The sequence below is a fragment of the Hyla sarda genome, chromosome 5, assembly GCF_029499605.1.
Source record: "Hyla sarda isolate aHylSar1 chromosome 5, aHylSar1.hap1, whole genome shotgun sequence".
NCBI classification, from domain to species: domain Eukaryota; kingdom Metazoa; phylum Chordata; class Amphibia; order Anura; family Hylidae; genus Hyla; species Hyla sarda.
This window is the reverse complement of record NC_079193.1, coordinates 342696296-342768384: the sequence shown is the minus strand read 5'-3', so window position 1 is coordinate 342768384 and position 72089 is coordinate 342696296.

The window sequence follows — 72089 nt, the reverse complement described above, 5'->3', positions numbered from 1 at the left end:
CTCAACCAAATACCAACCAAACAGTAACAGCCTGACGTTACCAGGGTGGGCGAGGACCATTGTTACTGGCCCTCCCCAACCTAAATAACGCCAGCCTGTTACCGCCTAGGCCCAGGAGCGCCATTTTTGACGCTCCGGGCCTGTTGGTACCGGCTCTTCCCGGCACCCCTGTGTGTTGGGTACCGGGGTAATAATTGGGGGTTAGCGCTAGCTGTTTTTGTGGCTAACGCTAAGCCCGGCTTAGTAATGGACTCAGTCTATAAGACAGCTTCCACTACTAAGCCTGTCTAGTAAAGTAAAATAAAAATAAAACAGAACAGGTTTTAAAAAAAATTTATTACAAAAAACACTCCCCCACAAGCCCTCGTTAACCATTTTATTAACATCAAGCAAAGAAAAACGCTGGTCATCGAAGTAGTCCACCGAATCCGAAGGAGTCCACAGGATACACAGATCTGTAGAAGAAGTAACCAAAAAAAAAAAAGTGTAAGTACATTTAGGGAGAAAAAAACTGTGTTAAAAAAATGTAATAAACACACACACACACACACACACACTAAACGCTGTTTACCACTTCTGAGCCATGACTACAATTTACAGTGATCCCTCAACTTACAATGGCCTCAACATACAATAGTTTCAACATACAATGGTCTTTTCTGGACCATCGTAAGTTGAAACCAGACTCAACATACAATGCTACAGACAGTCCAGATCTGTAAAACGTGTCAATGGCTGGAAGAACCAACCAATCAAAATGGGCATTCACTGGTAAAACCCCTGTATTACTGAAGTGTATGCACTGACTGGTATTACATGTTCTGTACACTTTACCTGTATCAGGGTTAGCTGCTCTTTTGGACACCAGGTGAGGGCGACTCCATTACTTGTTTGGGACATTGCCTGTACTGTACAGGACCCCTGAAGAAGCTCCTGTCCTCTACATAGACCAGTGTTTGCCAAGCAGGGTGGCCCCATTTTTTGCAAAACTACAACTCCCAGCATGCCCGGACAGCCTTTGGCTGTCCAGGCATGCTGGGAGTTATAGTTTTGCAACAGCTGGAGGCTCCCTGCTTGGGAAACACTGACATAGACAGTGATTTACAGCTCCCAGCAGATCTTTATTACTTTTATATATAAGGATTTGCTTTATCTATATCAGTTATCTACTTATTTTTCTTTGTCACTTTTTCCTATTTTTGGATGACATTTTGGTGCCTTTAGAACCAATTACCCTGTTTCCATAGAGTTATGGTCTCAACATACAATGGTTTCAACTTACAATGGTTTTCCTGGAACCAATTAATATTGTAACTTGAGGGACCACTGTAGTTATTGAATTATTTAGATGTGGTGAAAAAGCTAAAAAAAAACTCAAAAACAAAAGATCCAGAAGGAAACCTAGCAGCCAAACCTATTCAGACAGCAGGAAAAAGGAACAGACTATTTTTTCTACTACATGAAGTAAATTTCCCACTTTTGCCTATGTGCGCCAAATTTATTAATGCCGTGCAACAATTTAGTAAATTTGTCGCACATAGTCAAAAATGAAGTAGAAAAAAACAGGGTAAAAACCAGACTACATAGTAAAAGATTAGTAAATGCCCCCCAATATTCCCTATCCAAAGAACAAAGCAAAACAGCCTGTTGTTCAGTGATATGCCCCTGCTTGCGGCTTCGTGCCAGCTCTTTTTGTCTCTTGGTTCATTATAGAAAATATTAGACTTTCTATTTGTCATATCTGTAAAATTTACATTCAACACAAATGTGTATATATATATAGTGATATATTTCCAAAAGTCTGATGACATCATATTAATGACACAGGAGGCTGTTGCTTCGCTCATTTGTTTGGTTTGCTCTTAAGAACATTCTTCCACCATTTGATCTTCTGAATATAATTATTTATTGTTTTATATCCTGATCTGTAAGTGAGCTAAGGACAAATACCGTCAGATTTACACAACCCATACAGAGAGTCAACAATTTACCATTCTAGCTAAACTATCTAAATAAATCCAATTATTATAGTTTAATTGTGTTGGAAGTTACACAGAACCGATGCTATAAACTTCAAACAATGAGGCACAATTATAAAAGACAGCTGTTTCGTTGAAAGACAGGCAACACATGGATCCTTACAGCGGTTGTACGAGGACCAGACATTTCCTTCAATTTACTTATGACGTAATTCTAACATTAAAAAAAGCAAAGTACAATACATAGCAATACATCAAAATAACTTCATTTAAATAGTCTTTCTCAATATGTTTACTGTATTTTTCACCATATTAAAAGCACTTTTTCTTCCCCAAAACTGGGGGGGGGGGGGGGGAGGAGTCGGTGCGTCTTATACAGCGAATACACACCTATCACGGCGGTCCCTGCGGCCATCAATGGCCGGGACCTGGGGCTAATACAGGACATCACCGATCGCGGTGATGCCCTGTATTAACCCTTCAGACGCGGCGATCAAAGCTGACCGCCGCATCTGAAGGGAAAGTGACACTAACCCGGCTGTTCAGTCGGGCTGTTCGGGACCGCCGCGGTGTCCCGAACAGCTTACAGGACACCGTGAGGGACCTTACCTGCCTCCTCGGTGTCTGCTCTGTGCCGGGATCCCCTGCATGGCCGGCGCTCTCCTTCAAGGATACCGGGCAGCAGAGACGTTCCAGAGCGTCGGGGACACCCCGGGGAAGCGGCGAAAGCGATGGAGGGCGACATCCAGGGCAGCGGTGACGGGTCCGGAGCGGCGGGGACATGTGAGTACTACCTCCTATACCAGTGGTCTTCAACCTGCAGACCTCCAGATGTTGCAAAACTACAACTCCCAGCAAAATTAGGTGCGTCTTATACGCCGGAGCGTCTTATATGACAAAAAAATACGGTAATTTCTGAGCATTGAGTGTCCATATTGTTAGATCAAACAGCAGAAAACTCAATGAGTTCTTCATAAAGATAAACAATACCATTACCATAGTGATTTTTTCAATCACAGCATTTCAAAAATCATCATTTTTTTTACATTGACATAGTAGTATGAGGGTGTGTTTTCTTTCAATGGCACCATTTTGATGGAGGGGATTGGGGGGGGGGGGGGGGTTCATATTTGGTTCCCTTTTTAGGGATAATAAGACACATTTCAATGGCTGTTTTCAACCGTGCAGTATAATGTCAGAAATTTAGTTTATAGTTTACAGTATTTTCTATTTTAATCATTGTAGCTAAATAAATGTTTGTTTTATGGGGAAAATATTGTGGCGCGGCATGTAAAGAGCAATAGCTTTTTTATTATTCCATTGATGTTGTCGCCGAATGTGTGTTTGTATATATATATATATATATATATATATATATATATATATATATATGTATGTATATATGTGTATATATATATATATATATATATATATATATATATATATATATACACATATATATATATATATATATATATATATATATATGTAATGTGCTGTGCAGTATAAATACAATATTAGCTTTGTTCTATGAGTATGTATGAATGTATGTATGTATATATATATATATATACATGTATATATGTGTATATATATATATATATATATATATATATATATATAATGTGCTGTGCAGTATAAATACAATATTAGCTTTGTTCTATGAGTTATTACAACTGTGGTTAAGGGGGATATTTATTAAAAACTGTTCAAAGGAAAAGTTGCCCAAAGCAACCAATCAGATCACTTCTTTCATTTTTTTTTAACCCCTCAACGACCAAAGACGTATATTTACGTCCTTGGCCGGCTCCCGTGATATAACGCGGGGTCACGCGGTGAGCCCGCGTCATATCGGGTCGGTCCTGGCATGCATCTGAAGCCAGGACCCGGGGCTAATAGCGTGTGGCATCGATCGCGGTGCCGCACGCTGTTAACCCTTCAAACGCAGCGTTCAAAGTTGAACGCCACGTCTAAAACGAAAGTCAAAGCTGCCCGGCTGCTCAGTGGGGCTGATAGGGACTACCGCAGTGAAAATGCGGTGCCCCGATCAGCTGGGACACGAGCGGAGGTTCTCTTACCTTCCACCGGCGTGTCCTTTCGGCGATTGATTGCTCCAAGCCTGAGATGCAGACTTGAGCAATTGACCGCCGATAACACTGATCACTGCAAAGCTATGGCTTTGCAGTGAACAGTGCTGGCAATCAGTGTGTGCAGTGTTATAGGTCCCTATGGGAGCTATAACACTGCAAAAAAAAGTGTAAAAAAAAAGTTAATAAATGTGATTTAACCCTTTCCTTAATAAAAGTTTAAATCACCCCCCTTTTCTCATAAAACAAACCACCATGTAAATAAAAATAAATATAAACATATGTGGTATCATTGCGTGCATAAATGTCCAAACTATAAAAATATATTATTAATTAAACTGCACGGTCAATGGCGTATGCGCAAAAAAATTCCAAAGTCCAAAATAACGTATTTTTGGTCGCTTTTTATATCATGAAAAAAATGAATAAAAAACTATCAAAAAGTCCAATCAAAACAAATGGTACCGCTAAAAACATCAGATCACGGCGCAAAATTTTTTGACAATTTTAAACGTATAAATTTCCGTGCATGTAGTTATGATTTTTTCCAGAAGTACGACAAAATCAAACCGATATAAGTAGGGTATCATTTTAATCATATGAACCTACAGAATAAATATCAGGTGTCATTTTTACAGAAAAATGTACTACATAGAAACGGAAGCCCAAAAATTAACAAAATGGCATTTTTTCATCAATTTTGTCGCACAATTATTTTTTTTCCGTTTCGCTGTAGATTTTTGGGTAAAATGACTGATGTCACTGCAAAGTAGAATTGGTGGTGCAAAAAATAAGCCATCATATGGATTTTTAGGTGAAAAATTTAAAGGGTTATGATTTTTAAAAGGTGAGGAGGAAAAAACAAAAGTGCAAAAACCGAAAAACCCTCAGTCCTTAAAGGGTTTCTCCAGTGCTTAGACATCTTATCCCCTATCCAAAGGATAGGGGATAAGAGGCCTGACTGTGGGAAACCCGCCGCTGGGGACCCCCGTGATCTTGCACGCGGCACCTGTTTGTAATCAGTCCCCGGAGCGTGTTCGCTCCGGGTCTGATTACCGGCGACCACAGGGCCGGCAGCGTGTGATGTCACGCCTCCACCCCCGTGTGACGTCACGCTCCACCCCTCAATGCAAGCCTACGGGAGGGGGCGTAATAGCTGTCACGCCCCCTCCCTTAGGCTTGCATTGAGGGGCGAGCGTGACGTCACACGGGGCGGAGGCGTGACGTCATACGCCGTCGGCCCTGTGGTCGCCGGTAATCAGACCCGGAGCGAACACGCACTGAGGACAGATTACAAATGGGGTGCCGCGTGCAAGATCACGGGGGTCCCCAGCGGCGGGACTCCCGCGATCAGGCATCTTATCCCCTATCCTTTGGATAGGGGATAAGATGTCTAAGCACCGGAGAACCCCTTTCAGGGGTTAAAAGGCCTCTGAAAAATGAAAGAAGCAATCTGATTACTATGAGCAACTCAGCAACTTTTCCTCTGGACAGGTTTTTAAAAATCCCCCTATGTGTTTTTTTTTTATATAATTTTTTCTATAGTTTACTATCTTTACTAAATAATGTATAGACATCTCATTATGGCTGTATTCACACTACTGTAGTAGAAACCCTATCCCAAAACTTTCTGTGGTACGCCTTGGGGGGTGTATGGTAGTTGGGGTATTGTTTCGGTAGATGAGGGGTTAATGTTAACCCTATAGTTTGTGACACCAGGCTGAGGGCTAGTATGCTGAGGTAATTCTCCGGCCTATCGCCGCCCTTCCCAGTAACGATAGGTGCATGTATAAAATGACTGAAGGTCCACAAGGTACTTAAACTTGGATAACTTTATTTAAGGGCTTGCGGTACATCCAATGCACAATAACAGTCTCAAGAATACTCTCTTGGGTTCCTGCTCTCGTGGATGCCGGACTAGCAGGATGGATCTGCACACGTTTCAAAGACAAGCTAGGCCAGAAGCCTGCCGGCCTCAGCATAAAACTATACCGTGAGTTAAAATCTCAATCCCCACTAAAGCTAGCGTGATTACTGGACCGAATCTAAACCCCTAAATCCAGTGGATCAATCCAACAATTACCTTCCTAAGCTCAATAGACTCACGAGGTCCCAACCACTTGTCAAGCTCTAATAGACTTTGTTATATGGACTGTTCCTGTTAATTATTGCATAAAATCTTCAGTAGAAGTTCCGACAAGTTTCTGCAAATCTCCGGTTGTGGACAATCAATTATTTCCTATCTCCCTATCGCTTTTGGGAAGGGTGGCGGTAGGACAAGCATACAGAGAATAGCCCTCACCCTGACGTCACAAATAGAAAGGGTTAAGCAAGCACCCTTAGTAACCACATAGCTACACTCTCATATACCCTACTCCCCCAGGCTATCACATTCTCATTTCAGATACGTGAATGGGGTGGACTATGTCAGATTCGGTAGACTGTGACGATGACCAGCTTTTTTTCTATTTTAATAACAGGGTTAACAAGGGCTATGGGGGAGAATTTTTTTGAATACATTTTTTTTCAATGTGTCGTGTTTTTTATAATTGAATTTTCAGGCTTAGTAGTGGAAGCTGTCTTACAGATGGAATCCATCACTAAGCCGGGGCTTAACGTTAGCCCCAAAAACAGCTAGCACTAACCCCCAATTATTACTCTGGTAACCACCGCCCCAGAAGTGCCAGGAAAAGCAGGTACCAACAGGCCTGGAGTGACAAATATGGCACTCCTGGGCCTAGGCAGCAACAGGCTGGCATTATTTAGGATGGGGAGGGCCAATAACTATGGTCCTTGCCCACCCTGGTAACGTCAGGCTGTTGCTGCTTGGTTGGTATTCGGCTGATACAGAAAATATGGGGAACCACACACGTTTTTCATGTATTTATATAAAAAAAAATGCATAGGGTTCCAACTAGCAAATAATAAATACAGCTCAACTGCAAAAAGTGATGTAAGGGGCACTTAGAGATGAGCAATTTTTTTTTTTTTTGGTTTGGTCTGCGGCAAATTGCTATTAAAAATGGCTATTTCTGGCCTACAGAGAGCCTCAATAGGGGTGTTGAACACTTTGCCCTGCAGTAACATGGATAGAGAGTGTGCTGTGTTAGTGAAATAATACTGTTATTCAGTATGACATTCAGATTAGAGGTGTCGCTATTAGAATCACTGTCACAGAGTGGCACAATGACAGAGCCTGGAGGTGGCATCAGTATGAGGAGACCATATACTGGCTGAATGACACAGTGTGGAGGTGGCAGCAACATGAGGAGACCATATAGTGCCTGAATGACACAGCTTGGATGTGGCGGCAGCATGAGGAGACCAAATAGTGGCTGAATGACCCAGCCTGGAGGTGGCAACAGCCTGACAAGACCATAGGGCCTCACAATTGAAAAGATTAAAGATATTTTTTAACATTTAAATTGAAGATTTCAAATAGATGAACCTAAAAAAGTTTTATTTATAAAGCGTCAGCAAAGACGTGAAACGAGTTTGTCGCCCCAGCTCCCACGCCCATCACCTGTGCTCCACTCGCCCACTCATCTGACATCCTGCTGCTTAGGAACGCTGCATGTTCATCGCATTCTGATGTCTTAAGTTCCTTCCAATAAAGCTGCTGTCCTTGGAATGCTGAGTGTGTTTTCTTCATTTTTCTTGCACATAGTTTGTCCTAGCGACTCTTTTTTACGCAACTCATACATCGGGACCAAGTCAGTGTTCAGTCATCCTAGCAGACCGTGATCATTTGTTTGTCCCAGTGGTGCCGCCATTTTCCTATGCCTTCAGTGTATATGCCTAAAAAAGCCTGGAGGTGGAAGCAGCATAAGGAAACCATAATCTGGCAGAATGACACAGCCTGGAGTGGGCGGCAGCAAGAGGAGACCATATAGTGGCTGAATGACATAGCCTTGAGTTGACGGCAGCAAGAGGAGACCATATAGTGGCTGAATGGCACAGCCTGGAGTTTGCAGCAGCAAGAGGAGACCATATAGTGGCTGAATGACACAGCCTGGAGGTGGCGAAAGCATGAGGAGACATATAATGGCTTAATGACACAGCCTGGAGTTGGCGGCAGCAAGAGGAGACCATATAGTGGCTGAAAGACACAGCCTGGAGGTGGCGGAAGCATGGGGAGACCATATAGTGGCTGAATGACACAGCCTGGAGTTGGCGGCAGCAAGAGGAGACCATATAGTGGCTGAAAGACACAGCCTGGAGGTGGCGAAAGCATGAGGAGAACATATAGTGGCAGGATGAGACAGTATGGAGCTGGCATGAGCATGAGGAGAACATATGGTGGCAGAATGAGACAGCTTGGAGCTGGCATCAGCATGAGGAGAACATATGGTGGCAGAATGAGACAGTCTGGAGCTGGCATCAGCATGAGGAGAACATATGGTGGCAGTATAAGACAGCCTGGAGCTGGCATCAGCATGAGGAGAACATATGGTGGCAGAATGAGACAGCCTGGAGGTGGCATCGGCAGCGTTATGAGTCCTGAAAGTGACCCAGTGACAAAGAGGGGCGGTGGGTGGCAATACCAGTACCCGGTGACGAAGGTGGGTGAAAAAAAAGGAGAACTTGGCATCAGATGTGTTGCATCAGGTGGGTGGCAGGATCAGAATAGTTGCTGAGGCAGGTAGGCAGAAGAAAACGGACTCTTATGTAAAAGTATTAAGGATATGAATTACGTAAAAGGTAACTTTTAATAATATTCTTAGGATAAAATATATGTACCCAAAATATTTATTTTTATTGAACAAAAGGAAAGGTTTGCAAAAAACACCATGTTCCACCTACAACACCAACTATTGATGTGATGCAAAGACCTCTAAAAGGCGGAAGGGAACAATGTATGGTTCATTGTAACTGGTGGGAGTAAACACTTCCCCTGTATGGTCTCACACTTGCATTATTAATTTTCTTCATAGCAAGTGTTACTCACTCTAAAAAGGACAGCTCCACACAGGAACCTCCTGCTATTTTCACCTACAAACACTGCCATTTCCCAGGGTTTTTAGGTAAAAATAGGGAGAGGTTCCTGTGTGGGCCGCCCTTTTTAAGACGAGTAACACTTTCCTTTAAAAGGTGGAAGGGAACAACGTATTGTCCATTGTAGCAGGTGGGGGTAAAATCTTCCCATGTAAGGCCCTAACCTAACCTCGCCCTATTAATTCCCTTCTTGGCAAGTGTTATTCACCCTAAAAAGGGCGGCCCCACACAGGAAACTCTCTATTTCCATCTAAAAACCCTGGGAAATGGCAGTGTTTGTAGGCGGAAATAGGAAGAGGTTCCTGTGTGGGGCCGCCCTTTTTAGGGCGAGTAACACTTGCCAAGAAGGGAATTAATAATTCGAGAGTAGGGCCTTACAGGGAAAGATTTTACCCCCACCGGTTACAATGGACCATACGTTGTTCCCTTCCACCTTTTATAGGTCTTTGTATCACATCAATACTTGGTGGTGTAAGTGGCAAATGGCGTTTTTTGCACACCTTTCCTTGATTTAAAAAAAAATAAAAAATGGGGGTCCATATATTTTATCCTAAGCATATTAGGTAAAGTTAAGTTTTACGTAATGCATATCCTCAATACTTACTTGTTGTCTAATGGGTAGTAATGTCTGCAAATGGGGAGCAGTGCCTTAAATCTGTTTGGCACTATCCATATTTGTGAAGGGTTGCTGTGGCACCATGGTCAATCTATTCTCATGCATCAGGCATTGGTGGGTGGAAATCCTGGCTGATCCATGTCTGATTCATCTTCACAAAGGCCACATTTTTTGTGGACAGACAAATTCTCCATGGGGTTACTATGGCCCCCGCTGCACTAAACACCCGCTCTGATGGCACACTACAGCTTTTCTGGGGCAAACTCTGCTAGTTGAGGCCACAAATCAAGTTTGGCCGCCCAGAAGTCAAGCGGATCTTCAAGGTGTGTTGGCATGTTCATGTCAAGGTATGTCACCACCTGCTGGTTCAGGTCCTGCTCCAGGTCTACCTGTTGCTGATGAGTTGCTTTACTATGAGGGTGAAGAAAGCTACTCATCAGCAGCTGCTGATGGAGCTGGTACTGCTCCTGCCATCCCACCCCTCCCCAGCAGCCAGGGAGACCTGCAAGATGATGGACGATGGCGCCGATAGGCATCAGCAAATGACTATGTAGGATATCTATGTAGTAGGTCAGTTTGTCCTCCCTCTCAGTGGGTGTAAAAAAAGGCCCCCATTTTGTGCCAGTAGCGAGGGTCTAATAAGGTGGAGAGTCAGAATTCATCCCGCTGCCCAATGGTGACAATTTGGCGGTCACTACGCAAGCAAGTGAGCATGCATTGTGCCATTTGTGCAAGTGACTCCCTACCTCCATCTCCACTGCATACTGCCACGTTCTGTCTGGGTCCTCTGTCTTGCCTTCCTCATAACCCTCTAGCTAATCCTGTTCCTCCTCTCCTTTCAGATGACTAGAAAAACTACCCATCTTGCAATACCTAAACTGTGCTCCATTGTGCTCCTCCCCTCCTCCTCTTCCTCCTCCAGTTCAGCCTCCACAGGGCTCATGTGGCCATGAGATGTAGGCTCCACGTCTCCAGTACCCTGGCAGCCATCGTTTCCAACATGTTTTGTAGTAGATGAAGCAGTGGAATGACGTTGTTCATCCCGTAATCCTGGTGACTGACAAATAATGTGGCTTCCTCAAAGGGCCTGAGCAAACGGCAGGTGTCACGAATGAGTTGCAATTGGTTGACATTGAAGTTACACAGGGTAGTCCCCCTATCAGCATGGATCATCAAGAAATTGGTGATGGCTTTTATCTGTTCGTATAGTCGGTCCAACAAATGGAGTGTGGAATTCCAACGCGTGGCAACGTCACAAATCAGACTATGGTCGGAGATGCCTTTCTGATGCTGCAGCTCAAGGAGGGTGTGCTTAGTGGTGTGAAGTGCATGCAAAGTTTCCTTCCCATTGTTAGGATGTCTTGCAGATGGGGGGGGACACTTCAAGAACCACTTGACAACCAGATTGAACATGCATGCCATGCAGGGCGCATTGGCTCAGCCTTCCTTGTCGCAGCGCAGACAAGATGCTCTTCCCATTTCCGGTCACCATGGTTCCCATTTCCAGTTTTCGAGGAGTAAGCCATTATCGTCATGAATTACTTTTAGCAGTTCCTCCCCTGTGTGACTCCGTTCGCCAGGGCAAACCATGTGAAGAACATTGTGACACAGCCGGGCCCTGCACACATGGTATGCTGGAGGGGCACTGAGACTTGTTCATGCAGTGGAGGCTGAGGACATGGTGGAGGATGAGGAGGCAGAGTCGCACACTGACGCAGGACCAACTGCCTGAGAGTGGAGGCAGAAATGGCGTGACCTCTCCAGGTTGCTGTTGTGGCTGTGCAGGAACCACATTCACCCAGTGGGCCGTAAAGGACATGTATTGTCCCTGACTGTAGTTATAGCTCCACACGTCGACACTGCCTTGCACTTTGGTACACACCGACAGGCTCAAGGACTGGCCCACCATCTGTTCCACAAAATTGTGCAGGGCTGGTACTGCATTCTTCACACATAAATTATGGCTTGGCACCCTCCACCTCGGCTCGGCACAAGCCATCAGTTCTCTGAAAGGTGCAGAGTCCACCACTTGAAAAGGGAGGGACTGCAGCACCAGCAACTTGGACAAGAGCACATTCAGATGGATTGCTGGCGGAATGACTGACTCGAAGTAGGAGGAGCAGGAGCATCTGGAGCGACAGAAGATGGGTATGACACACAGCTCCCTTCGGCTGAGGTGGTGGAGCCTTGGCTGGTTGAAACAGGGAGCGGCGTGCCACTGGGTGATGCAGCCGGCTGGACCACCACATCGGAGCCAGAGTTCTCCCCCGCCGCTTTATGGTGATGCTGCATATGTTGACGCAGGGCCGTGGTGCCATCATTGGGACCCTTGCCACGCTTCACCTTCTGCCGACACATCTTGCATGTGTCCATGTTAATCTCCTCCAGATGCTTGATGAAAAACTGCCACACTGCCGAGTAGCTGATTTTTCGACCAACAGTCCGCACTGATTGACTGCTACTGCCGGCATTTTCAGGAACCCCTGTTTTACTATGTTCCGAGAAGGTAGGCTGCCGCAAAGCAGGTGGTCTACCCCAGGCATGTTTGGCCCCAGACTTTCCACTTCTGGCACCAAGCTTACTGCCAACCATACTACCACCTTGCTGGCTCAGCTGCGGCCTCAAGGGCAACCTGCATCCCTCTTCTCCTGACTATGATGAAGCCCCTTCTGCACCTGGCTCCAAAGTGCGATCAACTTCATCATCATCGAGTTGTGTCTGCACGTCACTGATGTCTCCTCAGGTTCCTCAACAGTGTCTGCTTCAGCAACCTGAACGCTTGCAACACCACCTCCAACGCCACTCTCCTCATCACTACTTGCCCTCCTAGCAGAGGATCTCTCCTCCACTTCTTGGCTGGGTAGTAGCTGCTGACTGTCCTCTAGATTGTCCTCACTAAATAGTGACAATTCTGTGGGGAGGGAACAGCATAGGACAGAGGCAATGGGTGGACAGGGACTGCTCCCGGGCCATGCCAACTGAGGGTTGTTTCTGAGGAACCCACCGACTGTTGACTGGGGGTGTCAGACGTCACTTGTGATGAAGTGGATGACCGTATTAACCAATCAATGACGGCAGATGGGTTGCTGGTCGAGAAACGACTGCTAGCTGATGCCAGGAGCTCAGGCCTCTCACTGTGTCTCCTGCTGCAACTCGCCCCTAGTCTGCTGCGACCTCTGCCTGATGAATTTAGGCTTCTTCCACTGCTCTGTGCATGTGCTGGCACTTCTCTGCCTGACATACTTAGTGCGTATATGAGGGGGTGCAATACGCTCCACTACACTTAAAGCAGTATTTGTCTACAACATCAGCAGTTGTGTACTTTTGGATGGCCTTTCACAGTAACTAGGCCCTTAAGACTTTAACAGGAACAAAATGGTACACCACGCTGATCTACGTATGTGTTATGCACTTATGAGGGGTGTACAATACGCTCCACTACGCTTAAAACACTATTTGTCTACAACACCAGTAGGTGTTTACTTTTGGCTGGCCTTTCACAGTAACTAGTCCCTTAGGACTAGAACAGGAACAAAATCGTACACCACTCAGATGTACGTACGTGGTATGCACTTATGAGGGGAGTACAATACGCTCTACTACGCTTAAAATACTATTTGTCTACAACACCAGCAGGTGTGTACTTTTGGCTGGCCTTTCACAGTAACTGTTACGCCGAGCGCTCCGGGTCCCCGCTCCTCCCCGGAGCGCTCGCTTCACTCTCGCTACCGCAGCGCTCCGGGCAGCTCCACTGACCCGGTGCGCTGCGATACCGTCTCCAGCCGGGATGCGATTCGCGATGCGGGTGGCGCCCGCTCGCGATGCGCATCCCGGCTCCCGTACCTGACTCGCTCTCCGTCTGTCCTGTCCCGGCGCGCGCGGCCCCGCTCCCTAGGGCGCGCGCGCGCCGGGTCTCTGCGATTTAAAGGGCCACTGCGCCGCTGATTGGCGCAGTGGTTCCAATTAGTGTGTTCACCTGTGCACTCCCTATTTATACCTCACTTCCCCTTCACTCCCTCGCCGGATCTTGTTGCCATTGAGCCAGTGAAAGCGTTTCTTTGTGTGTTCCTAGCCTGTGTTCCAGACCTCCTGCCGTTGCCCCTGACTACGATCCTTGCTGCCTGCCCTGACCTTCAGCTACGTCCGACCTTGCTTCTGTCTACTCCCTTGTACCGCGCCTATCTTCAGCCGCCAGAGAGGTTGAGCCGTTGCTAGTGGATACGACCTGGTCACTACCGCCGCAGCAAGACCATCCCGCTTTGCGGCGGGCTCTGGTGAAAACCAGTAGTGACTTAGAACCGGTCCACTAGCACGGTCCACGCCAATCCCTCTCTGGCACAGAGGATCCACCTCCTGCCAGCCGGCATCGTGACAGTAGATCCGGCCATGGATCCCGCTGAAGTACCTCTGCCAGATGTCGCTGACCTCACTACGGTGGTCGCCCAGCACTCACAACAGATAGCGCAACAAGGCCACGAGCTGTCTCAACTGACCGTGATGCTACAGCAGCTACTACCACAGCTTCAGCAATCATCTCCTCCGCCAGCTCCTGCACCTCCTCCGCAGCGAGTGGCCGCCTCAGGCCTACGATTATCCTTGCCGGATAAATTTGATGGGGACTCTAAGTTTTGCCGTGGCTTTCTTTCACAATGTTCCCTGCACCTCGAGATGATGTCGGACCAGTTTCCTACTGAAAGGTCTAAGGTGGCTTTCGTAGTCAGCCTTCTGTCTGGAAAAGCTCTGTCATGGGCCACACCGCTCTGGGACCGCAATGACCCTGTCACTGCCTCTGTACACTCCTTCTTCTCGGAATTTCGTAGTGTCTTTGAGGAACCTGCCCGAGCCTCTTCTGCTGAGACTGCCCTGTTGAACCTGGTCCAGGGTAATTCTTCCGTTGGCGAGTACGCTGTACAATTCCGTACTCTGGCTTCAGAACTATCCTGGAATAATGAGGCCCTCTGCGCGACCTTTAAAAAAGGCCTATCCAGCAACATTAAAGATGTTCTGGCCGCACGAGAAATCCCTGCTAATCTACATGAATTCATTCACCTTGCCACTCGCATTGACATGCGTTTTTCCGAAAGGCGTCAGGAGCTCCGCCAGGATATGGACTTTGTTCACACGAGGCGTTTTTTCTCCCCGGCTCCTCTCTCCTCTGGTCCTCTGCAATCCGTTCCTGGGCCTCCCGCCGTGGAGGCTATGCAAGTTGACCGGTCTCGCCTGACACCTCAAGAGAGGACACGACGCCGCATGGAGAATCTCTGCCTGTACTGTGCCAGTACCGAACACTTCCTGAAGGATTGTCCTATCCGTCCTCCCCGCCTGGAAAAACGTACGCTGACTCCGCACAAAGGTGAAACAGTCCTTGAAGTCAACTCCGCTTCTCCACGTCTTACTGTGCCTGTGCGGATATCTGCCTCTACCTTCTCCTTCTCCACTAAGGCCTTCTTGGACTCCGGATCTGCAGGAAACTTTATTTTGGCCTCTCTCATCAACAGGTTCAACATCCCAGTGACCAGTCTCGCCAGACCTCTCTACATCAATTGCGTTAACAATGAAAGATTGGACTGTGCCGTGCGTTACCGCACGGAACCCCTCCTAATGTGCATTGGACCTCACCACGAAAAAATTGAGTTTTTGGTCCTCTCCAATTGCACTTCCGAAATTCTCCTTGGACTACCCTGGCTTCGACACCATTCCCCAACCCTGGATTGGTCCACTGGGGAGATCAAGAGTTGGGGTCCCTCTTGTTCCAAGGACTGCCTTAAACCGGTTCCCAGTACTCCTTGCCGTGACCCTGTGGTTCCCCCTGTAACCGGTCTCCCTAAGGCCTATATGGACTTTGCGGATGTTTTTTTGCAAAAAACAAGCTGAGACTTTACCTCCTCACAGGCCTTATGACTGTCCTATTGACCTCCTCCCGGGCACTACTCCACCCCGGGGCAGAATTTATCCTCTCTCTGTCCCAGAGACTTTTGCTATGTCTGAGTATATCCAGGAAAATTTAAAGAAGGGCTTTATCCGCAAATCCTCCTCTCCTGCCGGAGCCGGATTTTTCTTTGTGTCCAAAAAAATGGCTCCCTACGTCCTTGCATTGACTACCGCGGTCTTAATAAAATCACTGTAAAAAAACGCTACCCCCTACCTCTCATCTCTGAACTCTTTGATCGCCTCCAAGGTGCCCACATCTTTACCAAACTGGACTTAAGAGGTGCCTATAATCTCATCCGCATCAGAGAGGGGGATGAATGGAAAACGGCATTTAACACTAGAGATGGTCACTTTGAGTATCTGGTCATGCCCTTTGGCCTGTGCAACGCCCCTGCTGTCTTCCAAGACTTTGTTAATGAAATTTTTCGTGATCTCTTATATTCCTGTGTTGTTGTATATCTGGACGATATCCTGATTTTTTCTGCCAACTTAGAAGAACACCGCCAGCATGTCCGCATGGTTCTTCAGAGACTTCGTGACAATCAACTTTATGCCAAAATGGAGAAATGTCTGTTTGAATGTCAATCTCTTCCTTTCCTAGGATACTTGGTCTCTGGCCAGGGACTACAAATGGATCCAGACAAACTCTCTGCCGTCTTAGATTGGCCACGCCCCTCCGGACTCCGTGCTATCCAACGTTTTTTGGGGTTCGCCAATTATTACAGACAATTTATTCCACATTTTTCCACCATTGTGGCTCCTATTGTGGCTTTAACCAAAAAGAATGCCAATCCTAAATCATGGCCTCCTCAAGCGGAAGACGCCTTTAAACAGCTCAAGTCTGCCTTTTCTTCGGCTCCCGTGCTCTCCAGACCTGACCCATCTAAACCCTTCCTATTGGAGGTTGATGCCTCCTCTGTAGGAGCTGGAGCGGTCCTTCTACAAAAAAATTCTTCCGGGCATGCTGTTACTTGTGGTTTTTTTTCTAGGACCTTCTCTCCGGCTGAGAGGAACTACTCCATCGGGGACCGAGAGCTTCTAGCCATTAAACTAGCACTTGAGGAATGGAGGCATCTGTTGGAGGGATCAAGATTTCCCGTTATTATTTACACCGATCACAAGAACCTCTCCTATCTCCAGTCTGCCCAACGGCTGAATCCTCGCCAGGCCAGGTGGTCTCTGTTCTTTGCCCGATTTAATTTTGAAATTCCCCCCATTTTTGCTCCCGGAGACAAGGTATGGCTCTCCGCTAAATATGTCCGCTTTCGTGTCCCCAGTTACAAACTGGGTCCACGCTATCTTGGTCCTTTCAAAGTCTTGTGCCAAATTAATCCTGTCTCTTACAAACTTCTTCTTCCTCCATCTCTCCGTATTCCTAATGCCTTTCATGTCTCTCTTCTTAAACCACTCATCATCAACCGTTTCTCTCCCAAGTTAGTTTCTCCCACTCCTGTCTCCGGTTCTTCTGACGTCTTCTCAGTGAAAGAGATACTGGCCTCCAAGACGGTCAGAGGAAAAAGGTTCTTTTTGGTGGATTGGGAGGGCTGTGGACCTGAAGAGAGATCCTGGGAACCTGAGGACAACATCCTAGACAAAAGTCTGCTCCTCAGGTTCCCAGGCTCTAAGAAGAGGGGGAGACCCAAGGGGGGGGGTACTGTTACGCCGAGCGCTCCGGGTCCCCGCTCCTCCCCGGAGCGCTCGCTTCACTCTCGCTACCGCAGCGCTCCGGGCAGCTCCACTGACCCGGTGCGCTGCGATACCGTCTCCAGCCGGGATGCGATTCGCGATGCGGGTGGCGCCCGCTCGCGATGCGCATCCCGGCTCCCGTACCTGACTCGCTCTCCGTCTGTCCTGTCCCGGCGCGCACGGCCCCGCTCCCTAGGGCACGCGCGCGCCGGGTCTCTGCGATTTAAAGGGCCACTGCGCCGCTGATTGGCGCAGTGGTTCCAATTAGTGTGTTCACCTGTGCACTCCCTATTTATACCTCACTTCCCCTTCACTCCCTCGCCGGATCTTGTTGCCATTGAGCCAGTGAAAGCGTTTCTTTGTGTGTTCCTAGCCTGTGTTCCAGACCTCCTGCCGTTGCCCCTGACTACGATCCTTGCTGCCTGCCCCGACCTTCAGCTACGTCCGACCTTGCTTCTGTCTACTCCCTTGTACCGCGCCTATCTTCAGCCGCCAGAGAGGTTGAGCCGTTGCTAGTGGATACGACCTGGTCACTACCGCCGCAGCAAGACCATCCCGCTTTGCGGCAGGCTCTGGTGAAAACCAGTAGTGACTTAGAACCGGTCCACTAGCACGGTCCACGCCAATCCCTCTCTGGCACAGAGGATCCACCTCCTGCCAGCCGGCATCGTGACAGTAACTAGGCCCTTAAGACTTTAACAGGAACAAAATTGTACACCACCTATGTACGCAGAGGTTACACTTAATAGAGGACAATACGCTCCGTTACGCAACCTTTATTAGGCACTAATAGCAGGTGATTATGGCTTTTAGTGCTCTGCTCACCCTAACTGGCTGGCTATTACTAGCTTTTCAGTTGTTGTACACACCAGTGCTGCAGCACACAGTCGTTGCAGTGTAGTACACCCAAAATTGTACTTTCTCTCTCAATCTCTCTCCCTTCCCTATCAGTGCTTCTATGCTGGATTTGCACTTGAGGTGAATCGCTGCTGTAAAAAGGCTTTTATGTGCAACACACACTGCTCTCTGTCCCTCTCTCTCTCTGTAATAAAACGCTGATGTGACTGGCCACAAGATGGCTGCCGATTATATAGGGCTGTGACATCACAGGGGTGGCTGGCTGCTGATAGGCTGCATGCTGCATGTGAATCAGGGTCATCCCGCCTACCCGTCTTCTCAGAGTTCCTTGCCCCATGTCCTGACATGTGGAGCCACCATGGAGGCTGGACCGCACTAAATGGATTTTAATGAAGCGATTTGTGCAATTGAATCACGGCAATATTTAGATTAGTTGCAAAGTGAATTTTTCCTGAAATTCGTAATGAATTCGTCAGATTTGATTCGCTCATCCCTAGGGCCACCAAACAGTAGACAACTTTGAAAGATGTTCTACCAAAAAATTGTGCAAAAAATTGCGCAAAAAATGCAATTGCGCAAAATTTGTAGGGGTACTCCGGCCCTAAGAGATCTTATCCCGCTAAGATGTCTGATCGCTGAGGTCCTGCCGCTGGGGATGCCCGCAATCTCTCATGCAGAACCCACCGGTCTGAGCTGCATGGAGCGATGATCGCTCCATGTCTGAAGACTCCAGACCTCAGGGTTGGATTATAGTGACATCATGACTCCGCCCCCTTGTGTCATCACACCCCGCCCCCTCAATGCAAGTCGATAGGATGGGGTGTGACGGCTGAGACAGGTGGGTGCTGCATGAGAGATTGTGGGGGTCCCCAGCGGAGGGGGACCCCTGTGATCAGACATCTTATACCCTATCCTTTGGATAGGGGATAAGATGTCTTAGGGCCGGAGTACCCCTTTAAAGTGGTGTAAAGCCAATGATAAATTTCCCCCAATGTGAATTCAAGTACAGAAAAAAACAGACATGGTCGCACATCCACAACATGCACAGTGATCTAAGTCTTCTCAGCAAAATGTATTAAACTAAAAGGTGGTTTGTGTACTTAATGATCAGGAAGTGCAAGCCCGCTAGCCATGTCACGGCCACCTGTAGGTAGTGGGTCCCTAACATCCCTAACATAAAATGGCACTGCACTGAGCAGCGACCACCACCGCCGCAACACCAGTGCCCACAGGGGGAATGACGCACTAGCAGAGCAGCCCCAATGCTGCCCGAATCAGTCCCTGTGCCGCGGCAGCAATGTAAATTCATTTTAGTTCGGGTGACTCTAGTGTCAGTTTCCCTTCAGGCTATGAAGCAACAAATGTAAATGTTACATTCATACTGGCATGTGAATTGTTAATTGTCAGTTTATAGTTTGCTGCATCATAGTATGTAATGTGTCAATTGTGAAGTCAAAGTTGTCTACAGTGCAGTGAATTTACCACCAATACTGTACTGCGGATATAATAATACTTGAGGACACTGCTAAAGATCAAAACAGAGGCATAATCACACCTGCTAAATTAAGTCAAAATCCCTACCTACCAGTCCCCTATATAAATACACCAGACCAGGCCAGACCAGACACCAAAATGTATTTAGAACTAAAACTACCCCCAAAGACCCTAGTCCCCTTAAAGTGTACCTGTCGTCAACAAAAACTTTTTATATAATATAGATAATACCATTATATGTATACTTGTAATACACATTGCTAAAGATGTGAAAAAAGGGTTTTAAAAAATTGCCACTTGGGGCCTCTTCTGCAAACGAACCCAGAAAATTCAGCTTTTTTGATCCTTTTTTAAAAGGACGAAACTCTCTGAGGGGAGGGGGGTATGTTTATCTCCATGCTGTTCCTCAGAGCAAAGACAAGATCCAGACAGCTTACCGCCTCTTCAGGAGAAGCATTCACAAGCACAGTTACAAGCAATACAAGGTGCTAAACTATTATTTATATGCAAAATGGTTTCTCTTTGGTCATTTTATGAACTTATTTATTGTGTATGTGCACCATATAGGTTCCACATGGCTGCTTTAGGGTTATGAAAAGCATGCACTTTGGTTGCAAAGCTGTGAAAATGTAAAAATCTTTGTTTTTTGGCAGGTTTTTGTCTGTCCTTGCACCATATACTGTAGTTTCAAACGGTTATATAGAGCCTGCATGGCTGCTTTAAAGTTATATAGAGCATGCATTCAGCCAATATGCTTTGCAAAACTAAAAATGTTTGTGCAGACCTAATGACAGGGGAGAGGGGAAGGGGGAGGAGAGCAGCTTATCATACTCAAGGGTAAACACCCCCAGCCTCTGCGAGAAATGCAGAGAGACTGCTCAAAATATAGATAGATCAAAAGGTATTTCACATGTTATCACATGCATAGTATTATGCATACAGGTCTTAGGGCACATTACTACACTGATTTAACCCCTTAAGGACCCACGACGTACCGATACGTCATGAGTCCGATCCCGTTCTATAGCGGGTCGGGCCCAGCCTCTAACAACGGCCAGGACCCGTGGCTAATAGAGCGCAGCACTGATCATGGTGCCGCGCACTATTAACCTTTAGATGCGGCGTTCAAAGTTGAATACCGCGTCTAAAGTGAAAGTAAATCATTGTCGGTTAGCTGAGGGGCTGTTCGGGATGTCTGCTGCGAAATCGCGGCGTCCCGAACAGCTGTAGGACAGCAGGAGGTTCTCTTACCTTGCCTACTGGTGTCCGATCGCCGAATGATCGCCTAAGGTTGTGTTCTCTGGAATACTTCCTGTGCCATGCGCATCGCAGGAAAGACAGCGGGAGCTTAGGGAGTTAAATGCATGGCTTAAGTCGTGGTGTGAGGGGGAAGGGTTTGGGTTTTTAGAGCACTGGGCTGACTTTTCATTGGGGTACAAACTCTATTCTACGGATAATTTGCACCTGAATGGAAGGGGGTCTGCTGTGCTGGGGGAGAGAATCCTGGAAGGAGTGGCTGAGTATTTAAACTAGGTGAGTGGGGGGAGGATAATAAAGCAAAGAAAGCAGACAGTGGGATGGATAGGTTAGAGAGGGGTCAGGACATAATGTCGGGTGGAGAGGAGTCCTGTGGGGGGAGGTTAAGAACAGTGGGTAAGGAGATTCATGCGTTACAAACCAGCTGTAAAAATAAATGTAGCCCGAAAAATTGTAATCCCAATAATTCAAAAAATTCCATTAGCCCCAATAACTCAATAACTACAATAAGCCCCATTAACTCAAAAAATACCGTTAGCCCCAATAACTTAAATAACAACGTTAGACGCAATAACGCAAAAAATCCCATTAGCCCCAATAACTTAAATAATAACGTTAGACCCAATAACTCAAAAAATCCCATTAGCCCCAATAACTTAAATAGTACAATTAGCCCTTATAACTCAAAAAATGACATTAACCCCAATAACTCTGAAAATCCCATTAGTGAGACTATATGTGTAAAACTTAATGGAAATGTAAAGTGTATGTTCACAAATGCCAGAAGCCTAGCAAATAAAATGGGGGAGCTTGAGGCCTTGATACTGGAGGAACATATTGATATAGTTGGGGTCACTGAGACATGGCTGGACTCCTCGCATGACTGGGCTGTCAATCTGCAGGGGTTTACATTGTTTTGCAAGGATAGAATGAACAGAAAAGGTGGTGGAGTCTGTCTGTATGTAAGAAGTGGTATGAAAGTCAGTGTGAACGATGCCATAGTGTGTGATGATTCTGAGGATGTGGAATCACTGTGGGTAGAATTACAAAAGGAGGGAAATACTGAAAAAATAATATTTGGTGTAATCTACAGACCCCCTAATATCACAGAAGAGATAGAAGGTCGGCTGTATAAACAAATAGAGAGGGCCGCCCGGGCAGGTACAGTGGTAATAATGGGAGATTTTAACTATCCAGATATAGATTGGGGCCGAGGGTTGGCTAAAACTACAAAGGGGAGAAAATTCCTAAATTTATTGCAGGATAATTTTATGGGCCAGTTTGTGGAGGACCCAACAAGAAGTGATGCCTTGTTGGATCTGATCATTTCCAACAACGCAGAGCTGGTTGGTAATGTAACTGTGAGGGAAAACCTAGGTAATAGCGACCACAATATAGTTACTTTTGACTTAAAATGTAGAAAACAAAGACAGACGGGGAAAGCAAAAACATATAACTTTAAAAAGGCAAACTTCCCTGGGTTGAGGGCTGCACTACAGGACATAGACTGGGGGGAGGTGTTGTCAAATACTGATACAGAAGGTAAATGGGACATCTTTAAATCAACTCTAAATAACTATACAGCTAAATATATACCAAAGGGGAACAAATATAAACGATTAAAACTAAATCCTACATGGCTGACAAATGAGGTTAAAAGAGCAATAAACAACAAAAAAATAGCCTTCAAAAAATACAAATCTGATGGGTCAGCTATAACATTTAAACAGTACAAGGAGCTTAATAAAATCTGTAAAAATGTAATAAAAACAGCAAAAATTCAAAATGAGAGACAGGTGGCCGAAGAAAGCAAAACTAATCCTAAATATTTTTTTAGATATATAAATACAAAAAAACCAAGGACAGAGCATGTAGGACCCCTTAATAATGATAATGGGGAGGTTGTCACGGGCGATCAAGAGAAGGCGGAGCTACTGAATGGGTTCTTTAGTTCTGTATATACTATGGAAGAAGGAGCTGACATTGGTCAGGTCAGTGCTGGTAACACATCATATAATGTATTGAACTGGCTTAATGTAGAGATGGTACAAGGTAAGTTAAGTAAAGTAAATGTAAGCAAATCTCCAGGGCCGGATGGACTACACCCAAGAGTTCTTAGAGAGGTAAGTTCAGTAATATCTGTACCCTTGTTCATGATATTTAGAGATTCTCTGGTGTCTGGTATTGTGCCAAGGGACTGGCGCAAGGCTAATGTGGTACCAATCTTCAAGAAGGGCTCTAGGTCTTCGCCAGGCAATTATAGACAGGTAAGTCTAACGTGCATTGTGGGTAAATTGTTTGAAGGACTTATAAGGGATTACATACAGGAATACATAGGGGATAATTGTATTATAAGTGATAGCCAGCATGGGTTTACTAAGGATAGAAGTTGTCAAACCAATCTAATTTGCTTTTATGAAGAGGTGAGTAGAAGCCTTGACAGAGGAATGGCTGTGGATATAGTGTTTCTGGATTTTGCCAAAGCGTTTGATACTGTCCCTCACAGACATCTGACAGGTAAGTTAAGGTCCTTGGGCTTGGAAACTTTAGTTTGTAACTGGATTGAACACTGGCTCATGGATCGTACCCAGAGAGTGGTGGTAAATGATTCGTACTCTGATTGGTCCCCGGTTATTAGTGGTGTACCCCAAGGTTCAGTACTGGGCCCGCTGCTGTTTAATTTATTTCTCAATGATATAGAGGATGGTATTAACAGCTCTGTTTCTATCTTTGCAGATGACACCAAGCTTTGTAGCACGGTACAGTCTATAGAGGATGTGCATAAGTTACAAGATGACTTGGATAGACTAAGTGTCTGGGCATCCACTTGGCAAATGAGGTTCAATGTGGATAAATGTAAAGTTATGCATCTGGGTACTAATAACCTGCATGCGTCGTATGTCTTGGGGATTAAACTGGCAGAGTCACTGGTAGAGAAGGATCTGGGTGTACTTGTAGATCACAGACTACAAAATAGCATGCAATGTCAGGCTGCTGCTTCCAAAGCCGGCAGTATATTGTCATGTATAAAAAGAGGCATGGACTCGAGGGACAGGGACATAATACTCCCCCTTTATAAAGCATTGGTACGGCCTCACCTGGAATATGCTGTTCAGTTTTGGTCGCCTGTTCATAAAAGGGACACTGCGGAGTTGGAAAGGGTGCAGAGACGCGCGACTAAACTAATATGGGGCATGGAACATCTTGGCTATGAGGAGCGATTAAAGGAGTTACAATTGTTTAGTCTTGAGAAGAGACGTTTAAGGGGGGATATGATAAACGTAAATAAGTATATTAATGGCCCATACAAAAAATATGGAGAAAAACTGCTCCAGGTTAAACCCCCCCAAAGGACGAGGGGGCACTCCCTCCGTCTGGAGAAGAAAAGGTTTAGTCTAAAGGGGCGGCACGCCTTCTTTACCGTGAGGACTGTGAATTTATGGAACGGTCTACCTCAGGAACTGGTCACAGCAGGAACAATTAACAGCTTTAAAGCAGGGTTAGATACATTCCTGGAACAAAATAACATTAATGCTTATGCAGAATTATAAAACTACATCCCTTTCCCTTATCCCCTTACATCCTTCCCTTCAATCCCCTGGTTGGACTTGATGGACGTATGTCTTTTTTCAACCATACTAACTATGTAACTATGTATGTAACTATGACTGCTCAGTGCCTGAGATCCAGGCATGAGCAGTCAAGCGGCAGAATCATTGATCAATGGTTTCCTATGAGAAATCATTGATCAATGTAAAAGATCAGTGTGTGCAGTGTTATAGCCCACTATGGGAGCTATAACACTGCAAAAAAAAAAAGGTGGGGAAAAAAAACTGAATAAAGATCATTTAACCCCTTCCCTATTAAAAGTTTGAATCACCCCCCCCCCCCTCCTTTTCCCATTAAAAAAAAAAAAAACTGTGTAAAGAAAAATAAACAAATGTGGTTTCGCCGCATGTGGTAATTTCCAAATTATAAAAATATATTATTAATTAAGCCGCACGGTCAATGGCGTACGCACAAAAAATCTCAAATTCCAAAATAGTGTATTTTTGGTCACTTTTTATATCATCAATAAGTCCTATCAATACAAAAATGGTACCACTAAAAACTTCAGATCACGGCGCAAAAAATTAGCCCTCATACCGCCCCGTACACGGAAAAATTAAAAAGTTATAGGGGTCAGAAGATGACCATTTTAAACGCATACATTTTCCTGCATGTTGTTATGATTTTTCCAGAAGTACGACAAAATCAAACCTATACAAGTAGGGTATCATTTTAATCGTATGGACCTACAGAGAAGGTGTAATTTTTACCCAAATTTTTTTTTTTACATTTTCTTACTAATGACAGCAACGCTTTAACATCCCCCACTGCCAAAATTATACTGCAATAGAGTTTTTAAAGGGAACCTGTTATCACTTTTATACAGCTTGAACCCAAGAGTCATTGGACGCAGCGCCTGGCAGCTTTTCTCTGCCTGTTTTGAATTATAAATCTCCCCCTATACCCAAACAGGGAGAGATCTGTCAATCAAGGCTGGTGGGGCGGGAAGAAGCCAAGTGAAATGGGACCACAATCACTCATGGTTCAGGCAGCATAAAAACTGGTGACCGGTTCCCTTTAAATTATTCAACATACAGGGGGAGATTTATCAAAATCTGTTTGAGGAAGAGTGGTGCAGTTACCTATAGCAACCCAATCCAATCAGATTGACTGTTTCATTTTTCAGAGGCCATTTTAAAATGAAAGAAGCGATCTGATTGGTTTCTATGGGCAACTGGTCAAATTTTCCTCGGCACAGGTTTTGGTAAATCTTCCCCATGTGACTAAACTACATTGCCACACTGTGACCAAACACTGCCCATTATAATGGATATATAAGAATAATACTGCATACACTTTTCTGTATTCTACGATTGCTACCGAGTTCACAGCTTCTTCCCTGCCCACCGTATGTTAGTCATTCTACCTAGTCATCACTCCAGTGTTTTTCTTTTAGGCTTCACAAATTCCAGATTCACATGGGAGAACGTGTGATAAATATGACCCTCGCAGGACCCTCTCTCTATATCAGTGCCAATAGTCCTCACTAAATATCTTATAAAAGATTTACGTTCACTTGTACATGACTCTCCAGGGGATGAAGAAATGAACACAAGGCGCAAAAAAGAGATATGTAACACATGTAGCCAACAATGAAGGATTCTTTAATGACTTGTTTGACATGTATCAGAATATAAAACATATTTTGGGTTTCCCACTACAACATTTTCACAATGCGAACTGATTAAAAGGACTTTTATAGGCCAGATCTGAACCAGAACGATACCCGACTTTGATCTGTGTTCTATATCTATATCACTTATTGTACGGCGTTGCTTATTTATATAAGGATTGAGATATTGGATAAGTCAGCCCTGAAGGACTTTTATGGACTTTAGTCTAAGTGTGCTTTTTGTTACATGCAGTATTATAATCATATGAGGCATATTTGGCAATGGTTCTAGCACACACGGGACATGAACGTGCAGATGTAGCAGAGCTGGGTTTGACATCAAAAGGACTTCTAGGAATATACATTGATGGACGAGCTTTGGGATAGGCCATCCATATGTGATCTGTGGGGGTCCTCAACCAACCAGAAGAACTTTTAACACCCTTTACTATGGCCTAACCCCATTTATTTGAATAGCCACAGCTGTGCTCTAATAAATATTGAAGAGGCCATGGCCCCTTCAATCTGTAGATCAATGGGCATCCCAAAGGTTGGACCCCTACAATCACACATTGAACCTAAGGATAGGCTTCTTTGGTATTGAATCGCTGAATTAAGATAATATCCTGTACTTAGATATATATAGTATTGTATTGGTGTCCTAAGCTAAAGCTCAGATATACAACTTTTAATATTATAACTAGTGTTGAGCGGCATAGGCCATATGCGAATTTGCGATATTTTGCGAATATATGAACGAATATTCGTCATATATTCACTAAATTCGCATATTCTTAATATTCATGGTATATTTTTGCATATGTGAAAAAATTGCATATGGGAAAATTAGCATATAAAAAAATTAGCATATGCGAAAATGCACGCCAGTCTAACACAGTAGTATTAGAGCCTTCATTACACCACACAAGCTGGAAGCAGAGAGGGATGATCACTGTGATGTGTACTGTGAAAAAAAAAAAAAAAATATATATATATATATATATATATATATATATATATATATATTTGTAATTGTGAATATATAGTGCTATATTCGCGAATATTCGCGAATAAAATTCGCATTGCGAATATTCGCGAGCAACACTAATTATAACACTGGTCAGGGCTGGCTCTGCCTATAGGCAAAATAGGCAGCCGCCTAGAGCACCCTCTTGATGGGGGGGGCGCCGCACTGCCTGCTGCAAGAAAGTTAGACAATCCGGACGCCTCGCTCAGCCAGCAGCATGAGGAGGAGGTTTGTTGCAGAGTGTCACCACAGTAGTAAGTTATTTACATGAGGAGGGGGCATGTTACAGTGTGTCATCCCAGTAGTAAGGTGGGGTGTGTCAAAGGGCGAGCCAATGGGCAAAGTCAAGGGGGCAGCAAAATTAGCTTTTGCCTAATCTGGTAAAAATCCTTTCGCGAGCCCTGACACTGGTCATCGCTGCTTCCTATGGCCCCTCTCTGACATAGACTGCTCCTCCTGCCCTCCTCTTTCACACACACTGCTCCTTATTTCCCCATTTATCATAGACTGCTCGTCACACCCCCTCATATAGACTGCTTCCCATGCTCTCCTCTCTTTCACAAATTATTCTCCATGCACCCACTCTCATATAGACTGATGTCCACCCCCCCCTCTATCGAAAGCCTCATTACATGCCCCACTTTCATACTGTTAACTCCTCATGCCCTCCTTTTCTTAAACAGACTGCTAACCATTTTTTTTTTTATTTCTCTCATACTGATCCCAATGGTTCTTCCATTTCTTACACAGACTGCTCCTCCTGGTTCCCCCTTCTCTTACACCCTGCTCCTTATGATTTCAATAGAGATGAGCAAAGTTTTGGAGAATTCGATTTGGCCGATTTGCCGAATTTCACGGAAAGATTTGGTTCGGTTCAACACGGACAGAGGTGTCAGCAGAGAGCACTGTGGTCAGACAGAAAAGAACAACTCAACTTCCTGTGGAGCATACAGCAACTGATAAGTTCTGGAAGGATTAATATATATATTTTTTAAATAGAAGCCATTTACAAATCGGTTCAACATTTTGGCACTAGTTGATTTGAAAAAAATGTTTTCCACTGGAGTACTCCTTTAATACAAGCAAAATGTGTAATCTATAGCAAGTGGTCAGTGTCTACTGGTCCATCCATTAAAGGAGTACTCCAGTGGAAAACACTGACAGAGCTGAGAGGAACACGTGGATGTGGACTCCACAGGTGCTAAAATAGCAAACAAGGAAATGGAAAATGTACTGTACAGGGTTATCCCAAGATCCAAAGTTATATATTATCCATAGGATAACTCTCTGATCAGTGGGGGTCTAAGTGCTGGGACCCCACTGATCCCATGAAAGGGACAAGAGTCTACTATACTCAGAAATAGTGGGATCTACTCTCCTGTGAATAGAGGATTGTGGTGACCCAGTACAGAATACCGTATCCTGCCCATCCTGTCAGGCAGATGTTGCCCTCAGTGTCCACTACTCAGGCCCACTACTCAGGACTCAATATATTGTATTGTTATTCCATTCTAGAATGTTCTTTGTTACTGTTTCTTTAAGTCTGTTAGCAGAGAAGGTCCAGAGTGAATCAGGTGACCTGTCTGCCCAATAGTAATCCTCCAAATTGCCCTGTATATAGTGTAGGGGGCAGGAGCTGCCCAGTCTACAGCTAGCAGAGCTCCTGTGAACACCTGAGTTACAGCATGAAGAAGTCAGAGCGAGAAGTTTGAGGTGATCTTAGAAGGCCTCAAGCTAATTAGAAGTCTAAACCTGCAGCCATGCATATCCTAAAGAACATCAAAGTCTAGCAGTAAGTACTAAACCCTGGTGAAGTACACAATAGTCGTCAGTCAGTCAGTCTGCAGCACCAAAGTCAGTGTGGGTTGCCATTCGTCACAAGTCAGTCACCATACAGCATAGCACAAGCAATTAAAGTCCCAGCAAGGCGATAGGCTTCCAAGGTTTACTCTACCCTTCCCTTTGCACCAATCTATGCTGTAAAGGAATTACCATCAATCCTGCCTCAGTAAAGACAGTTATCCAAAACCTTGTATCGGAGTATTTATTGCCCCGTGCCTGACCCAAAAGAAGCTGTCACAAACCTTGGACCGTGTATAGGCTAACGGTGTCCTGGCGTCACGAGAAGGTTAATTTCACGTTATCCACCCTGTAGACACCACAGAATAAGTTTTGATCTCGGGATAACCCCTTTAAACATTCAAAAAATGGGATATGGTCACCAGGACCAGGACTCCTGTTGCATGTCCCTTATCCTTTATGTTCTGAACACTACTGGTGCTCACCATAGCTCTGTAATGTAATGTTCACATGAGTAAATGTCTTGGTTAGTTTCTTGCTTTTCTGTTTTCTGTTTTTTATAATAAAGTGCATGAAAAACATACATAGTAGATAAGCCATAAGACAGATATATAGTATACGATTACACAATAAACACGGATCAGATATTAGGTCTAAAAAGTTTCCTGGAAAAATTAATGTGCTACATGATGTAAAGTAAGGATAAAAAGAATTAAATAGGAGACTAAATGTCAAAGCTACAATAAATGGATGAAGTGTCGGCCTCGCCTTGATGGGATTCTACGTATTGCCTTGTGATGACTGTCTGGGTTACTTACATGTGTGTGTGCTTAGAAGATTGGCAGCTGGGTACCTTCCTGGGGTGCTTAATATAAAACAGATTTATACAAATATTTCCATCCAACCAGAACTGTTATCATAAGAACATTCCTACAATTTTGCTTTATCATTTCTCTAAACAAGATGTGGAATAAATCAATGCCCTGGTCTCCCATTGTATTCAGTATTGGGAGTTATCTACAGTGCAGTAGTATGTAGTTATATTAGTTATATAATACAAGATGGGGCTTCTAGCCTTAGGCTGGTGATACTGTACATTGGGAAACAGACATGGAAAGTCCAAACCAGCCTCTACAAGAGCTGACACTACTTAGTCCAGTGGTCTCAAATTGTGGCCCTCCTTTGCAACAACTGGAGGGCCATAGTTTGAGACCACTGACTTTTTCTCATCATTTTATTGCAAAAACATATCTTAAAGGAGTTATCCACCATAAAGTGATTTGAGTTTGTACGTGTCAGACAGTAATGGACATGCTTAGGAAGGAACTGTGCTTGTCTTGGAGCTAAACGGCTGGGTTCTGAGTCAACCATAACGCTGTTATCTTTTTGTGAACTGGCTATTTCCTGTGGGAGTTCCTTCCCTTGAACTACAAGTCCCATAATTCCTTATTTGTAAGTGTGAGGTGATTTTTCTCCCACCCACACATCAGCCACCCCACCCATTGAAACACACCTGTGCTCCCTTCAATACAATAGACCAGTGTTTTCTAACCAGGGTGCCTCCACCTCTTGCAAACCTACAATTCACTGCAGAATGATCTCCCTCCCACCCAGTAGTCACTCCAGCCATTAAAGGAAAGACAGGCTTCCTCTGAATACCTGACTAGTGATATAATGTTTTGGGCCGCACTGCAACCTGGGAAAACCTGAGACAACAGTGATTTTTGAATGCTGTTGAAAATAAACATTGGGACAAAAATCACAAAAGAATTGCGAAACCACCATCAAACACAGGTTCAGGCACTATGTGATGAAGAACACTAACTTTACAGCCCCTGTAGCATAATCAAATTTTAAAAAAAATCCCGGAATACCCCTCTAATGTACTAAACATTCTGCTGCCGAGTGATCTGCAAACAAGCTGCCAGTTCTCATGAAGCAGATGATGGAGAAATAGGGAGAGCCTATCCAGAGCCTATTCTAGTTTATGAGAAGCGGGCACGCAACAGTGGTCTCAGAACATAGTACAGGGTGTGAGAACATAATTTCAGGTAATGCCCACCTCATAGAGAAACACTCCAGAAAAAAAAGATTGCTTACGTTTAGACTATTATTAGAGTGTGTAGAGATTCCTGTGTACGCCTTTTGCTTACCTGTTTTGGTTGATGTGACAGGCATGAATGTTTAGTCATACTGATAACAATTCCCTCACTGAAATGATTTCAAAATGCTGCCTACATTTCCCATAAATACTCTGGCTTTGCATGTGGAGTTTGATCACTGCACCTTAGGCTGCTAGTGCTGGAGCTCACCCAGGTAAACTAATTAGACTCATAAGAGGGTGAGGTCAGTTCACATCATCTGCAGTTTAAATATGTTTTCTTTTAAAGAAATATTGCCATGAGGCGAAAGTGATTTGACCTATAATCACAACTGAGGTGTGTTATGAAGATTTTTACTGTATTTCTCATATATTCTTCCTGCACGTTGTCAGGTTTTTCCAAAATCATTGTAAAAATAAAATAGCACCAATTTGTTGCAATTTCAGGAAAATCAAGGCAAAAAAAATAAAAAATTTCCGGAAAAATTTGGTTTGATACAAATTTTATCTCAGCGAATCTATATAAAAAAAAACGTCTATTTCTGGCCTACAGAGAGCCTCAATAGGGGTATAGAACACTTTGCTGTGTTCTAACACACATATGGAGTGTGCTGGGGTAGTGAAATAATAATAATTCAGTATGACATGCAGATTACAGGCATCGCTTTTAGAATCACTGCCGCAGAGCGGCACAATGATGGAGCCTGGAGATGGCATCAGTGTCAGGAGACCATAAAGTGACTGAATGACACAGCGTGGAGGTGTTGGCAGCATGAGGAGACCATATAGTGGCTGAATGGCACAGCGTGGAGGTGTTGGCAGCATGAGGAGACCATATAGTGACTGAATGACACATCGTGGAGTTGTTGGCAGCATGAGGAGACCATATAGTGGCTGAATGACACATTGTGGAGGTGTTGGCAGCATGAGGAGACCATATAGTGGATGAATGACACAGCGTGGAGATGTTGGAAGCATGAGGAGACATACAGTGGGGATCAAAAGTTTGGGCACCCCAGGTAAAAATTTGTATTGATGTGCATAAAGAAGCCAAGAAAACATGGAAAAATCTCCAAAAGGCATCAAATTACAGATTAGACATTCTTGTAATATGTCAACAAAAGTTAGATTTTATTTCCATCATTTACACTTTCAAAATAACAGAAAACAAAAAAAAATGGCATCTGCAAAAGTTTGGGCACCCTGCAGAGTTAATATCTTGTACTGCCCCCTTGTAAACGCTTTTTGTAGCCAGCCAAGAGTCTTTAAATTCTTGTTTGAGGTATCTTTGCCCATTCTTCCTTACAAAAGTCTTCCAGTTCTTTGAGATTTACTGGCTGTCTGTCACGTACTGCTCTTTTAAGGTCTATCCATACATTTTCAATTATTTTGAGGTCACGAGATTGTAATGGCCATGGCAAAACATTCAGTTTATGCCTCTTGATGTAATCCACCGTGGATTTCAAGGTGTGTTTAGGATCATTATCCATTTGTAGAAGCCATCCTCTCTTTAACTTCAGATTTTTCACAGGTGGCATCAAGTTAGCATCCAAAATTTGCTGAAATTTTATTGAATCCATTTTCCTTCTACTCCTTGCCACTAGCTGCAATACAACCCCAAAGCATGATTGATCCACCCCCATGCTTAACAGATGGACAGAGGTTCTTTTCATTAAATTCTGTTCCCCTTCTTCTCCAAGCGTACCTTTGCTCATTCCGACCAAAAAGTTCAATTTTAACCTCATCGGTCCACAGAACTTGTTTCCAAAATGCATCAGGCTTGTCTATATGTTCTATATGCTGATTTTTGTGGTGAGGACATAGAAGAGGTTTTCTTCTGATGACTCTTCCATGAAGACCATCTTTGTACAAGTATCTCTTTATAGTGGAATAGTGTACCACAACTCCAGTGTCTGCCAGATCTTTCTGGAGGGATTGTGCAGTCAAACATGGGTTTTGAATAGTTTTTCTCACAATCCTGAGAGCTGTTCTGTCTGATATTTTTCTTGGTCTTCCAGATCTTGCTTTAACTTCCACTATTCCTGATGACTGTCATTTCTTAACCCCTTAAGGACTCAGCATTTTTCCGTGTTTGCATTTTTGTTTTTTCCTCATCACCTTCTAAAAATCATAACACTTCCAATTTTGCACCTAAAAATCCATATGATGGCTTATTTTTTGTGCCACCAATTCTACTTTGCAGTGACATTAGTCATTTTACCAAAAAAAATCCACGGCGAAACAGAAAAAATATAATCATTGTGCGACAAAATTTCTACGCAGTGCATTTTTTGGTCAAAATTGTACCTTATCTTTATTCTGTAGGTCCATACGGTTAAAATGATATCCTATTTATATAGGTTGGATTTTGTCGCACTTCTGAAAAATATCATAACATGCAGGAAAATGTATACGTTTAAAATTGTCATCTTCTGACCCCTGTAACTTTTTTATTATTCCGCATACGGGCTGGTATGAGAGCTAATTTTTTGCGCCGTATTCTGAAGTTTTTATTGGTACCATTTTTGTGTTGATCGGACTTTTTGATCGGTTTTTATTCATTTTTTGTGATATAAAAAGTGACCATAAATACGCTATTTTGGATTTAGTTAATGATATAAGTTTAATTAATGATATAGTTTTATAGTTCGGACATTTACGCACGCGGCGATACCACATATGTTAATTTTTATTTACACCGTTTTGTTTTTTTTTCATGGGAAAAGGGGGGTGATTCAAACTTTTATTAGGGAAGGGGTTAAATGATCTTTCTTCACTTTTTTTTTGCAGTGCTCTAGCTCCCATAGGGACCTAAAACACTGCACACACTGATCTCCTATGCTGATCCCTGCAAAGCCATAGCTTTGCACGGATCAGTCAGATAGGGGCTTGATTGCTCAAGCCTGTAGCTCAGGCTTGGAGCAATCAATCGACAATCGGACGCCGCGGAGTCAGGTAAGGAGACCTCCGCCTGCGTCCCAGCTGATCGGAACATCACTATTTTATCGCGATGTCCCGATCAGCCCGACTGAGCTGCCGGGAAGCGTTTACTTTTGTTTTCAGACGTGGCAGTCAACTTTGATCGCCGCGTCTGAAGGGTCAACAGCACGCGGCACAACATTAGCCCAGGGTCCCGGCTATCGTTAGCAGCTGGGACCGACCTGGTGTGAGGCCAGGTCACGGAGTGACCCCGTTTTTCACACCGGGACCGGGCTTAGGGCGTACAGGTACGCCCTAAGTCCTTAAGAGGTTAATTACATTCCGAACAGAGGATATTGACATCTGAAAACATTTTGCTATCTTCTTATAGCCTTCTCCAGCTTTGTGAGCATCAACTATTTTCAGTTTCAGATTTCTAGACAACTGCTTAGTAGAACCCATGGTGCTGATTGTTGGGGCAAGACTGGGCATTTAAAACCTATGAGATTGACATCATCTGGTCTTCCCAGATGATGATTGAGAACAATCCATGACACTGGCAGGTCTCAGCTTTGCAAAAGGGGCAGTGCATGCTATAAATTCTGCAGAGTGCCCAAAGTTTTGCAGACTCAATTTTTTTATTTTCTGTTATTTTGAAAGTGTAAATGATGGAAATAAAATCTAAATTTTGTTGACATATAATAAGAATGTCTAATCTGTAATTTGATGCCTTTTGGATATTTTTCCATCTTTCCTTGGCTTCTTTATGCACATTAATACAAATTTTTACATGGGGTACGCAAACTTTTGATCCCCACTGTATAGTGACTGAATGACACAGCATAGCGGTGTTGGCAGCATGAGGAGACCATATAGTGGCTGAAAGACACAGCGTGGAGGTGTTGGCAGCATGAGGAGACCATATAGTGGCTGAATGACACAGCTTGGATGAGGCTGAAGCATGAGGAGACCATATAGTGTCTGAATGGCACAGCCAGGAGTTGGCAGCAGACTTAGTAGACACCAGGCCTTCACAATCCCTAAGAATAAAACATGCATTTTGAAATTTAAATTGAAGATTTAGGGTAGCTAGTGCTACCATAACAAAGTTTTTATTCCCAGGCCTCGCAGCATCAGTAAACCATATATTGCCTGAATGACACCGCCTGGAGTTGGCTGAAGCATGAGGAGACCCCAGGGCTTCACAATCCCTAAGAAAAAAAGATGAAGTTTGAAATTTAAACTGAAGATTTGGGGTAGATAGTGCTACCATAACAAAAGTTTTATTTCCAGGCCCAGCAGAATCAGTAAACCATATATTGCCTGAATGACACAGCTTGGAGTTGGCTGAAGCATGAGGAGACCATATAGTGTCTGAATGGCACAGCCAGGAGTTGGCAGCAGCATTAGTAGGCACCAGGCCTTCACAATCCCTAAGAATAAAATATGAATTTTTAAATTTAAACTGAAGATTTTGGGTAGCTAGTGCTACCATAACAAAAGTTTTATTCCCAGGCCCAGCAGCATCAGTAAACCATATATTTCCTGAATTACACAGTCATGAGTTGGCTGAAGCATGAGGAGACCATATAGTGTCTGAATGGCACAGCCAGGAGTTGGTAGCAGCATGAGTAGACACTAGGCCTTCACAATCCCTAAGATTAAAAGATGAATTCCAAAATTTAAACCGAAGCTTATGGGTAGCTAGTGCTATCACAGAAATTGATGTGATCTAAGGTTGATACAAGGTGCTCAACCCCAAGTGCAGTTGTGCACCTACGTTGGAGTGGAGGACCTGCACCTATGTATCACAATATGGTTTCACAGCTGTGGTTAATGTAAACAATGACATTAGCTATACCTCAAAACTGATGTAAAATTGAGACATTAGCCAGTATATCCTTATATGAAGGACACACTTGAGCCCCCACACCACGCCAAGGTTTCTCAAATGATGCGGGTCCTATCAACTAACCTACCTGGCCAAATAAATAAAACCAGGAACCGATGTACGGCAGCCATAGGCCTGACTTGCAGATTGCTCCTCAGTCACCTCCAGTGTGAATCTAAGCACACATACAATGGAAGGGAGTAGACAAACTACAAGCCCCACCCTGGTTGGTTCATTTATAGCAAGCCTCACAGGTGAAACCCTAATGCTACCCAGCAGCTAGTGCTACCATAACAAAGTTTTTATTCTCAGACCCAGGCCCAGCAGCATCAGCATCAACCATATATTGCCTGAATGACACAGCCTGGTGTTGTCTGATGCATGAGGAGACCATATAGTGTCTGAAAGGCACAGCCTGGAGTTGGCAGCAGCATGACGAGACCATTGAAATTTATGATTTTTAAATGTAACTTTAAGATTTTGAAATTGATGACATGGATTTTGTAATTGAAATTTCACTACTATGCCTGACATACTTATTGCGTATATGAGGGGAGTACAATACGCTTCACTTTGCTTAAAACAGTATTTGTCTAGAACAGCAGCAGGTGTGTACTATTGGCTGTCCTTTCACAGACACTTGACAGATTAACAGGTACAAAATAGTACACTACTTAGATGTAGGTATGTGGTATGCTCTAATGAGGGCAGAAAAATGTGCTACAGTAAGGTTAAAAATACTTATTTTTACCTGTGTCCCAGATTACAAAATTCCTTTATAATCAAAAATTGTCAGAATACCACCTGACATTACAAATAATTAAATGATACATACGTTCTCTGAAGAACCACAACAAAGAATGAATGACTTAAAGCCTACTGGAACTGAGGAACTTCAAAATGTTGAATTTACCACCTGGGATAGTCAGTCAATTCCAACAGCCGGTGGTCAGTTTCCACAGCTCCCTGTTTCTGCTAGTCCTTGGCAATATTCCTTTTATTACTGGTCTGATATCAACATTGCAATAATGCTGGGGGAATAACTCAAGGATACCTACATGTTTCCTACAATACACAGTCAATATATGGAGACCATAAAGTGGCTGAATGACACAGCCTGGAGGTGGCTGAAGCATGAGGAGACCATATAGTGTCTGAATGGCACAGTGTGGAGTTTTGTGGCAGATGAGGAGACGATAGGGCCTCACAATCTCTAAGAATAAAAGATTAATTTAGAAATTTCCATTGAAGATGTATGGTACCTAGTGCTACCATAAACATATATAGGTAATGTCCTTGGCGCAGCAGCATCACTAAGCCATGTAGTTGCTGAATGACACAGACAGGAGCAGTCAGCAGCTGGAGTACACAAGAGAGTTTCATAACCCCTAAGATTGAAAGATCAATGTTGAAATCTCAATTAAGCATGTATGTAAGCTAGTGCTAGCATCCAAAAATTTAAGGCCCAAGCCCAGCAGCATCAGTAAGCCAAGTGGTTCCTGAAACACACAGTGAGGAGCAAACATCAGCAGTACACAAGAGGGTTTCATAACCCCTTACATTGAAAAATCAATGTTGAAATCTCAATTAAGCATGTATGTAAGCTAGTGCTAACATCAAAAAATTTTAGGCACAGGCCCAGCAGCATCACTATACCATATAGTTTCTGAAACACACAGCCTGGATCAGGCAGCAGCAGAAGTAAACAAGAGGGCTTAATAAACCCTAACATTATGTATAGAAGATGTTTGTTATCAGTAAGCCAAGTAGTTCCTGAAACACACAGCCTGGATCAGGCAGCAGGATGCATACATAAGAGGGCTTGAAATATCTATTGAGCATGTATGTTTGCTAGTACTACCATAAAAAAATTGTAGGTAGTATCCAAGACATTGTTGAAATATCTATTGAGCATGTATGTTTGCTAGTACTACCATAAAAAAATTGTAGGTAATATCCAAGACAGTCCCAGCAGCATCAGAAAACAATATATTGGCTGAATGACACAGCCTGTAGGTGGGGAAAGCATAAGGAGCCCATATAGTGTCTGAATGGTACAGCCTGGAGGTGGTCGAAGCATGAGGAGACCATATAGTGGCTGATTGGCACAGTCTGGAGTTGGCAAAAGAATGAGGAGATCATTGAAATTTAAGAATTTTAAATAGAAATTTAAGATTTTTAAATTGAAATTGAGGATTTTGAAATTATACCCGTGTCCCGTGCCCCGGCGTGTGGGTACAAAGGACCAAATCTAACACGGAGTCATATGTCACATGGCAGCACAATGACAGAGCCTGGAAGTGGCATCTGTATGAGGAGACCATATAGTGGCTGAATGACTGCCTGGAGTTTGTGCCAGCATTAAGAGACCCTATAGTGGCTGAATTAATGCAACAAAAAGGACCTATGAGTGGAGGGTTAATCCATTATTATTTACATTTGACCGCTAAGCAATCACTAAGACCCTATATTTCCCACCCGATATAAAACTTAACATTTATTGAGCCAAGATTAAAATAACCTCACACATATTGATCCATAATCCATTGATTGGCATGACACTGCATGCTATCTTAATTGAATTGAAAAGATAGATTGTGGATGCAGTCCACAATCTACAAGTGTGAGACAATTAAAATTCTAACACATTGCCCGCCCGACGTTTCGCCACAGGCTGTGGCTTTATCAAGGGCTAAGAGGCAACTCTTAGCCCTTGATAAAGCCACAGCCTGTGGCGAAACGTCGGGCCGGCGGGCAATGTGTTAGAATTTTAATTGTCTCACACTTGTAGATTGTGGACTGCAGCCACAATCTATCTTTTCAATTCAATTAAGATGGCATGCAGTGTCATGCCAATCAATGGATTATGGATCAATATGTGTGAGGTTATTTTAATCTTGGCTCAATAAACGTTAAGTTTTATATCGGGTAGGAAATATAGGGTCTTAGTGATCGCTTAGCGGTCAAATGTAAATTATAGTGGCTGAATGGCACAGCCTGGAGTTGGCTGGAGCATGAGGATACCATATAATGGCTGAATGAGACAGCCTGGAGGTGGCCGCAGCAGGAGTCCTCAAAGTGACCCTAATGCAGCGGAATTTCTGAAACTGGGGCATTTCAACCACTGCTGCCCCATGCACTAGGGGAGCCGGTGTTGTAAACAAAAGTCTTCAGAACATCAGGGTGCCAGGCAGGAGACCATGGGGTGTCCCAGCGGTTGGACACCCCATGATCATACACTTATCCCCCATCCTGTGGACAGGGAAAAAGATTATAAGTCTATTGGACTTCATTTTCAGAGCTTATTTCCATGGTTAATCATCACTGAAATAAGCACCAAAACCGGATCATTTCTGCTTCATTTACCATGGAACAGGAACATTGCAGGTCCACTGATGAATTCAACAAATTTTACCTTGCAGATGTTCCTCAGTGTGAACACATCCTAAAAGTTAAGAGACTTTAGCCATTGTCTGGGCTGAAGCATTTAGCATGTTCAAAAGCTACCTCTAGGGTTTTTGGCTGTTATAAAAGTCTCCTGTTTAACTGAATGGATAACTCTAGTGTTGTTGTGATGGCAGGATACATGTTAAAACTCCGAAATCTTCAGAGCCCACTGCTAAAGCAACTTGTCTACAGAATTGCTGGAGGTCCCATAGACCTGCATAGGACTTCCAACAGTTCAATAGATCACTTGCGTTCAGGGCTGACTCTGCCTATATACAAAATAGGCAGTCACCTAGAGCGCCCTCTTGACAGGGGCGCAGCTCTGCCTGCCACAAGAAAATGAGACCACCAGCATCCAAACCACTTGCTCAGCCAGGAGAATAAGGAGGAGGTTTGTTACAGGGTGTCACCCCATTAGTAAGCTAATTACATGAGGAGGAGGCTTGTTACAGTGTGTCAACCCAGTAGTAATGGGTGGAGTTAAGGGGGGGGGTGGCAAAATTAGCTTTTGCCTCGGGTGGCAAAAATTGTTGCACCAGCCCTGCTCTTGTTAGCAGCGGGCGACAGAGTTGCCGAGAGTTTGAACCAGTATCCTGTCGTAACAATAATATTATATAAATCAATTCAGAACATGGATGGATGGACCTGATGTTTCCACCATATCTGTGACTGTTTTTGTTCCTCCATGTCCATCGTCTTCATTGTTTTCAGTACATTGGGAAAAGAACACTCATTCTCATAATCCTTTTCCATAAACTAAACATGCTTTCTCGATATCATAATTCTCAATTCATTTCTTGATGGTTATGTAAAAACCGGGGCCAAAAAAAGAGAAAACTACATATGTGGAGAGTGCAGCAAAAAGTAACTACAAGACCCTAGAGAAGCCCCACTGGAACAATACCAAGGCTCCACTGGATAATGGGAAGAGTTCAGCTGTCATAAAAGAAACAGATTGTTGCTTTTTTTACTTTTTTCATATTTTATATTTATTTTATTTATTTATTTTATTTTAACATTGGCCTTAAAAACCTCCAGTCATGTAGCAGATGTCAGAACTGTAAATCATAAACAACCAGATATCCGCTAACTGAAACCGTATAAAAATGTGTCAGAGCTGACATGACAGCAAAACATTTTTATTTTTATTTTAATGATTCTGAAAAAAAATATTAATATTTCAGTTTTTTTTTCCTTTACATTATTATTTATGGCATATAGTACTCTCCCATGCTGAATTTGAAAATATACACATTTTATATTCACTTACTAAAAAGTTGTGTCATTCGGGCTGTCACTGACAGATTCATTACCTATACCCACGTCTGGAAAATATTATGTGACATCTTTTCCTTGTGAAACTTCTAAATTAGATTTTTTTTTTTGGCAGTGATTTGCCATTAAACAGTCTAGAGGTATCTTTTATATGACCTGTCAGTCGGATCCTGGTTTACCTGACTGTTATGTTATATAGTATAAAATTATAGATTTTTATTTAATGTGGAACTGAACTATTTTAGGAAATTACAAATATAATTGGTAGATATCAAGGGAGTGCATGACAGATATTGTACTGGACATTGTACAGAGATTTGTTTTCTTTTTTTTTTTTTGTAATAGTTTTAAATACTGCTACTGTCATTATTAAATATAATAAAATGATAGCATTCTGATAATCTACATATCTGGCACACTTAAAGGGGTACTCCACTGCCCCAGTGTTCAGAACACTTTGTTCCAAACTCTGGGTGCGGTTTGTGGGGGTTGTGACATCACGGCCACACCCCTCGTAATGTCACACCACGCCACCTCTATGCAAGTCTATGAGAGGGGGCGTAGCAGCCGCAACGCCCCCTCCAATAGACTTGCATTGAAGGGGCGTGGCGTGACATCACGACCCCGGAAGCCGGCACCCAGCGTTCGGGACAAAATGTTCCGAATGCTGGGGTAGTGGAGTACCCCTTTAAACACATATTCACTGTGAGCATGCAGCTGGTACAATGGTAGGTGGAAGGTAGGTATTATTGAGTCTTCTTGCTTCAGTGACATAAGACTGGAGTTTGGGTCCAAGTTTTGGACTAACTAAAGATTCTGGACATACAGGCACTCCCATACTCTCAGTTCTGTGGTGTGTTGGAGTCCTGAACCTGATCTCACAGGTGAGTGAGCGCTGCCATAAAGAAGCAGAATGCCACGAGCTTGTCTGGGTTACCTTGGATACTGCTACACTGCACCAAAAAGACTTTTACACTGAGCCTACCAAGTTTGGGTGAGGAATGAACAAGGAATCATTTTAGTCAGGAAATTCAGCAAATCTGCCTTGGAAGTGGCTTGGAATTGGTGCAGAATTGTTGCAGAATTTGAAGAAAAATTTTACACAGAATTTGAAGAGGATTTCTGGAGGACGATCAGTACTACAACCACCAATGGGCTGGCTCTCAATTCTCCTTTAGAAAATTTAATGCAAACGTTCTGCGGCAATACCACATCAATTTCACTCCAAACTAATTTCTTCAGGAAAAGTAAACTCCCACTCATGACTAATATTGCATTGTACATAGTACAGAGATTTGTATTCTATTTTCTATAACATTTATAAACACTGGTTTATAGAGGTTAACACTGCTGAACACCGGAATTCACTATGAAGACACCGGCATTCACTATGAAGACGCCGGCATTCACTATGAAGACGCCGGCATTCACTATGAAGACACCGGAATTCACTATGAAGACACCGGCATTCACTATGAAGACACCGGAATTCACTATGAAGACACCGGCATTCACTATGAAGACACCGGCATTCACTATGAAGACGCCGGTTTTCACTATGAAGACGCCGGCATTCACTATGAAGACGCCGGCATTAACTATGAAGACCCCGGAATTCACTATGAAGACACCGGAATTCACTATGAAGACACCGGCATTCAATATGAAGACGCCGGAATTCACTATGAAGACGCCGGCATTCACTATGAAGACGCCGGCATTCACTATGAAGACGCCGGCATTCACTATGAAGACTCCAGCATTCACTATGAAGACGCCGGCATTCACTATGAAGACGCCGGCATTCACTATGAAGACGCCGGCATTCACTATGAAGACACCGGCATTCACTATGAAGACGCCGGCATTCACTATGAAGACACCGGCATTCACTATGAAGACGCCGGCATTCACTATGAAGACACCGGCATTCACTATGAAGATGCCGGCATTCACTATGAAGACGCCAGCATTCACTATGAAGACACCGGCATTCACTATGAAGACGTCGGCATTCACTATGAAGACACCGGCATTCACTATGAAGACGCCGGCATTCACTATGAAGACGCCGGCATTCACTATGAAGACACCGGAATTCACTATGAAGACACCGGCATTCACTATGAAGACACCGGAATTCACTATGAAGACACCGGCATTCACTATGAAGACACCGGCATTCACTATGAAGACGCCGGTTTTCACTATGAAGACGCCGGCATTCACTATGAAGATGCCGGCATTAACTATGAAGACCCCGGAATTCACTATGAAGACACCGGAATTCACTATGAAGACACCGGCATTCAATATGAAGACGCCGGAATTCACTATGAAGACGCCGGCATTCACTATGAAGACGCCGGTATTCACTATGAAGACACCGGCATTCACTATGAAGACTCCAGCATTCACTATGAAGACGCCGGCATTCACTATGAAGACGCCGGCATTCACTATGAAGACGCCGGCATTCACTATGAAGACACCGGCATTCACTATGAAGACGCCGGCATTCACTATGAAGACATCGGCATTCACTATGAAGACGCCGGCATTCACTATGAAGACACCGGCATTCACTATGAAGATGCCGGCATTCACTATGAAGACGCCAGCATTCACTATGAAGACACCGGCATTCACTATGAAGACTCCAGCATTCACTATGAAGACGCCGGCATTCACTATGAAGACGCCGGCATTCACTATGAAGACGCCGGCATTCACTATGAAGACACCGGCATTCACTATGAAGACACCGGCATTCACTATGAAGACGCCGGCATTCACTATGAAGACGCCGTCATTCACTATGAAGACGCCGGCATTCACTATGAAGACGCCGGCATTCACTATGAAGACGCAGGCATTCACTATGAAGACGCCGGCATTCACTATGAAGCTGCCAGCTGACACAGAAATGGAGGACATGGAGGTTGGAGACCAGCAGGCCTCCCATCCTCTTCTTCACAGAGAAGCCTTCAGCCATGTTCTGATCCTATTGGAATATTACAGACTTTTTAACCCCTTAAGGACCGGGCAAATTGTTTTGGAGAGAGGTTTCGTTTTTCCTTCCTCACCTTCTAATAGCCATAATGCTTTCAATTTTCCAATTACAGGCTCATAAAAGGGCTTGTTTTTTGCACCACCAACTTTACTTTGTAACTAATTTTAGCACCAAACCAAATTTACATCAATATATATATATATATATATATATATATTCCAAAGATGAAGAAGAAGCGGCACTCTAATGTAGAACATCAACGTGGTTTATTCACTCATCTGTGTACAGCGACGTTTCAGCTTATCAATAAAGCCTTTCTCTTTATTGATAAGCTGAAACGTTGCTGTACACAGATGAGTGAATAAACCACGTTGATGTTCTACATTGGAGTGCCGCTTCTTCTTCATCTTTGGAATATTACATTGGGAGTAGGTCTGCTCCTGAAGCGCGCACCCATATGGATCTTGAATCCTGCTGCACGGTGCTCCTTCTTTTCCTTTTTGTGTGTATATATATATATATATATATATATACACAGCAACAGGAGAATACAGCAGCACACTGCTAGCACAAAGACACAGATAAAACATGAGTATATAGATAGAACATGAAAAGCCATACAGCTGTAGTGCAATAAATGAAAATATGAAACTATGAAATTATGAGGCACTTAGCTGGCGAATTAGGCGGCCAAATAGCATGGACCGTCCCACCACGGTAAGGTGACCTCATTCTGGGACGGACCCTACACTGTGAATATGCCTCTGTGTGAACAGTTCAACAGGCATTGCAAGGTCTGAAACATTCAAGGCACCTTATATACACCTAATAGAGGTGGGTGGGGTGCAAGAGCCAACATGGAGGTAGCCACTCCACCGTATGTACAATACAACCAAAGAATAAGTTGGCCATCACTATTTGATTCCAAACTATTGTATAGACCTGGCTTACAGGTGCAGGCTGCTGGGCTAAATATACAGCAACAAGAGAATACAGCAGCACACTGCTAGCACAAAGATATAGATAAAACATGAGTATATAGATGTTTTATTTATCTATATACTCATGTTTTATCTGTGTCTTTGTGCTAGCAGTGTGCTGCTGTATTCTCCTGTTGCTGTATATTTAGCCCAGCAGCCTGCACCTGTAAGCCAGGTCTATACAATAGTTTGAAATCAAATAGTGCTGGCCAACTTATTCTTTGTTTTTATATATATATATATATATATATATATATATATATATATATATTTATATATATATATATGTATATATATAATATATATTGTAAGCCAGGTCTATACAATAGTTTGAAATCAAATAGTGCTGGCCAACTTATTCTTTGTTTTTATATATATATATATATATATATATATATATATATATATATATATATATATTTATATATATATATGTATATATATAATTTTTTTTTTTTTTTTTTTTGGGGGGGGGGGTAATTTTGGGGACTTCCATTTCTATGCAGTGCACTTTTCAGTACAAATTACATATTGTTATTTTGTAGGTCCATTCGATTACAATGATACTCAACTTATCTAGGTTTTGTTTTATTTTACTACTTTAAAAAAAAATTATAACTTTTTGTATGATAATTAGTGTTGAGCGGCATAGGCCATATTCGAATTCGCGAATATTCGCGAATATATGGATGAATATTCGTCATATATTCACGAATATTCGTCATATATTCGCGAATATTCGCATATTCGCAGTATTCTCGCAATGCGAAAAGTTCGCGTATGCGCAAATTAACATATGCGAAAAATATTACAAGCGAAAATTCGGATATGCGAAAATTAGCATATGCAAATGTTCGCATATGCGAAAATTCGCACGCCATATTAGAGTCTTCTTTACACCACACGAGCTGGAAGCAGAGAGGGATGATCACTGTGATGTGTACTGTGAAAAAATAAAAATAAAAAAAACGAATATTCGTAATTACGAATATATAGCGCTATATTCGCGAAATTCGCGAATTCGCGAATATGCGATATTCGCGAATAATATTCGAATTGCGAATATTCGCGAGCAACACTAATGATAATTAGTATGACTAAAATTGTCTTGTTCTGACCCCTATATCTTTTCGTATACGGGGATGTGTTAGGGCTAATTTTTTGTGCCCTGATCTGTAGTTTTTATTAGTACCATTTTTGTTTGGATGGGACTTTTTGATCACTTTTTATACATTTTTTCTGGAAAATGAAGTGGCCATAAATGCACAATTCTTGACTTTGGTATTTTTTTACGTTTATGCCAGTGCGGTTTAATTAAGGTTATATTTTAATAGTTTGGACATTTACGCTCACGGGTGGAATTTATTCAGCTCATCCAAGAATATATTTAATGATGGTCGCCAATACAAACACAAACACATCTTTGATGTACCTTCATACAGCGTAATACCACAAATATAGCTGAGGAACAACCATGAGGCGTCCGGCTGCCATGAATAGATTTACATACTTAGGGCCATATTACGGTCTCTTGGGGCTGGACAAAAAAAAAATGGTCTTGAAACTGGAAATAATTCCTATACAACGTCCTATAGGATGCACCGGCGAATAAGACGCACCCAATTTATAGGTGCAAAATCTAAAAAAATAAAGATTTTGAACCCAATAGTGATCTTTAACCTGCGGACCTCCAGATGTTGCAAAACTACAACTCCCAGCATGCCCGGACAGCCGTTGGCTGTCCGGGCATGCTGGGAGTTGTAGTTTTGCAACATCTGGAGGTCCGCAGATTGAAGACCACTGCATAGGAGGTAATATTCACGTGTCCCCGCCGCTCCGGACCCGTCACCGCTGCCCTGGATGTCGCTCCATCGCTGTCGCCGTGTCCCCGTCGCCTTGGAACGTCTCTGCTGCCGGCCGGGTATCCTTGCTCTCCATCGCCACCATCACGTCGTTACGCACGCCGACGCACGTACGCGACGACATGATGACGAGGAAGGAGAGCGCCGGCCATACAGGGGATCCCTGAATGGAGAAGACACCGAGGAGGCAGGTAAAGTCCCTCCCGGTGTCCTGTAAGCACTAACCCGGCTATTCAGTTGGGCTGTTCGGGACCGCGGAGGTGAAATCGCGGTGGTCTCGAACAGCCCGACTTAACAGCCGTGTTAGTGTCATTTTCCCTTCAGACGTGGCGGTCAGCTTTGATCGCCGCGTCTGAAGGGTTAATACAGGGCATCACCACGATCGGTGATGTCCTGTATTAGCCGCGGGTCCCGGCCGCTGATGGCCGCAGGGACCGCCGCAATAGGGGTGTATTCGCCGTATAAGACGCACCGAATTTTCCCCCCGAAAAATACAGTAATCTTTAGTATGGACGAGATAATAAAAATCCTTCTCGTCACCCATTTCAGATTTAAGTAGCACAGAAAATATTGCGTTTATCAATATAGAGCAGTATATTATCAATAGAGCAGTGTATAAATAGATAACATTTATGTAATTCCAAAAATGTCCAAAATAGGAAAAAAAAAACATGGATGTTTTCATACATAAACAGTGCCACAGGTGTACGAAGGTTGCCTTTGGTATTGCAGCTCAGAACCATTTTTCCTTTGATCAGGACAATATACAGTATGAACAGTAATGCCAAATAACTTGCAATGTACTGTATATAGTTGTCTACACAATATTTCATATATACATAGCAATAAACACACACTTAGTATTATGGCTATCCCTCTCAGTATTTTTATGAAGTGTTAGTGTTCAGGGCACAGCCTACTCCCCTTTCAGTCTGTGTGTACAGATATTTGATAGAGTTTTGCATCTATAGATAAGAATGTATGTAAACCTATACTGGCAGGATCATTATTTGTTCTACAATGTCCCATGATTTCACTGGCTGGGGTGGGAGAGGTCCAGCACTAACTTTTCCAGATGTCTCCTTCAGATATTGGGTGTTCTTTCAAGTCATATTACAAAAAATATTCATTAAGTCACACATAAGAGCACAGAGGGCCCTTAAGTATGGATTTTATCAGATACAGCTGATCCATAGAGTATCATGGGTGGGCTTGTTATAGGATTTCATAGCAACACAGAGAACGTGTGACTTCAAAATGTTATTAATAGTGGGGAAAAAGAACCATGGGTGCCAGGCTCATCTGTGGGACCCTTAAGTTCTATTCCTTAAAGTAATGTGGTAGGTAATGTCAAAATTATACAGAATCTGATGGGACTTCATATAAAAACCTCCCGGTTTTGTGACATTACCCATCAAAGTGTTGACAAGGTAATGTCTGTGCTGTTATTCAGCCCTTAAGTCCCTCTATAATGCACAACTATTTCTCATCCTCTCCATTTCACATCTGTACTTTCGTTTTCCTTTCTTCTCTGACCAATCACAAGACAGTGCCAACTCCTCTCTGCTATGCCATAACAGTGCTGATAAAAATTTACTTTGATGAACAAGCTGGCACTTTACCGACAGAAGATTTACACAGTACAGTAAATGGCATGTGGGGGAAGGGTTTACTAATGCATTGGTTTGGCAAGGTGCTATGCCATCAGAAATGAAAGAAACAGCACAGACAGGAAAGGGTTACACTTAGACAGTATTTCCAAACCATTATGCCTCCAGCTGTTGCGAAGCTCCCAGCATGCCTGGACAGCCGAGTTGTAGTTTTGCAACAGCTGAAGGGATACTGGTTGGGGTGTAGTTCGCTAAGCACTGAACTGCTGCTGCTGATAATAATGTTGACAAATTAAGGGAGGGGAAGGGGCAGCAGTTTTACATATAATACTAAGAATGGTATTTATATAAGGGACAGCTGTCCAGCTGTTCATGGATGATCAATGATAAGAGGGAACCCCTGATTTGACTTTCATGCATAGTGTGGATCTTCAGGAGGAGGCAGACAGGCTCACAGACTGCAGGTATACAGCTTAGGTTCTATCTACCTCTCTCCTACACATAGTACAAGCTAAGCCCTGCCCCCCCCCTCCCCCCATTTCTTGTGTTCTGTATTTGTGTCTCTGTTACTTGAGAAAGACTGATGAAGTGGTATACAGAAATGCTATAAACCACACAGGCTGGAAGTTGTTTGAAATGACAGTGACCAAAAATGCAGCCAGTAGTTATCACCAGAGAATGATTACCAGAATGACAATATAAGCTAAGGTCCACAAGAGGAGTAGAACAACATGTACAAGGGTGAGGAGTAGAAAATGGAAACAACACCTAGGTGAGGGTTAGGATCAGAGGAGCAATAGCTTTTAATAACAGGAGTCACGCAAGGAAAAACCTCAATCTGTAGGCAAGGATGTCCTCTTTAAAGGGGTACTCCACAACTAGACATCTTATTCCCTATCTAAAGGATAGGAGATAAGATATCTGATTGCGGGGGTTCCACTGCTGGGGCCCCGCAATCTACCACAGCACCCATCATTCTGAACAAATGCTAGGTTCCTGCAGCAGTTGTCGTGAAGTTACAGCCACGCCTCCTCGTGACATCATACCACACCCCCTCCATTCACGTCTATAGGAGGGGGCATGTTGGCTCACACTCCCCCTCCCATAGACATGAATGGAGGGGGTGCGGTGTGACATCATGAGGGGCGTGGCTATGGCATCACGATCACGGCCTCTGGCACAGAGTACCCCTTTAATAGGCCGTCTGACCGACATCAAATACTGCCACCTGCAGGAGCTGCAGCTGCAAGTAATGACCCATCACAGGAGTGAGGAGAGGTGAGTAACAAGAATGCTTCAGCAGAATGGAATAAGCAGTGCCTATATAGGGCCACTTATCTCTATACGGTATAATCATTGAATTCTGCGATCAAAAAGTTATGATTTACAAAAGTGTGTACTTGTGTATTAGGCCAATGATTTGATAATTAAGTCTCCTTAAAAAAGCAGAATAAATAAAAAATAAAATGTACTTGACATGTAGACATAAAATAACATGTAAAAACAAGTTTTCTCATACAATTCCACTTTCCCTGGACCCGGCCTTCTATGAACTTTATACAAATCCAAGTTTCTGCCAATCAACCTGGAGCCAAGATTCCGTCAGAATACAATCACTACCGAAACAATACTACTAAAACAATAAACATAGAAAATGCACAAAATAGATATCTGGGCATGTCCTCCCTTGGGCTAGATTTCCACTTGTTTTTTTATTTTATTTTTTTACACCTGAAAAAATGCCAGACAAAATGCCAGAAAAACTGCCACAGCTTTTTCCTGCCTTTGGCGGTTTTTCTGGTATTTTTACCTTTTTGTAAAAATTGCATTTTTGGCCTGGCAGATTCCCTGTAGGCGTCTTTTGCAAATAGCTTTTGGGTACCAAAAAAAAAAGATGCAGTATGGATGGTAAAAATTGTAGGGAACAAATTTTCTATTTTTTAGAACAAATATATAATAAATATATATATATATATATATGTATATATATATATATATATATATATATATATATATTTATTATATATTTGTTCTAAAAAATAGAAAATTTGTTCCCTACAATTTTTACCATCCATACTGGATATTTTTTTTTTGGTACCCAAAAACGATTTGCAAAAGACGCCTACAGGGAAACTGCCTGTTACGCCGAGCGCTCCGGGTCCCCGCTCCTCCACGGAGCACTCACAGCGTTCTCCTGTTCGCAGCACCCCGGTCAGACCCGCTATTTATTTATTTATTTATATATTTTTTTTTATTATTATAATTATTATTATTATTATTATTATTATTATTATTTTTTTTTTTTAAGCAGGGAACAATTTATGCGCGCAGGGACCTAAAAATTTACAAGGAAATATTAAAAATGGATAAGGGGTCCATGTCAGATGGTGCCAGCCAATCACAACTCAAGAGTACAGTACAGTGCAGGGGATCAGAGCAGTGCTGCGGGCCGCCCACTTCTCCCAATTGTAAATTACGATCGCAACGGGTCTCAGCATTGAGACCCACTGCGATCTGTCCCTTAGAGCAGGTATTACTGTTCCCAACATGGAACACAATATGTTCCATGCTGGGAGTAGTGGTAGTACCACAAATAAGGACAGACATATAGTTAATATAGTATGAAACACAATATTTAATAAAACTAAAATAACATGATTAAAATACAGTAAATGCATTAGTAATTAATGTTTCATAGAATGAAAATATAAAATATATTACTTTTAAAAAGACATGGACCCCTTATACATTTTCAATATTTCTGGGTACATTTTCAGGTCCCTGCCCTCACACATAAATTGTTCCCTGATTTAAAAAAATAATAATAATAATAATTGTTATAAAAAACCTCTCTTGCTTTGGACAGTTCCTGACATGGACAGAGGTGTCAGACGAGAGCACTGTGGTCAGACTGGAAAGAACTACACAACTTCCTCTGGAGCATACAGCAGCTGATAAGTCCTGGAAGGATTAAGATTTTAAAATAGAAGTAATTTACAGATCTGTATAACTTTCTGGTAATATAGTTTTTAAGATTGAAAAAAAGACCATCAAGTTCAACCTTTGGTACCAGTTGATTTGAAAACAATTTTCCTCTGGAGTACCCCCTTAACCCCATGTCCTCTAAAAGATTTCTGAAGAAGAACTAGGAGTCTCCACGAGTGACCCATGTGGATGAACGAGGCTCTCCTGTGTAAAGCACACTTCAGCTGAATAATTCAACTTAAGAAAAAACAGACATGGTCGCACATCCACAACATGCACCTTGATCTAATGCTTCTCTGCAACATTTATTAAACTAACAGGTCGTTAGTGTACTTTATGATCATGAAGTGCAAGCCCACTAGCCACATCACGGCCACCTGTAAGTAATGGGTCCTTAGCATCCTTAGCATTCTGCTGAATAATAGATAGCTTACTTGGCCTTGCTCTGATTTTGTCGGTACTGTACTCACTGTTCAGGCATTTCTGTAGACTGGGGATGAATTGGGCCTAGCTCCTCCACTTGTGGCTTGCTTCATTCTGCGCCCAAAACTCAGGCTTTACTGTACATTGGTACTGCTATAGGATCTGCAAATCACTTGTTCAGAGATTAACACACTTTGGCTCTGCTCTGTGGTCTGTTACTCCCTTGGGCACTTTCTTCTCTCTTGTCTGACAACTCTGGACTTCCTCTTCCATGGCACCATACACAATTTCTTCTCACTGCAGGCCGCCCTATATGTGGCTCCTCCCCTCTTGGTTCCTAAAAGGCTTAAAGGGGTACTTTGCTGCTAGACATCTTATCCCCTATCCAAATGATAGGGGATAAAAAATGCCTGATTGCAGGGGTTACCCCACACCCACAATCGCCCCCCCCCCCCCCCACAATCTCCCGCAGCACACGGCTTTCTAAACAAATGTCGGGTTCCTGTGGCAGTGGACGGACGTCCCGGCCAAACCCCTCATGACGTCTGTCTGACCACAGGGAGCACTGGTCAGACTGGAAAAAACTACACAACTTCCTATGGAGCATACAGCAGCTGATAAGTACTGGAAGGATTAAGATTTGTTAATAGAAGTAATTTACAAATCTGTTTAACTTTCTAGCACAAGTTGATTTAAAAAAAATAATAATTCCCTTTAAGTCCACACACACTATTTTGGCCAGTATATGGGATAGTCTTCTGAGTCGAAACCAAGAGTAGGTCCAAAACACAGAAAAAAAGATGCAAATCTTTCCATCATAGGTTCCCGAATCCACTTTTAGTTTTGGCAAGAAATTCTGACCATAATACTTACCACATACTGTGTGTGAACTCAGCCTACCAGTGATAAAACCTTTTTTTTTTTTTTTATAAATGTTTTGGGTTGACGTAATCATACCAAGCCATAGAAAAGAAAAAGAAAAAGGTAATATGTTATCTATATGACACGTTAAAAACATAAATAGAAACCCTAGAACATAAAAATTATTATAAAAAATAGTTTTTTATTTTTTTAATTTCTTCTTTTAACTCTATTCTCCTAAAAATGTAATAAAAATTTAACAATATTTTTAGTAACCCCATACAATAATACCATGTATCCTACTGTAAAAGAAAGCCCTCATACAGTAACATTGACAGAAAAATAAAAACGTAATGGCTCTCTAAATGTGGTGATAAAAAAAACAGAACATTTCCTGTCAAGTCCACAACACACAATGTGACCACAAACCAACTTCTGTAAGTCGTGTTTGTTCTGTCATTGATGAAATATCTCTAACATCTTGTGGACAGGTTGTGTCCATTGCCATATATTTAGCCCATATCCCAGGCCCATACATTGTAAACAACTGTATATATTTGCCTGACCTTCTGCTCTCCTCCGTAATACAGTATGTACCAGTAATAGAACACGACAGGAATGTGACCCCGGGTAACAGCTGCTTCCAGTCATTGAGCTTCATTCACTTTCCCCAGCTTTGTTCCTGCATCGTCATGTTATGTATCTGATGTGGGGTCAAATATGTAAGTATGGAGAAGGAAGTGATGCCTATTACAGGAACAGGGGACACTAGACAGGTCAGGTCATTTGTCATCGAGACAGCGCTGGTCATGATGGTGACCGGGAAGAAATTCTTCTACTGTAACCAAACATCTGGTCCAAGTTCACAGGTGACAACTATCTTAAACAGCGAGGGAACATAGAAATCTTAAAAATGCACACAAAGCAGGGGTAGGTTATCTTAGTGAGGATAAGATCTGCTGTCATAACACAGACGGTTTATTAAAGATTTCATCTACTTTGAATAATCTCCTTTTGCTTGAATAGAAGATAATGGCAGCAATCAGCTATAATTTTGGAAGTGTTTCATTTCCCCACAGCGCCACTTCAGGGGGAATGAGAATTACACAAGATCCTCCAAAATCAATGAAATGTACTCTCTGTAAGGTCATATCCTCCAAAGAGGGAGAGCTTTTTGTTCCTCTTATATACTTGATGGAGGTCCAAAATTAGAAATCCTCATGTCTGTTTTTGTATTCTTCTGTTTTGGATGTTTATTCAGACATTAGGCACTGTTCAGAACTTGTTTGTATGAATTATCAGTTTCTGTGCTATTCCCCTTGGTTGGGGAATTGTTAATGCTCTCAGCCAATGACTGTTCGGGTGGGGCTATTTAAACCCAAGCTTTCCTGAACTCTGTGCTGGTTATTTGTGCAATAATTCGACTATAATGTCTGTTTTATAATGCACCTTGCTTTGTCTGTCTTAGTATTTATCTTAGTTTTAACCATGGTTATGCCTGTTTGATTTAGATTTTAGTTAGCTTGGTTTTTAGGACTTCTGTCTGTTTTTAGGATTTGTATGTCCATTCTGCTTTGCTTAGTTTGTGTTCACACTGTGAGAATCCTGTCCTGTCCCTCAACATAGTGGAGTTTGGTTTTGAATTTATTCTGTCTTGTATCTTGAAAAATATCCTGTCTAGTATTCTGACCAGTGTTCCTCTATGTTGTAGAGTTTGGTTTTCTTGTATCCATTTTTATGAAGTTCATGTTAGTTATCTTAGTCCAGTGTGAACAATGTTCTATGTTCCTGATCAGTTTTGTGTTTAACATTCAGTTCTTCTGTTCATCCCCTGCATTTCCTGGCTTCTGTTATTTACTCATTTTATACCTTGTCTAGTTTATTTATATCTGCAGTTTATCTGGATTCTGTTTTATGAACTGTTTGTTAATACACTATATTCTGCTCTGTCAGTATTTGTATCCTGTCTGGTTTATCTGTTCTGGTTTTTGTATTCCTGTTCTGTTTCTGTCCTATGACCGACTATTTATATTATCTTTTTTTTCACGCCCATTGCACTTTAATGCAGGGATGGACCGGCTCCATGTGGTCAATCCACCGTTTAGGGGCCAAGTAGGCAGGGAGAGTGTTATAAGGGATAGCTTAGGGCTCACTCTCCCAGTCCCCCCAGTCGGTCATGACACCTCCCCTTCATAAACCTCATAGCATGCTATGATTAACGGTCCACACACAGTGTCCCAAAAAAGTATCATGGAGCCGCCCTCACCTGGTGTCCAAAGAACATTTAGTGCCTCCCTGTACTGTAGGAAGGCGCTAGCAGCCAGTCAGTGCATACACTTCAGTAATACAGGGGTTTTACTAGTGAAAAGCCCATTCTGATTGGTCAGTTCTTTCAACTCTTGACATATTTCACTAATCTGGACTGTCTGTTATAATGGTCCAGAAAAGACCATTGTATGCTTAAAATATTGTAATCTGAGGCCATTGAGAGACCACCATCATGGCATGGAATGGACGTTTTGCATGCCTCCATGTAAAATCACAGGCATGTAGAAGTACAGATGTAGCCATCATTAACAAGATTGCAACAGCGCGTCAAGCCAACACCTTAACGCGCTATCCTAATGCGTCATCATGATCATGTTAAACACTAAAGTGTAAGTACAACATAGGACCTATGCATGCTCCGACTATTCTTAAGTGTGCAATCCTGTTCTCTAGTGACACTGCTACCGCACAACCCCTACCACTAATCCCAGTGCCTGCTCCCCCACACATATTGCTGCTTGCTGTCAATTGACTCACTGTCAGTCCTGTTCTTATTGTACATTATCACCGTATAACAGTCAGTCACTGGCATATTACAGATATGTAGAACATGGCCTGTTGAAGGCTGCATTAGGCAGCCCTTAGCAATTGAGTGCTGATTACATGGATTAATGTGATGCAATAGCATTACATTGATACATGTAAGCCATCTACTGATGGCTTATGATAGGATCCTGGGGGAGCAAAAAAGTAAAAAAAATAAATTAAAATATAACCCTGATAAAAATTTCAATCCCCCTTTTCCATTTTCAAATAAAACACTGTTAGAAAAAAAAAAAAAAAAAAAAAAGAGAAAACATATTTGGTATTTATATTTCTGATCCCACCCGGTCAACAGCGGTAATGCAAAAATTTTTACAAATGCCAGAATTGCAGATCTTTGGTCACATCACATCCCAGAAAAAAATGGTAGTTAAAAACTACAGCTCATGGTGCAAAAAATAACCCCAAAACTGCTCCGTAGGTGGAAAAATAAATTAACGTTTTTTTTTTTTACCCAAAAATAAACTAAAATTATCTAACTTTGGTATTAATGGAATCGTTCTGACCTACAGAATAAAGTTTGCATGTCATTTTTATCGTCTTGTGAATCATCGTTCCACAAAAATGTGCAAACACACATATTTTTCAATTTTGCCCTACATATATACCGTATTTTTCGCCTTATAGGACGCACCGGCATATAAGACGCACCCAATTTTTAAAGTGCAAAATCTAGAAAAAAAAAGATTCTGCACCCAACAGTGATCTTCAACCTGCGGACCTCCAGATGTTGCAAAACTACAGCTCCTAGCATGCCCGGACAGCCACATCTGGAGGTCCGCAGGTTGAAGACCATTGGATAGGAGGTAATACTCACGTGTCCCCGCCGCTCCGCACCCGTCACCGCTGCCTTGGATGTCGCTCCATCGCTGTCGCCTCGTCCCCAGGGTGTTCCCGATGCTCCAGCCGTCATCACGTCGCTACGCACGCCGCTTCTATTGGATGACGGGAGGGCGTGCGCGTCGACGTGATGATGTCAAAGGAGAGCGCCACCATGCAGGGGATCCCGACACAGAGCAGACACCGAGGAGGCAGGTAAGGTCCCTCCCGGTGTCCTGTAAGATGTTCGAGACGCCGCGATTTCACCGCAGCGGTCCCGAACAGCCCAACCGAGCAGCCGGGTTAGTGTCACTTTCGCTTCAGACGTGGCGGTCAGCTTTGATCGCCGCGTCTGAAGGGTTAATACAGGGCATCACCGCGATTGGTGATATCCTGTATTAGCCGTGGGTCCCGGCAGTTGATGGCCGTCGGGACCGACCCGATAGGTGTGTATTCGCCGTGTAAGACGCATCAACTTTTCCCCCCCAGTTTTGGGGAAGAAAAAGTGCGTCTTATACGGCGAAAAATACGGTATATATATATTTTTTCTATAGTACAACTATTCCCAAACAAAAATAACAAAATAACCTCTAATACAACAATAAAAAAGTTGTAGAAGGTGAGGAGAAAAAAAAAAACATAAGCTAGAAATCCGAATTTGCTGGTTCATGGAGGGGTTAAGAAATGTATAGTATCACAGTAGGTCAGCTCTTCTATTTTGACAATCTTAGCACTGCTACATCTGTGTGTATTACGAATCATTCATCACTTAACACAATTACAGCCCTTGAGGCTACTAAAGGCACAAAACCAATAAAAATATGCACTTTAGAGTACAGGGGATAAACATGCTGATTCTATTGGTTTCCCCGGAGGCCTTGTAAGTCTGTACTCAATATTCTAGTAAAGTTTATACTCCATTTGCAGTAAGTAGCACCTAGGATGATACCAGGCAGCTGGACTGGATACACAGGTAGGTCATATTTTTCCAGAAGGCCACCTACTTTTTTTTTCCAGATCTTTTTATGCTCGTAACAATCTTTATGAAATATCTAATAAACTGAGAATAAACCAAAGTCGTAACAAAATACAATGCTATTGACGGCTGGATCTGCAGGTGTTCATAGCCGTAGCCTAAACAATGGCCTATTGTTCTAAGCCTGGCTTTTTTGCACTACTATATCTGCCTCTGAAAATATACGGCGCGCACATTCTTGGTGTTGTATTTTGTGTGCTTTGCTTTATAAGTGTGTCATTTCAGCGTTATCTGCACGATCGCCGAAAAACAAAACTGATCCAAGCCTCGGCAGTTCTCAACAGCCAATAATCCTCTGACTTTCAGATAAGTCGGTTCATATTGAAACAACTCGGTCCACTCTGCTATGCTTCTAGATACTTGATCTTTTGCTTACATTCCAGGCCCACAAGGATAGAGCAATATTATTCAACCGTGTTTAGAAAAAGAGTCATAAAGGAATCAGACATATAGCGTCGTAGGATTGCCTAAAAAAAATGTCTGCAGTCCCCTATGACTCAACCGTAATGTGTTATAGAGGAATAACAAATTATAGAGTCGTGAATCATCGTATCGGTGTAATAATATGCATTACTATAACAGTCATAACACACACACAAAGGAGCCACAAACCGCAATTTACTGTATACAGAGAGGTTTTTTGTTTATGAAATGTTCTTAGTGGAAAAGCTTTGATAATATGATAAAAAATCCTAAATTAAGGTGACTCTTCGGGCAAACCTAATCTACAGTGTTGTGCCAAATACAGGGCCTGAAGGGGGCAGGGCATGAGACAGGAATTATCTCTTGGGGTGTTCTTTGACTCATTTTGTCCTGCACCAGGGTCCTACACTAGGCATTTACTATAAACCCCCCAGGTGGTCACTAATACCCTATTTTTCCTATATACTACATATTTATTAAAAAGTGAACAAAAATCTGTATTTAAAACACACACAATTTATTAAAATATGGTAGTGTGTTCCCTGTAGTAGGATTTGTATCAGACTATTACCACAGGTAGCCAAAATTCATTATCGCATCTCTTTCAGGACATATCTGCAGAATAAGTCCTAGTATTATCAGGGATCTCATGCACTAATCCTTAAAACATCCTGCACAGCCCCCCTCAACGTTTCGCCACTACTGTGGCTTTGTCAAGGGGTGACGGGCTATGGAGATAGTATACGGTGCTGGAGGTTTCTATAACCTCCCTGGGTAAATGTTTTTATGAAAAGACCAATTAAATGTCACTAAAGTACATGAAGACCTATTAGGTTATTAGACGATCATGATGGATGTCCCAAATGTCCAATTCTATGTGAAAGTTACACTAGGCATAACACAGTGGTAACCGGTGCTAAAGGGGTCGTCTGGTTTACAAAATTCATTTTTATACACTCTGTTAGGGAATTCTATGGTACTGGATTGGGCAATCCCTCAGGATCCTCATCTTTTAAGTGGAGAGCAGTAACAAATAGCGTCTCCCTCTGGAGGGGGTGGCATAGATTCCATTAGGAGCTGAAATTGTTCTAGTAGTTGCTGCAAATTAGATAAAGGTACAAATTCGGATCCTCCAATCTGCATGATGCATCCAAAATCTGGATTTATCTGATGAAGCAGATTTCTGTGCTCTCTTTTGGTCTGGTGCTGTTATAGCTCATCTATGCTAATGATGAGCTGTCCGGAAATGCTGGGAGTTGTAGTTTTACAACAGCTGGAGGCACCCTGGTTGGGAAAGACTAATCTAGCTGGTCTCTTATATACTGAAATTTAGTTACAAAGTCTGCTTAGGTACAATACTGCTTCTGCTATTGTGGTGTTAGCGAGGTGCAATGCAGGGTAGCTGTTATAACCCTAGGGGCAGATGTTATTAACCCCTTCCTGCCATGATGCCAGGGCGCGGTTGAGCTAAGAGAGATTGCAGCTCCTCCCCTGGTTTTATAGGGGGGCTGTGCAAGGTGCCCATAGGTCACTTGTGGGGTCACCTGGTCACTAGTACCTCTTGGGTAACAATCACATGGTAAGAGCTATTAAAGAAACAGTACATTTTATTATACAACTTATGTACATAGGGGATAACACATAAAGGGGGCCCTGGGGACATGGAGAGGCTCTGCCTGACAGAGCAAGAGAAGTACAGGGACACACCATCCCGTACTGGGCCACCACACTATATTTGTGATATTTGCTAAATTTGGTTAGTGTTTTTACCAAAACAAGGAGTTGATCCAAAACAAGAAAAAGGTGCAAATCTTTCCATTATAGTGACTCTCTGTTTCACTTCCACTTCTGGGTTTGAGAAAAATACTGACCAGAATGAGGCTCCAAAAATGATAAAAAAAAAAAAAAAAGTGGGAACGTAGCCTTAGGCTAGGTTCACACTATGGAATTTTCACCTGCAATTCCGCTTTGAAATTGCAGGCAGAAATTCTGCTTTCTAAAATGTACTGTGTAGTGAATGGGTTTCCGTTCACAAATTCACACTTCGGAATTTGTGAAGCGAAATTTGTGAACAGAAAATCCGCTTGAATATTTCCGCCTGAAGAATGGCATTGCTCATTCTTCAGGCGGAAATACTCGCGGGACACATTGCAGTCTATTGGAGACTGCAGTGTCCGCGCGGTCCTAGCACCGACTGATTTAGTCGGCACTGGCCTCCCTCGGAATCTCCGGGTGGAAATTTTCTGCCCAGAAATTCTGCAGTCTGAACCTAGCCTAAGGGTCTATTCACATGGCAGGATTTCCGCTTACGGAATTCCGCCTTAAGTTAAAGCCCATAGACTTCTGTGGGATTCCGCACTCCCATTCACACTTCTGAATTTCCGCTTGCGGAATTGCGCTAGTGGAATTTCACAAGCGGAAATTCAGAAGTGTAAATGGGAGTGCAGAATCCCATAGAAGTCTATGGGCTTTAATTTGAGGTGGAATTCCGCAAGTGGAAATTTTGCCATGTGAATAGGCCCTAAGGCTTAGGGCCAATTTTTTTGAGTATATATTTATTTATGTGCACACTTCAAGAAGAATGGAAAATAAGGAGGCACTCACGTTTTTGTCGGGGTGACAGCAAACTTCTTTATTTCAGGTGCTGCGTGCGATCATCGGCGTGGGACGCCAGAGCAGTGCAGACAGGTAGTGACAAATGTTTCACGCCCCTTCTGGGCGTTTCTTCAGACTCACCTTCCCCCTGGCTCACGCACAGGTAAATAATCCACCCAGCGTGACGTCAGGAGGAAGGGCTAATATCTTAGTGTGAAATAAAACCACAATTTAAAAACAAGATACACTGTATGCAAATTAAAACATGGAGAGCAACATATAACAGCTTATAGGAATACACTAAGATCAAGGCGATCGTTCAAGCCTAAATTACCTTGAGCGTTCAGCTCAAAGATAAGCCTAGCCTCTCGCTGCAACAAGGTTTTAAGCCGATCTATGCCTTCCTTTCGGTTAACTCTTTCTAAGCCTAAAAAGGTAAGGCATGAGGCATCACTAGAATGACAGGTTACAATATGCTCAATCAACCTAGGTCTGCCATGTCCAGTTTTTATAGAATGGACATCCTCTCTGAATCTAATGTTCAGAGCCCGTTTAGTGCACCCTATGTAAAATCTTTTGCAAGGGCATATTATAGCATAAATAACAAAAGTTGTCCGACAGCAAATTACATCTCTGAACTTAATATTTTTACCTCCAATATTCATCATTTTTTCCTGATTTATGAAACTGCACCAATTACAAGAAAAAAAAGGGGATGGTAACAGCTGTGCCGGTGCTGTTTCTTCTTTGTGAATCTCATTTGTTTATTTATTTTTGCCGATTAAAAATGAAAAGGCGCACCTAGAATAAAACATGATGGTACATTTTACGCATTGTGACCCCAGCCTCAGACTGCTCACTATTTCTTTTTTTCCATCTGTCAATCACGTTCTCCCTTTTCGCCAGCTGCACGTGTAAGAAAGGCAGCTGCTATTATACGACTGTCACTTGATATAATATAGAAGGGAAACTTCTGAACTGAGGACTGAGTGACAACTCCAATCTTCTTCATGAGATGTATTGAAAGTAAGTTCATACCATGATACTCGGCATTTGTCTAGAAGAGGAAATATTTGCAGTGACCTTCCCTGAGGGAGCGCTCGATTCAGAGTACACTCCCGGTAGTGCAGCTGCTCAGGAGCAGATTAATGAAGATACACTGAAGAGTTTGTCAAAGTAAAAACATTCGACTGAACTCCCAATTATTAAGGAAGAAGTTAGATCTATTGCCGACCTTGAACAAATCCAATCTTTGTTTTTGTAAAATCGTTAAAGAGAATATTAAATTATACTAAGATCACGACGATTAATGGAGGCTGAAACAAAGGACGAAGTAAAACATACCGAAGGAAAATTATTCTTTAAATTAGGGGCCCACTAATCTCTCCTAATTATTTGCCTATTTATGTGCCTCCATATATAACATTGTTACAGGAGTTAATATTGTATTGCTTGGGCAATTTATAATAATCAGATTGTTTATTTTACATGGCGCTGACAGTGTTTTGCAACTGCAGCAGATTCTTGTATTTCATGCTCCAGGACTATAGTAGAATAATGAAGCTTTGTATGAGCAAAGGGATTTAGAGAAGAGACATAGCTGTAGGAGAAATTGAGATATTAGTGCTCTGAAGGTGTCCAGAGATCCTTCCATTACTTAAGAAGATCAGTATTATAGATCAGTGGACTCCAGATGTTGCAAAACTACAACTCCCAGCATGCTCAGACAGTAAATGTCTGGTATTATTGCTCATTAGATTTATGACTCATTAGATAAGGCAGCAGTGAAGCCCGTTATGATGACAACTTTTTTGACTAAAAACAGATTCCTGCTGCCTTATCTAATCATAAATCCAATAATATCGGCAAATCGCAAAGACCCGGCGCGCGCGCGCCCTAAGGAGCGGGGCCGCGCGCGCTGGGACAGCACAGACGGGGAATGGGTCTGGTAAGGGAATCAGGATGCGCATCGCGAGCGGGCGCATCCCGCATCGCGAATCGCATCCCATCTTGAGATGTTTGAATGCGTCTTCCGCTTGAGGAGGCCAGGACTTAGGGTTGGCGTTTTTCTTGGTTAGAGCCACGATAGGAGCCACAATAGTGGAAAAGTGTGGGATAAATTGTCTGTAATAATTGGCAAACCCCAAAAAACGTTGGATAGCACGGAGTCCGGAGGGGCGTGGCCAAACCAATACGACAGATAGTTTATCTGGGTCCATTTGTAGTCCCTGGCCAGAGACTAAGTATCCTAGGAAGGAAAGAGACTGACATTCAAAGAGACATTTTTCCATTTTGGCATATAATTGATTGTCCCGAAGTCTCTGAAGAACCATGCGGACATGCTGGCGGTGTTCTTCTAGGTTAGCAGAAAAAATCTGAATATCGTCTAGGTAAACCACAACACAGGTATATAGAAGATCACGAAAATTTTTATTTACAAAGTCTTGGAAGACGGCAGGGGCGTTGCAAAGGCCAAAGGGCATAACCAGATATTCAAAGTGTCCATCTCTGGTGTTAAATGCAGTCTTCCACTCGTCCCCCTCCCTGATGCGGATGAGATTATAAGCACCTCTTAAGTCCAGCTTGGTAAAGATGTGGGCGCCTCGTAGGCGGTCAAAGAGTTCCGAGATAAGAGGTAGGGGATAGCGTTTTTTTACAGTGATTTTATTAGGTCTGCGGTAATCAATGCAAGGGCGTAGGGAGCCGTCTTTTTTGCAAACGAAAAAAAATCCAGCTCCGGCAGGGGAGGAGGACTTGCGGATAAACCCCTTTTTTAAATTCTCTTGGATGTACTCCGACATGGCTTGAGTTTCCGGAGCAGACAGAGGATAGATTCTGCCCCGGGGTGGAGTAGTACCAGGGAGGAGGTCAATAGGACAGTCATAAGGCCTGTGAGGAGGTAAAGTCTCTGCTTGTTTTTTGCAAAAAACATCAGCATAATCCAGATAGGCCTTGGGGAGACCAGATAACGGGGGAACCACAGGGTTTTGACTGACAGTACAGGGAGCCGGCTTAAGACAGTCCTTGTGGCAAGAAGTACCCCAGTTCTTGATTTCCCCGGTGGTCCAATCAAGGGTTGGGGAATGGCGTTGAAGCCACGGTAATCCAAGAAGAATTTCTGAAGTGCAGTTAGAGAGGACCAGAAATTGAGCGGATAGGATATTCACATATAACCCCCACCGTGGGTGACAGAAAGGCTGGAACTGCTGCTGAGCCTGGGTCCCAGGGAAGGAAAAGATCCGATCCTGATAGAAGTGGAGGCAAGGAAGAAAAATTTGACCCTTACAGAGGCGCTGCTAGTTCCAGAGTAATGTAGATGTCAACCAGAGGTATTGGTAAAAAACACCGGAGTGGTTTATTAGAGCATAAGAGGGCAATGAAGTACACAGATGATGCGTTTCGGGGGAGCCACCCCCTTCCTCAGATCAGTGTGCATGATACAGGTACAGATAGAGTTTAAATACACTAACAAATGGCAGCAAAAAACTAAAGGAGGCGGGGCCAAACAATGACATCACATCAGGTACATAGAAACAATATATAAGATAATAAAAGTATAATAAACATAAATATACAGACATGTTCATACAGAGTACATTGTATATGTGAGCCAAGGACTACTACAAAATGTGGAAAGTGTAGTTAATATATTAGAGATAAAGCCGCGATGTTACTGTTGACATCCGGTCTCCAGATGTCAACATCCTGCCGCTGCACAGCGGAGGATACTGACAACATAGGAGCCGGCATGTAGGACGCGTTGCCAAGGGGCGGAGGCATGTGGTAGTGGCTAACCAATAGGACCCAGAGGGGCGGAGATAGGTACCGAGTATGACAGCACTGACGTGCCGAGCGCTGGATGCACACAGGGTAAGTGTGCGATCGTGCACCGGCACTGTCAGTGTAAGTGTGGAGATGGATGCCGGCTCGAGAGGTGTCACGGTATATAGTAAGCGGTGTGCACCGTGATGAGGTAAAAAGGTGACATAGAAACTGGCAGCTCTGTCAGGTCAGCGCTGGGTGCACATAGTGTGAACCTGCATCCATGCGCCAATAGGGTCAGCACAGTGGGAATATACATGATAGTATAGACAGCCCTGACATAAGGTATCAGTGTAAAGTGGGGAGAAGCATTCTTACTGTAGTGATATAATGGGGATATGATATGATATAGTAAAATCAAAAAAAGGAATACAATGGAATAAAATAGGGGCCAGTGGGGATGTTAACCCAATAATTCTCTGGAACCCTAGATGTAAAGGGCAGAGGATGAGTGCATATAACATATGCGCTGCATATAGGAGCCATATATATATATACTGGAATGAATAAAAATATAAATATAATTATAAATATAATAATTATTCCTCAAAGGGGGATCTAAACTGGGGATATATATATATATATACATCCCCAGTTCCATATGCTGAAATGCTAAAAGATATATGTGTATAAATATGAGAGGCACACGGGAAGTATGGCCATCCATCAGTAGCATATGGAGGGAAGGGGGGGGAGGGAAAAAAAGGGGGGGTGAATGCATAGCCATATGTGGTAAAAAAGAAACATAAATAGAACAATATATATATATATACATATATACACATACAAACACATACATACATATATATATATATATATGTATACATATATACATACACGTGTTACGCCGAGCGCTCCGGGTCCCTGCTCCTCCCCGGAGCGCTCACGGCGTCTCTCTCCCTGCAGCGCCCCGGTCAGACCCGCTGACCGGGGGCGCTGCACTGACATTGCCGGCGGGGATGCGATTCGCACAGCGGGACGCGCCCGCTTGCGAATCGCATCCCAAGTCACTTACCCATCCCGGTCCCCAGCTGTCATGTGCTGGCGCGCGCGGCTCCGCTCTCTAGGGCGCGCGCGCGCCAGCTCTCTGAGACTTAAAGGGCCAGTGCACCAATGATTGGTGCCTGGCCCAATTAGCTTGATTAGCTTCCACCTGCTCCCTGGCTATATCACATCACTTCCCCTGCACTCCCTTGCCGGATCTTGTTGCCTTGTGCCAGTGAAAGCGTTTAGTGTTGTACAAGCCTGTGTTACCTGATCTCCTGCTATCCATATTGACTACGAACCTTGCCGCCTGCCCCCGACCTTCTGCTACGTCTGACCTTGCCTCTGCCTAGTCCTTCTGTCCCACGCCTTCTCAGCAGTCAGCGAGGTTGAGCCGTTGCTAGTGGATACGACCTGGTTGCTACTGCCGCAGCAAGACCATCCCGCTTTGCGGCGGGCTCTGGTGAACACCAGTAGCCTCTTAGAACCGGTCCACCAGCACGGTCCACGCCAATCCCTCGCTGACACAGTGGATCCACAACCTAAGCCGAATCGTGACAGTAGATCCGGCCATGGATCCCGCTGAGGTGCCGCTGCCAAGTCTCGCTGACCTTACCACGGTGGTCGCTCAGCAATCGCACCTAATTGCCCAACAAGGACAGCAGCTGTCGCAGTTGACCGCCACGTTACAGCAACTTCTGCCTCTGCTACAGCAGCAACCATCTCCTCCGCCAGCTCCTGCACCTCCTCCGCAGAGAGTGGCCGCTCCTAGCCTCCGCTTGTCCCTGCCGGACAAATTTGATGGGGACTCTAGACTCTGCCGTGGATTTTTGTCTCAATGTTCCCTGCATGTGGAGATGTTGTCGGACTTGTTTCCTACAGAACGTTCTAAGGTGGCGTTCGTAGTGAGCCTTCTTTCAGGAAAGGCCTTGTCTTGGGCCACACCGCTCTGGGACCGCAATGATCCTGCCACAGCCACAGTCCAGTCCTTCTTCACTGAAGTCCGTAGTGTCTTCGAGGAACCAGCCCGAGCTTCTTCTGCCGAGACTGCCCTGCTGAACCTGGTCCTGGGTAACTCTTCTGTTGGCGAGTACGCCATCCAATTTCGTACTCTTGCTTCCGAATTATCTTGGAATAACGAGGCTCTCTGCGCGACCTTTAAAAAAGGCCTATCCAGTAGCATCAAGGATGTGCTGGCCGCACGAGAGATTCCTGCCAACCTGCAAGAACTTATCCATTTGGCCACCCGCATTGACATGCGTTTTTCTGAGAGACATCAGGAGCTCCGCCAGGAAAAAGACTTAGATCTCTGGGCACCTCTCCCACAGTATCCTTTGCAATCTACGCCTGGGCCTCCCGCCGAGGAGGCCATGCAAGTGGATCGGTCTCGCCTGACCCAGGAAGAGAGGAATCGCCGTAGGGAAGAAAATCTTTGTCTGTACTATGCCAGTACCGAGCATTTCTTGGTGGATTGCCCTATTCGTCCTCCACGTCTAGGAAACGCACGCACGCACCCAGCTCACGTGGGTGTGGCGTCTCTTGGTTCAAAGTCTGCTTCTCCACGTCTCACGGTGCCCGTGTGGATTTCTCCTTCTGCCAACTTTTCCCTCTCAGCCGTGGCCTGCTTGGACTCTGGTGCCTCTGGGAATTTTATTTTGGATTCTTTGGTGAATAAATTCTGCATCCCGGTGACCCGTCTCGTCAAGCCGCTCTACATTTCCGTGGTCAACGGAGTTAGATTGGATTGCACCGTGCGTTACCGCACAAAACCCCTCTTAATGTGCATTGGACCCCATCACGAATTGATTGAATTTCTTGTCCTTCCCAACTGCACTTCTGAGGTCCTCCTCGGTCTGCCATGGCTCCAGCTTCATTCTCCCACCCTTGACTGGACCACCGGGGAGATCAAGAACTGGGACTCTGCTTGCCATAAGAAATGCCTCTCCCCCCCTCCCAGTCCCGTCAGGCAAGCCTCAGTGCCTCCTCATGGCCCCCGTCCTGGTGACACCCTGCCCCGTGCAAAGATTCACCCTCTGCCCTCCCTCCCCATTCCCACTCCTGCTGTACTGCCTGCCTTTGAGGAAACCCTACAGTCACTCCCGGTGTCCTCGTCCCATGTGAAGCAGCTGCCGGACAAAAAAAGGGAGAGACCTAAGGGGGGGGGGTACTGTTACGCCGAGCGCTCCGGGTCTCTGCTCCTCCCCGGAGCGCTCACGGCGTCTCTCTCCCTGCAGCGCCCCGGTCAGACCCGCTGACCGGGAGCGCTGCACTGACATTGCCGGCGGGGATGCGATTCGCACAGCGGGACGCGCCCGCTCGCGAATCGCATCCCAGGTCACTTACCCGTCCCGGTCCCCAGCTGTCATGTGCTGGCGCGCGCGGCTCCGCTCTCTAGGGCGCGCACGCGCCAGCTCTCTGAGACTTAAAGGGCCAGTGCACCAATGATTGGTGCCTGGCCCAATTAGCTTGATTAGCTTCCACCTGCTCCCTGGCTATATCACATCACTTCCCCTGCACTCCCTTGCCGGATCTTGTTGCCTTGTGCCAGTGAAAGCGTTTAGTGTTGTCCAAGCCTGTGTTACCTGATCTCCTGCTATCCATATTGACTACGAACCTTGCTGCCTGCCCCGACCTTCTGCTACGTCTGACCTTGCCTCTGCCTAGTCCTTCTGTCCCACGCCTTCTCAGCAGTCAGCGAGGTTGAGCCGTTGCTAGTGGATACGACCTGGTTGCTACTGCCGCAGCAAGACCATCCCGCTTTGCGGCGGGCTCTGGTGAACACCAGTAGCCTCTTAGAACCGGTCCACCAGCAGGGTCCACGCCAATCCCTCGCTGACACAGTGGATCCACAACCTGTAAGCCGAATCGTGACAACACGTACACATACATACATAAACATACTATTAAAATATGTGCGAAACACAGAAGAATACACTGATAAGAGATTAAAAATTACATTCAATCATCTCATTGAGACCATGCGGGACGAGAGTGTTAGGGGTATGTATCCAAAAGTTCTCTCGCCTTCTAAGTGTCTTGAATCGTTGTGAGATATCCTTGGCTATCTGCTCGATAAGAGGGGCCTGTATCAGATTAAAATTGCCAGAGTGGTGCTCGTTCATGTGTCGAGACACACTATGTAGAGCAAACCCATGCACTCTATTGCTGCGATGTTTATTAAGTCTCTCACGGAAGCAGCGGATAGTCCTCCCTACGTACTGTAGGCCACATGGACACTGGAGTAGATAGATGACATACTGTGATCCACAGTCCAGTCTGGTCTTAATGGGAAATACAGTCTTGATCAAATAGGAACTGAAGTCTTTACGTCTGTGTGTAATATGAGAGCAAAATTTACACCTTGGGAGACCTCACCTGTAATTCCCTGTGGTGGTCAAAAAATTGAGCGATGTATCATTAATACGTTTCGTCTTGAGTTTACTGGGGGCCACCAGACTCTGAAGAGTGCGGCTTCTACGGAAAGTAAGTGGAGGTTTGGGAGGGAGGAGAGTGTTCAGGTAGGGGTCTTTGAGAAAGATAGCCCAATGTTTCATCAGCACTTTCCTAATGCTTCCATGTTCCCGAGTATAGGTGGTGATGAAATTGGTGGAACGATCTTGAGTAGGTATAGGAGAGTCACTTTTCGGGGCAAAGCAGTTTTTTGTGAAAGGGCCGACGCTTTCTTATAAGAGGAATGTATCAGGGGGGCAGGAAAACCCTTTCACTTAAACCGGGCTTTCAGGATCGCGCCCTGGACTTTGTAATCCTCCTCCCTAGTACAATTTCTGCGTATCCTCTTAAATTGGCCATAGAGGATATTGCAAAGCCATTTTTTGTAGTGCGAGCTGCTAAAATTAAGAAAACTATTACTATCCACGTGTTTGAAATATGTTTTAGTGTATAGTTTTTTGCCCTCATTGTGGGAGACAGTGACGTCGAGAAATTCAGCATGGTTGTTATAAATCGACTGGGTAAATTGTAGTGACCAGTCATTATTATTAATGTCAGTAAGAAAGGTATTTAAATTTTCCTTGTTGCCTTTCCAAACAAGGAAGATATTGTCAATGAATCGACGATAATATATACAATTGGAGAAAAGCGGATGTGGGTAGATGAATTTAGTTTCAAACAATCCTACAAATAGATTTGCAAAACTCGGGGCCACCCGGGACCCCATGGCTGTCCCAGTGTGTTGCAGGTAAATCTTGCCCAAAAATTCAAAATAGTTGTGCTGTAATATGTACCGAAGACCTTTGAGAATGAAGTCAATTTGAGCAGATGGTATATTAGAGTAGTTATGTAGGAAATGTGCAACGGCTATAGTGCCCAAGTCATGCTCTATCACTGTATACAGGGAGGTGATGTCCATGGTGACAAATATTCAGGGGACCATTCAACCTCCAGAATAGTGTTGATGACATTGGTAGTGTCTTTGAGATGGGATGCTAAATTGGTAACATGTGACTGCAAATGAAGATCAATATAGTGAGAAAGATTGGAGGAGATAGAATTGATACCAGAGATGATGGGGCGACCAGGGGGATGTGTGGAATTTTTGTGAATTTTGGGCAGATAATAGAACAATGGTGTAGCAGGTTCCTTAATAATGATATAATCTTTTTCTGCTTTAGAAAGAACACCCTGGGTGTAACCGTCGTTTATGAGATCCATGAATTTAGTCTGGAATTCCTTAGTAGGGTTATGATGAATAGGTCTATAGTATTTAGGGTCGGATAGCAGCCTATGTGATTCTGAGATGTAGTCATGTTTGTTGAGGATGACTATGGCCCCTCCCTTATCCGCTGGTCAGATAGTGATGGAATCATTACTGGAGAGGGATTTAATAGCTGCCCTCTCCCTGGATGTGAGGTTAGAAGGATACTTGGATGGACATTTGTCAGAAGTGAGTAAATCAAAATCAGATTTGACTAGTGCTGAGAAAGTGTCAATAAAGCTTCCCTTAGCATGCTGAGGGTAAAAATTAGAGCGGGGACGTAGTTCAGTGTAAATAGGTGGAGGGTCTAGGGAGGAAGTATAGGTCTCAGATGGTTGTAATATGTTGGTTCCTCCCAGATCCTTAATAGCAAAGAACCTTTAAATCGCAAGTTTGCGTATGAAGCGGTTGAGATCTAGAAAGAGGTCAAAGGCACTGGTAATAGCCGTGGGGCAGAAGGAGAGACCCTGTTACAAATTTAGCACCCCATCTCAAAGACACTACCAATTTCATCAACACTATTCTGGAGGTTGAATGGTCCCCTGAATATTTATTTGTCACCATGGACATCACCTCCCTGTATACGGTGATAGAACATGACTTGGGCACTATGGCTGTTGCACATTTCCTACATAACTACTCTTATATGCCATCTGCTCAAATTGACTTAATTCTCAAAGGTCTTCGGTACATATTACAGCACAACTATTTTGAATTTTTGGGCAAGATTTACCTGCAACACACTGGGACAGCCATGGGGTCCCAGGTGGCCCCGAGTTTTGCGAATCTATTTGTAGGATTGTTTGAAACTAAATTCATCTACCCACATCCGCTTTTCTCCAATTGTATATATTATCGTCGATTCATTGACGATATCTTCCTTTTTTGGAAAGGCAACAAGGAAGATTTAAATACCTTTCTTACTGACATTAATAATAATGACTGTTCACTACAATTTACCCAGTCGATTTATAAAAACCATGCTGAATTCCTCGACGTCACTGTCTCCCACAATGAGGGCAAAAAGCTATACACTAAAACATATTTCAAACAGGTGGATAGTAATAGTTTTCTTAATTTTAGTAGCTCGCACTACAAAAAATGGCTTTGCAATATCCCCTATGGCCAATTTAAGAGGATACGCAGAAATTGTACTAGGGAGGAGGATTACAAAGCCCAGAGCGCGATCCTGAAAGCCCGGTTTAAGTGAAAGGGTTTTCCTGCCCCCTGATACATTCCTCTTATAAGAAAGCGTCGGCCCTTTCACAAAAAGACTGCTTGGCCCCGAAAAGTGACTCTGCTATACCTACTCAAGATCGTTCCACCAATTTCATCACCACCTATACTCGGGAACATGGAAGCATTAGGAAAGTGCTAATGAAACATTGGGCTATCTTACTCAAAGACCCCTACCTGAACACTCTCCTCCCTCCCAAACCTCCACTTACTTTCCGTAGAAGCCGCACTCTTCAGAGTCTGGTGGCCCCAGTAAACTCAAGACGAAACGTATTAATGATACATCACTCAATTTTTTGACCACCACAGGGAATTACAGGTGTGGTCTCCCGAGGTGTAAATGCTGCTCCCATATTACACACAGACGTAAAGACTTCAGTTCCTATTTGATCAAGACTGTATTTCCCATTAAGACCAGACTGGACTGTGGATCACAGGATGTCATCTATCTACTCCAGTGTCCATGTGGCCTACAGTACGTAGGGAGGACTATCCGCTGCTTCCGTGAGAGACTTAATAAACATCGCAGCAATACAGTGCATGGGTTTGCTCTACATAGTGTGTCTCGACACATGAACGAGCACCACTCAGGCAATTTTAATCTGATACAGGCCTCTCTTATTGAGCAGATAGCCAAGGATATCTCACAATAATTCGAGACACTTAGAAGGCGAGAGAACTTTTGGTTACATACCCTTAACACTCTCGTCCCGCATGGTCTCAATGAGATGATTGAATGTAATTTTTAATCTCTTATCAGTGTATTCTTCTGTGTTTCGCACACATTTTAATAGTATGTCTATGTATGTATATGTACGTGCATGTATATATGTATATATATATGTGTGTGTGTTTGTATGTGTATATATGTATATATATGACTAAGGCCACTGAGTGCGGCTGAAATGCGTCACCTTGTCATCACCCACTGTTACCGCTGAATAAAAATCGCATTGCTTGACATCCTGCGCTGGACAACTCTATTTCTTTCTATCATTATATGGACTGAGGTCCCGTCCGTGAGCGGGAGGGGCGATCGAGTGAGCTGTGCCGCACCTCTTGTACCTAATGTATATATATTGTTCTATTTATGTTTTTTTTTAACCACATATGGCTATGCATTCACCTCCCCCCCTCCCCCCCCCCTTCCCTCCATATGCTACTGATGGATGGCCATACTTCCCGTGTGCCTCTCATATTTATACACATATATCTATTAGCATTTCAGCATATGGAACTGGGGATGTATATATATATATATATATATATAT